General features: G+C 42.5%; 3 protein-coding genes across 8 annotated transcripts; 2 read left to right on the top strand and 1 right to left on the bottom strand.

The window, feature by feature from the left end:
- Positions 1–1,172: 1,172 nt before the first annotated feature.
- Positions 1,173–2,699, bottom strand: LOC123998021 (ubiquitin-60S ribosomal protein L40). Its single transcript, XM_046302839.1, has 5 exons — positions 2,652–2,699; positions 2,081–2,192; positions 1,856–1,942; positions 1,632–1,734; positions 1,173–1,330 (listed from the first exon to the last, which is right to left on the bottom strand). The coding sequence occupies exons 2-5, from the start codon at positions 2,181–2,183 to the stop codon at positions 1,237–1,239; spliced, it is 387 nt and encodes a 128-aa protein (XP_046158795.1). The 5' UTR covers positions 2,184–2,192; positions 2,652–2,699; the 3' UTR covers positions 1,173–1,236.
- si:dkey-13m1.5 (testis-expressed protein 45) lies at positions 1,179–7,524 on the top strand. 5 transcript variants are annotated; one of them, XM_046302791.1, is made up of 10 exons: positions 1,179–3,398; positions 3,561–3,608; positions 3,787–4,406; positions 4,744–4,850; positions 5,166–5,260; positions 5,424–5,524; positions 5,844–5,962; positions 6,169–6,358; positions 6,461–6,549; positions 7,115–7,524. In XM_046302791.1, exons 3-10 carry the CDS (start codon positions 3,881–3,883, stop codon positions 7,253–7,255), a joined length of 1,368 nt encoding a protein of 455 aa, XP_046158747.1. In that variant the 5' UTR covers positions 1,179–3,398; positions 3,561–3,608; positions 3,787–3,880; the 3' UTR covers positions 7,256–7,524. The 5 variants fall into 5 exon arrangements, with proteins under 5 accessions (XP_046158747.1, XP_046158764.1, XP_046158783.1 ...); XM_046302808.1 differs by lacking the exon at positions 3,561–3,608; XM_046302827.1 differs by lacking the exon at positions 6,461–6,549 and having other exon boundaries at positions 7,115–7,250.
- A 15,977-nt stretch (positions 7,525–23,501) lies between these two features.
- Positions 23,502–33,124, top strand: LOC123997991 (arrestin domain-containing protein 2-like). Of its 2 annotated transcripts, XM_046302782.1 has the most exons (8): positions 23,502–23,642; positions 23,834–24,094; positions 30,053–30,122; positions 30,298–30,548; positions 30,665–30,921; positions 31,105–31,267; positions 31,388–31,542; positions 31,826–33,124. In XM_046302782.1, exons 2-8 carry the CDS (start codon positions 23,836–23,838, stop codon positions 31,877–31,879), a joined length of 1,209 nt encoding a protein of 402 aa, XP_046158738.1. In that variant the 5' UTR covers positions 23,502–23,642; positions 23,834–23,835; the 3' UTR covers positions 31,880–33,124. The 2 variants fall into 2 exon arrangements, with proteins under 2 accessions (XP_046158738.1, XP_046158728.1); XM_046302772.1 differs by lacking the exons at positions 23,502–23,642; positions 23,834–24,094 and adding an exon at positions 28,305–28,817.
- Positions 33,125–60,948: the final 27,824 nt, after the last annotated feature.

The following is a 60,948-nucleotide window of genomic DNA, read 5'->3' as shown; positions in this document are numbered from 1 at the left end:
GGACCGATTTGTACGACATCATGTTCCAGTTCCCACCAAAGAGGAGTGGGACAACATTCCACTGGCCACAACAGCCTGATCAACTATGCAAAAGATATCGTGCTGCATGAGGCAAATGGTGGTTACACCAGATACTGACTGGCTTTCTGATCCATGGCCTTTTCTTTTTAGTATCTGTATTCCCAGTCATGTGAAATCCATAGATTAGGGCCTAATGAGCATTTCAACTGACTGATTTCCTTATGAACTGTAACTCTTTCAAAATGGTACTTTTGACTACTAGATTTCTGTATGCTACCAGTTCATACAAATGGGAGTTAACATTTAGCACTGTCTAAATCTGAAAAGGACAACTTTTAAATGGTTTGCAGTGATTTTAGTAACCAAATTCTGGGCGTTACATGACATATCAGATTTGTTGAATGTGCACCAATCCAGCATCCTATCTCACTGTGCTTTCCATTGATTTCTTTACCACATCTATCCCCACTACCTCCCCAATCGCTTCCCAGGAGTTCACTCATTTTAAGTGCCTACACAAAGCATCACAAAGATGTTACTTATGAACTTGTTCCGATAGCCTTTTGTCACGGAAGTGATGTACCGCCGCCACCTACCGTCAACCATTGTCAATGCTGAGCTATATGGAGCCCTCCATATTGTTAAAAAATTGGGGAGGCGCACTGCAATGCAGAATGGAGCTCGATTTGGCCTCCCAAGCGCTTCACACCCTTCCTCCGGACTGCATTACTGAATCAAGTGTAAAGTGGCTTTTACACCGCTGAAATCCACAAGCTAGTGTTACCTTATTGCAGACACTGCCATTGGATGCAACAAAACCAGACCTGACTATATCCAGCAAAATCACATGCAGCTGCATTTCAAGTTCAAACACTCAAACTAGTCTGATGCATGTTCATTTTGATCAAGGGATTTATGCCCATCAGTGTTCTGACATCGATAGAGCCTACACTATCTAGTGCCATTTAACTTCTTACGCAGTAAGGATAATAGGAGTAGTTTGTGATGCACAAGAGGAGCTGCTCAGTTACACCTCAGACATCTGCAATGTAGATGCTGGTTAATGCTCAATCTGATTGAATCCAGGCCCTAATCTTTAAATGGTTTTTAAAACAATTTTGGATTATCAAGACAAATAAGGCCAGCCAAAGTACATTTTGGTATGTTTATTTAACAGTTGTGCTTATGTTCCACAAAAAGCACCAAGCCAACTGTTTACTTCAGCTTCTTCTTGGGGCGCAGGTTGTTTGTGTGTCCACACTTCTTCTTGCGGCAGTTGACAGCACGAGGATGGAGGCGAGCGTAGCACCTGCAACAAGTTCAGAACTGTGCAAAATGTATGGCCGAGACTGGTCCAGTGGTCTAAGCCACTGCCCTAGCGCACTTTCATTCCTCGCTATCTGGTCTACTAAAAATAGTTTTCCTTTGTACACAGCAACATTACTGTAGTTGCTCTGAAAGCTGTTGCATTTGTCACCTCAATCGCAAATGTGGATGAAGGTTTTTTTTTTACTGTAAAAGGGAAACTTAAGTGTAAAGATAGGCTTTAACCTTAATTGTAAAAACAGTTCATTACCACCATTAATGCAACTGTACTTAGCTCTACTTACTTGCGGCAGATCATTTTGTCACAGTTGTACTTCTGGGCCAGCTGTCTCAAAGATGGCTCGATAATGCCTCCACGAAGACGCAGCACAAGATGAAGGGTGGACTCTGGATGGGAACATTATCATAGTGGATAGATGCAAAGTTCACAGGTATGTTTTCACACAGGGCTGATGCTTAACTAATGAGCAGCATTACATGTGCCCACTGTCAACTCGTAATCGCCTACCTTTCTGGATGTTGTAGTCTGACAAGGTGCGACCATCCTCAAGTTGTTTGCCAGCGAAGATTAGACGCTGTTGATCAGGAGGAATGCCTGAGAATAAAAAGCATATTGATTTAATGAAATCACTACAGCAGAAACCTAGTATCAGTGCAAAAGCAACCTACCCTAAGTATTTAAAACAGCTCATTTTGTTATACTATATGACGGATCAAATGAAACTTAGAACACCTTCCTTATCCTGGATCTTGGCCTTGACATTTTCAATAGTATCGCTGGGCTCAACCTCAAGGGTGATTGTTTTCCCCGTCAACGTCTTCACGAAGATCTGCATGTTGGCAGGCTGTTGGGATAAAATATGGTGCGAGTTGATTGCAGTAGCTAGATACATATCTATTTTGTTATCTACTTGAAATACTAGTTAGCTAGCCAAGTCAGCCAATCCCCGGCACATCGAAATAAAAAAGTAACTCATTAAGTATTAGAAGAATAGTTAGCTATCCCATTGACATTTAGAATGAGCGGCCAACAATCTTGCTAACGTTAGCTGTGGCAAACTAACTAACTAACTAGCCAACAGCTGCGGTCAAGCGGGTGCTTCCAACAAGGCGTCTTTGCCACATGCTGGAACTCGTTATATTTCAATACTCATATTTAGACTTTACACGTCTCACATATGATGACCCAATGGATATTTAGACAGTTATTTTAGTGGAGGGACACTAGTGTATTTCTATTACGCAACAAATGCGTCTTGTAGTCAATTTCGCAAAAATTGTGACGGACAAATATATACACCCACCAGGCCGATAGCTGAGCCTTAACGAAAAGAGACTGTACAAGGCGGAAGTTATATTACATCATATCCTGCATCATTTTTTTCTTGCACAAATCGGTTTCATCAAGCCTGACTCTACTAACAGTTGCAAAATTAGATGTAAGATTATAGAAAATTGCAATATACTACTTACTGTATTTACTCAATTGTATTCTCAAACGAACACAATCGATCACTAACTTGGACCAGGCGTTTAGATAATTTAATTTTACTGCCACCTACTGATGTGACTGCGTGAATTGTTTTGATGAGGTCATTTCTATTACCATACCTGTCTCGGGTGTGCATTATTTTAGAATGTATTTATAAGAACAATCTATCGTCAATGTCTGTTTTGTATATTTTCTGCTAGAAATACTGCCAGTGATAGCCTATGGCTAAATGCATGAATGTATCAGTGGAGGTAGAAATGGGGAGGACAGGTTCACTGTAATGGCTGAAAATATGCCACAGTGAAACATTAACACCATGAAAGGTTCTCCCCCAGCAAATATTTGCTTGTGATTTTGGCACCATGGCGATAAGTTTAAAAACAAAATCTTACTAATTGCATGCATTGCAATGCAAACAGTGTTTATATGTGAACGTGAGACATGGCAAATTGATATGGTAAGATTATCCACCAAAATGCTAAATTATGCATAAAAGACACTTGATGCAGGGAAACGTGCAGCTACCACTATTCAGGTGATGCTCTTCACTTTGGAATGGGTAAGTCACTCTCATTGCCTAATTAAAGCTTCACTTTGCTATAGACAAATAAACACATAGTAGCAGGTAACTAACATTCTAATTCCTGTTCATTGTCATTTCTGTTCATTCAGATCTTAATTTCATTCTTAAATAACAGAAAATGTTACATTTGTCACTCAGGGCTGTCATAATGCATGCACAGTGATAGGTGAATAGGTGAATGTCAAGGTATGTATGTGATTGGCTACATATTCATATTATCCACACAAAAAAAGTTTCTAGAATAGATAGAATGATAAAGAAAAGAATGGGGAATTTTGCTCTCAGTTCTCATTGTATTGTGACATCTTCATTACTTGTGCTATCTTGGTTTCCATGGTGAGACCACTGCATTTTCTTTCCACAGTTCTAAAAAAAGAGAGAGAACCATTTCAGGAAAGGCACATTGATGTAAGGAAAAAGACAACACAGGAAGAAGTAATAACAGTCCAAGAAGTGCTATGGCTGTAAGCACATTGATTCAAGCCACCTTGATGGGAAAGGACTTCCTTCAGTCCTCACACATTCCATTTTGGGGCGGCGACAGTTGCAATGGCCTTGGCGAGGCATTTAAGACCACCTTCCAGACGGACTTCAACTCTCTTGCCACCCTACCCAAGAGATTCGCCATCTCTCGCCCCATCCCTGCCCAGGTCGAGCACAAAGACCTGCGTCGGATCAAGGAGTATCTGACCGAAGCGGTCAAGTCATATACCCACCACCCACAGATCCCCCTCTGCCGCACACCTGCTTGGGCTAAGCTGTGCACTAACTTCCAGATGCATAAAGACCCCAGGCAGGTCAACTTCCTCACCACCCAGGCAGAGGGCTTCCAGCAACTGGCCTCAACCCACACCAAACCCATCCGGCCAGTCATGGCCATTAAGAAGAAACAGCTGGAGGAGAAGCTTCCTGTGACCACTCATAAAGCTTCATTCACCCCATACAATGTGTCGCCCATTGTTAAGGCCAAGGTCAAACACCTAGGTCAGTGGCTCTTTCAAATCTAGGTTATTGTCTAAAAGTAGATGCATGTATACTATATCTGTGATGTCATTCTCTGTTTGGATTAGTGAAATAGGTAAGGCCTATGTATGCCTATGTAGGTTATCTACAATATTTGTCATTCACTGCCTGGCATATGGAAGCCTGGCAAAAAGCTTTGCAGAACGGGGGCACACACTTGTTTTGGATGAACCTTTATGCCGGGTGTGGTGCTTCAGTAAACCATTACACTGACTGTATGTTTAAAAGAGTAGCTCTGTTTTTGTAAATGTGTAACCTTGAGTCAGATTGTGACATTGTCAATGCCTTTGTGATTCAGGGCGAGAACCCACCTTTAAATGGGACAGGGATGGCCAACATTTTGACTCCCACCACAACAATGTATTCCAGGGACAATGGCACAGCCCACCTCAACCTGTGGAGAAGGTATCGATTGCCATTGATATCCTGGAATAGTTAGGCTACTGGGAAATTCTGTGTTTTCTGTACAATAGCTGCATGTGAAAAATGGAATCATGTGAATATTTTCTATGAATGGTCATTAAATAGACTAGCTATGAGCGTTAAACTAGCCTTTGATAATTATCTTACTTACTATTCTTTGCTCCCTGCGGATTACAAAGCCACAACAAACCCACACCATGTCTTTGAGAAGGCCTTTGATAAGATGTTAATGAAATTTTGTTGAGGGTGTACATGACTTTTCTGAGGGTGTACTGTACTTTTCCTTCTCCGGTTCAGCAAATCCACTCATCAGTGGCAATGGGAGACCCACAGAAGATTCTGGAAACTAAAACCACCCAGGATGTGTCCTTTGGACACCCTGGCAATCCTAGGTATGTGATTTACTGGTATGCATGCCAAAATTCACATCACCTCCGTCATCTTGTAGTTAGAAAACGTGTCCCGTTTTCCTGTTATAAAAGCAAATGCCTGTCCAAATCCTAATAATCAACGTTTTTAGGATTTGTCTAATATATCAACCTTTCACTGACCCAGTCCAGTCAATGTGAAGGAACGTTTGAAGGTCAATCTTGGCGATTTCTCTGAAAACAAATGGACATCCACAATGGCTGACGCGTTTCGCGAGGCCAAGTCAGGTGTGTAAGCCAAGGTTATTAATTAATACTCTGTTCATCAATGATATAACATTCTGCACTGTTAACCCTATGGATTTGATTGATTATCTATTTTCACTTCTATCTTTCTGACTGAATTGCTTCCAAACAGCTAACTATTGTTGATATAATTTATTCATATAATCTATTGCAAAACAAATTGCGGGATTGGATTTTTTCTTTTAGATTGAAATTACTATTAAAAAAGCACACAGACATAAAAATGTATTGCTTAGCTTATGAAATCAGTGTTCTGATTCTCCTGCTTAGCTAACTCCCAGTAATTGGGTCTGTTTCCCAGCCCCTGTTCCACTGATGCAAATGAACAAGACTCTCAGCTCAGTCCCCAGAGGGGACACTGATCCTGGGCGCAACCGACGGAGGATGATGGCCACAACCAACAGCTTTTTCTTCTCTGAGGTGAAACCCAAATTCTCCAATTTACCCATCCACAGGCCGGATTTGAGCAAAGTGTATCACTGGCTTCCAGGCCTTTAAATGGATCGAGGACATTCGTGTAGCACCTTGCCATGCAGGAATGTTATGATGCAAAAGAGCACAGGTTTTACGAGAATCTGGCTACTGTCTTCCTAATCGGCCTGGTTGGATTTCCCTCCCCTCCGCAGCAGAACCACAGAGAGCGGCCGGTGCATGTCAGTGGAGCCAACGTGAGGACCAGGAGCAATGTGGAGTTCGGCAGACCCATTCTGGGAGGCCTGTTCTACAGCACCGCAGCCCAGGAAGACTACCCCAAGAGGGACATAAATCGAGCTAGGCCGCATACCCATCCCTCTGGCCATGTGCTGACTGGCCAAGGTGAGAGAGAAACCAAAACATTCTCAGATGTCCCAGTCAGTTGGGTTCCATTCCATATTAATTGAGTTTTTTTGTCAATGAGATTTATGGTATACTCCCCAGAGCCTGGAACAGCCTCGACTACTGTTCAAAGGGACTACCTCCCACTAAACTCCAGGAGACAGGAACTTAGCCCAAAACAACTTCAACAGGTAGTTAAATAACTTAATAAGTAACAGTCAGCTGCCGAGTGGCACAACGGTTTAAGACACTGCATCTCAGTGCTAGAGGCGTCAGTACAGACCCTGGTTAATTTCCAGGCTGTATCACAACAGCTAAGTTTCTAGTCAATTAGGTATGTACAAATGAACGCTAGAGGGCAGTATTGTTAATTATGCAAATGTACATTTAATTCATTTTTCCCACAAGTTTTGAGGGTCAAACTGACCTTACTTCAGGCTTATTATGTTCACATTTCACTTTATGTTCCCTAGACACACATGGAATAATGTCTAATGTGTCATATTTTTTACAATCTGCCTGGAGATTTGTTGCCGCTATCAGTGCTCAAACAATACAAATATCTCAGAATACCTAATACGTCCTCAAAGAACCGGTTGTTACCAAGAAACTGGTTCATGTACACACACAAGCTCTTTGCTCCTTTTGTGTGCACCAATCAGCATGTTGCTCTATCCCAGTGTCTTTTAATCTTCTCTTTCCCTTTCTATCACTCTCTCTCTAACTCTCTGTCTCTCTCTCACTGTCTGTCTGTAGATTAAATTCAGCCACATCACCGCTCCCTACAATGAGCAACACTTCACCACGACCCATAAGGAAGCTTTTGGGCCCAAGCCTCTCTCCAGGACCTGCCCGGACAACCCACCTAGACAACACATTAGCCACATGCCTTTCTAAAGAGACCAAAGAGCTGCCTTATCAAAACTTGCTTTCACAAATAAAGCATTTACTCTATATATTTAAGGGACATTTTGGGGATATGCAAGGGAAAAGCTCTGGTGCAAAACAATTGCAAACTTTTTGTTTGAAGAGATAGGCCTACTCCTCTGAAATGTATGCTTTATTCAATGTTATGTTTGTTTATTGAGCAAATGGCCAGGTGATATGGAGCAACTGCTTACCTCTATTGACTAAACATGTACATTTGACTGCCTACACATGATCCAATAAATGTGGAAATAAAAGCCCATGGGTCACTTTTGGTAACTTGTTCCCAGATCTGTCATACCATACAAGTCTTAGGCATGACAGCAACAATAGGAGTTGGCTATACACAGTACTTATACCTGGGACCTACTCCTCTTGTATACCGGGACCGGGCTAATCTTTTGGTGTGTTGGCTGTGATGTCACCTAAAGTGACTTGCATGTCTCGAGAGGAGGTGTGCAAGAAGCCTGATCATTTCACTGACACAATAAGATAAAGACATTGACCCACTCAGGTCCAATGTGAAACATCAAAGCACAGTCCTTTCAGGGAAATCTGGTCTCAAAGCATTTCATATTATTCTTTATGTAAATCCGAGACACTCTATTCATTATGATGTGTTACTTTTGGTATGGTTACATAAGGCAGATGGTTACTTAAGGGGAAAATTAAAGGAGGTTGGTTGGTCAGGGTGGATAGGTGGGTGTATAATGCAAACATCTAGCCATCCAAAGGGTGTGCGTTCAAATCCCATCATGGACAACTTTAGCATTTTAGCTAATTAGCAACTACTTACTACTTTTTAGCTACTTTGCAACTACTTAGCAAATTCTGAATCTTCTTCAACCTCTTCTTGTTGATCACCTCCTCCTCCTCTGGAGTCAGCTTGGCTCCTATGTTGGTAAGCTAACCCTTCATTTTAGCTAACCCTTCATCTAACCCTAACCATTTTAGCTAACCCTTCATCTAACCCTAACCCCTAGCCTAGCTATAATTAGACATATAGGAGGACCAGTTTCTTTGTTAACCGCTCAACACATAATTGCTGCATGTACGCACTTCCTTTCAAATCATTTGGAGTAAATATCCTTTCTATTTTATTAAGCTATGTTCAATTGATTTCTTCAAACTATGAAATAATGCCACACAATTCTAAGCAAATCTAAATGAACTAGTGTAGCCCACAACCATATGGCATAGCCATATCAGGCCAAAAATAACTCAGATTATGCTATTCTGTTCTTCTGAAATAGACTACATTTTCTTCATATCAAATCAAATCAAATTTATTTATATGGCCCTTCGTACATCAGCTGATATCTCAAAGTGCTGTACAGAAACCCAGCCTAAAACCCCAAACAGCAAGCAATGCAGGTGTAGAAGCACGGTGGCTAGGAAAAACTCCCTAGAAAGGCCAAAACCTAGGAAGAAACCTAGAGAGGAACCAGGCTATGTGGGGTGGTCAGTCCTCTTCTGGCTGTGCCGGGTAGAGATTATAACAGAACATGGCCAAGATGTTCAAATGTTCATAAATGACCAGCATGGTCGAATAATAATATCATGTTTCTTTAGACAATGTCTAAAATAGATCATGGATTTATTGTGATGGTGTAGGCAATATTAGATTGATTTATTAGACTTTTTCAAATGTTGATGTTCCAAAAGGTTTGCATCAGTGGCTTGTAGGCTATGCATGGAAGCCAGAAGATGCTTAACCTGTTTTTGCTAATTACCGGGTCAACTACCATGAGACCAGCAGTAATTTGCTCGACATTCACCGGCTGACAAAATGTCATTACCACCACAGCCCAACACCAAACACATACTTAGTTTGAAGTGTTTCACAAAAAAGCGATTACAACCATTTCTGTGTTTGATCCCTAGTTTTATGTTTTATGATTATAAAACATTGGAAAGCATTGATAGCAGCTATTGATGATTATATAGATTGGAAAGCAGCTGCGGTCACCCCCCTCTTCAAAGGGGGGGACACTCTTGACCCAAACTGCTACAGACCTATATCTATCCTACCATGCCTTTCTAAGGTCTTCGAAAGCCAAGTCAACAAACAGATTACCGACCATTTCGAATCTCACCATACCTTCTCTGCTATGCAATCTGGTTTCAGAGCTGGTCATGGGTGCACCTCAGCCACGCTCAAGGTCCTAAACGATATCTTAACCGCCATCGATAAGAAACATTACTGTGCAGCCGTATTCATTGATCTGGCCAAGGCTTTCGACTCTGTCAACCACCACATCCTCATCGGCAGACTCGACAGCCTTGGTTTCTCAAATGATTGCCTCGCCTGGTTCACCAACTACTTCTCTGATAGAGTTCAGTGTGTCAAATCGGAGGGTCTGCTGTCCGGACCTCTGGCAGTCTCTATGGGGGTGCCACAGGGTTCAATTCTTGGACCGACTCTCTTCTCTGTATACATCAATGAGGTCGCTCTTGCTGCTGGTGAGTCCCTGATCCACCTCTACGCAGACGACACCATTCTGTATACTTCCGGCCCTTCTTTGGACACTGTGTTAACAACCCTCCAGGCAAGCTTCAATGCCATACAACTCTCCTTCCGTGGCCTCCAATTGCTCTTAAATACAAGTAAAACTAAATGCATGCTCTTCAACCGATCGCTACCTGCACCACCCGCCTGTCCAACATCACTACTCTGGACGGCTCTGACTTAGAATACGTGGACAACTACAAATACTTAGGTGTCTGGTTAGACTGTAAACTCTCCTTCCAGACCCATATCAAACATCTCCAATCGAAAATCAAATCAAGAATCGGCTTTCTATTCCGCAACAAGATAAATCTAGAATTGGCTTCCTATTTCGCAACAAAGCATCCTTCACTCATGCTGCCAAACATACCGTTGTAAAACTGACCATCCTACCAATCCTCGACTTTGGCGATGTCATTTACAAAATAGCCTCCAATACCCTACTCAACAAATTGGATGCAGTCTATCACAGTGCAATCCGTTTTGTCACCAAAGCCCCATATACTACCCACCATTGCGACCTGTACGCTCTCGTTGGCTGGCCCTCGCTTCATACTCGTCGCCAAACCCACTGGCTCTATGTCATCTACAAGATCCCGCTAGGTAAAGTCCCCCCTTATCTCAGCTCGCTGGTCACCATAGCATCTCCCACCTGTAGCACACGCTCTAGCAGGTATATCTCTCTAGTCACCCCCAAAACCAATTCTTTCTTTGGCCCCCTCTCCTTCCAGTTCTCTGCTGCCAATGACTGGAACGAACTACAAAAATCTCTGAAACTGGAAACACTTATCTCCCTCACTAGCTTTAAGCACCAACTGTCAGAGCATCTTACAGATTACTGCACCTGTACATAGCCCACCTATAATTTAGCCCAAACAACTACCTCTTTCCCAACTGTATTTAATGTATTTATTTATTTTGCTCCTTTGCATCCCATTATTTTTATTTCTACTTTGCACATTCTTCCATTGCAAAACTACCATTCCAGTGTTTTACTTGCTATATTGTATTTACTTTGCCACCATGGCCTTTTTTGCCTTTACCTTCCTTCTCACATAATTTGCTCACATTGTATATAGACTTGTTTATACTGTATTATTGACTGTATGTTTGTTTTACTCCATGTGTAACTCTGTGTCGTTGTATCTGTCGAACTGCTTTGCTTTATCTTGGCCAGGTCGCAATTGTAAATGAGAACTTGTTCTCAACTTGCCTACCTGGTTAAATAAAGGTGAAATAAATAAATAATAAATAAAATACTACCGTTATAAGGGGGTCAGGACATGCTCAGTCTTACAATGTTTTATACATTTACCCTTACCAACAGCCACAGTTTCCAATGTAGACAAAGTAGAATGTGAGTAACATTACATGGAATTAGAATAATTAGTGTGAGTAGTCCTATTAAGGTGAGTAGGCCTACTAAGGTGAGTAGGCCTATTAGCGTGAGTAGGCCTATTAAGGTGAGTAGGCCTATTAAGGTGCGTATGCCTATTAGCGTGAGTAGGCCTATTAAGGTGAGTAGGCCTATTAGCACGAGTAGGCCTATTAGCGTGAGCAGGCCTATGGCAAAAGCAAAACACATTCTGCCTTTACCAATGCAAATTGAGAACCTCTGTTGAGGAATGTGATTGTTTTTCTTGAGGGTGCCTGTAATTTTCTATTCTATTCGCCGTTGTGCTCTTGGGCTGAATATAACAAGGTGAATTATAATTCCCTTCTCCCGGCTGCTGCGCTCTGAAGCACTTCTCACTCACATGGCTCTCTCAGATGTAGCCAATGCCTTTCACGTGATCAGGTCCATCTCACAGGCATTTCAGCTAAGAAGTAGGCTAAGTGAATGAAGACAGGCACATCGGGAACGGAACTGCATGCATCTCTCTTATCGAATTCAGAGGCGCATATTGAAGATGTTAGAACTGTCCACATTTAGACAGTGGTGTAAAATACGTAAGTAAAAATACTTTAAAGTACAACTTAAGTAGTTTTTTGGGGTAACTGTACTTTACTATTCATATTTTTGACAACGTTTACTTTTACTTCACTACATTCCTAAATAAAATGATGTACTTTTTACTCCATACATACCCTGACACCCAAAGGTACTCTGAACATTTTGAATGCTTAGTAGGACAGGAAAATGGTCTAATTCATGCTGTCACACCCTGATCTGTTCACCTGTTCTTGTTATTGTATCCACCCCCTCCAGATGTCACTTGTTTTCCCCAGTGTATTTATCCCTGTGTTTCCTGTCTCTCTGTGCTAGTTCGTCTTGTATGTTCCCAAGCCAGTGTTTTTTCCCATTTTCTTGCCTTTGCTATTCTCCTTTTCTAATCTTCCCGGTTTTGACCCTTGCCTGTTTCTGGACTCAGTACCTGCCTGCCTGACCATTCTGCCTGCCTTGACCTCGAGCCTGTCTGCCACTTTGTACCTCCTGGACTCTGATCTGGTTTTGGCCTTTTGCCTGTCCATGACCATTCTCTTGCCTACTCCTTTTGGATTACTAAAAATCTTAAACTCCAACCATCTGCCTCCTGTGTCTGTGTCTAGGTCTCGCCTTGTGTCATGATAGTACGAACTAGCCATGACAGACCCAGCAGACTTGGACCAGCTTCGCCAAACTGTCTCCCTGCAGGGAGCCACCATTGGGAGACATGAGGAGCTGTTACAGGACCTTCTGGAAGTGCTTCGTTCTCTGACAGAGCGCTGCGACCAATGGTTTAAGGCTATTATGGAGCTTATTAAGGAGTTAACTCAGACTGTCTGCCATCCCTGAGAGACCCCAACCTCTCAGAATTGTTTTCCTTTGTGGTGAGTTGGTACAGCCTAACCCGTTCCCCATTGCTGTTCGGGAAAAACAATCCAACCTTCGTTGTCATCTGAAGGAATTATTGGCGGAGGTGAGGAAGGTATTCGAGTCTCTGGTATCCGGGAGAGAGGCGGCCAGTAAACTTCTTGATTTATGTCAAAACTCCCGTAGTGCAGCAGACTATGCGGTTAATTTTTGCACATTGGCCACCGAGAGTGCCTGGAATCCGGAGTCTCTCTTCAATACCTTCCTTCACGGATTATCCGAGGTGGTGAAGGATGAGCTAGCTGCTCGGGAATTGCCGGTGGATCTCGACTCCCTCATCACTTTACCATTAAAATTGATGGATGCTTAAGGGAACGCAGGAGTGAGAGGAGGTCTGGCTTTGGGCACACTTGTTCACCCTCTATGGCTCGCTCACCCTTGAAAGAATCCGGACGTTCCCGAAGGCAGTTTTCCCGAGAGGATCCAAAGCCACCCGAGCTCCCACGTGAATTATCTACGACTGGTGAATTGGATTCTCCTGAGCCTATGCAATTAGGAAGAGCTAGGTTGTCAGTTGGGGAATGCTCACGTAGGCTGAATTCCAACTGTTGTCTGTACTGTGGAGGGGCAGGACATTACATAGCTACCTGCCCTGTTAGGAAACCTTTGTCTCTGGTGGGTACAAGTACTTTAGTGAGACAGACTGGGACTTCCCTAATTCCCATCACCCACACACCCATCAGCCGCACAAAAATCGTTACCCACTACCACTCCTCTCTTTGGCTTTTGAACCTCTCCAGGGGGCCACAATTTTTTCCAAGTTGGACCTTCGGAATGCCTACCACCTGGTTCGGGTGCGCGAAGGGGATGAGTGGAAGACAGCCTTCAACACAGCCAGCGGACATTATGAGTATCAGGTCATGCCATTTTGACTCACCAATGCCCCCGCTGTCTTTCAGGACATGCTCAACTGTTTTGTGTTCCTCTACCTTGATGACATCCTGTTTCCCCCCCCAGTCTGCCCAAGAACATGTTCTTCACATCAGGCAGGTCCTTCAGCGCCTCCGGGAGAACCAACTGTTCGTGAAAGCCACAGCTCTACTATCGCTTTCCTGGGATATGTCATTGCTGAGGGTAATATCCAGATGGATCCTGGAAAGGTGAAAGCAGTGGTGGATTGGCCTCAACCTATGTCCAGGGTGCAGTTGCAACGTTTCCTAGGATTTGCAGACGTCTACCGCCATTTCATTTGGGGTTACAGCACCCTGGCAGCCCCCCTCTCGGCACTCACTTTCTACAAAGTACCATTCAAATGGTCTCCTGCTGTCAAAGCCTTTGTGGACCTGAAGCATTGGTTCACAACAGCACCCATCCTCATCCATTCGGACACGTCGCATCAATTTGTGGTTGAGGTGGATGCATCTGATGTTGGAGTGGGGGCCATCCTGTCCCAGCGATCTGCCCAGGACCAAAAGCTTCATCCCAGGACCAAAATCGTCTCAATTCTGGAGAGAGGAACTACGACGTAAGCAACCGAGACCTCCTGGCGGTCAAGATAGCGTTGGAAGAGTGGAGGCACTGGCTGGAAGGAGCAGAACAGCCATTCCTGGTCTGGACCGACCATAAAAATCTGGAATATCTCTGTACAGCCAGGCAGGCCCAGGGTGCTCTGCTTACCAGATTCCACTTCACCATTTCCTACCGCCCAGGGTCCAAAAATGTGAAGCCTGACTCTCTCTCTCGCCTATACAGTTCCTTTGCCACACCCTCGGTAACCGAGAACCTTTTCCCTACCTCATGCCTAGCAGCCACTGTGGATTGGGGTATTGAGACCCTGGTTCGCAAGGCACAATGCTCCCAGCCTGGACCTGAAGAGGGCCCGGCTAACTGGATGTTTGTCCCTAACTCAGTCCGGCGTACCCTTGGCCCAGATGTTTGTCCTCCATTGTCGACGTACCTGGAGAAGAGTCAGGGCGGCTATTCTCAAGAGCAACTCCAGGTATTGTCGACAGGTGGACCGTCACTGGACCCCAGCTTCCAGCTACCGTATTGTGCAGAGGGTATGGCTTTCCACTTGGGATTTGCCCCTTCCGATAGAGTCCCGAAAGCTGTCTCCCTGTTTCATTTCCCAACTCCAGAGTACTGAGTTCCACTGCTGTCCGTCTTGTGTTACCCCGTACCCTCTGTATTCACCCTACCTTCCATGTGTCTAAGATTAAGCCTGTGTCTCACAGTCCTTTTGTCTTCTGTTTCCAGGCCCATCTCTTCCTCCCCCGGGTCTTTGTTGGCCAGACAGCATATACAGTGAGAAGCCTCCTGAGGATTCGACCACGGGGCAGGGGTTTCCAGTACCTGGTTGATTGGGAGGGTTATGGCCTGGAGGAGAGGTACTGGGTCCCTGCTAAAGACATCTTGGACATAGGCTAGTGCTTCAGCCTTTTTTCCCCCCACCACCGACACCCCGGTCAGCCAGGTAGGATGCCAGGGGGCGCCCCTAGGGGGAAGGGGGGCTTGTTATTGTCTCCACCCCTCCACCCCTCCACTTGTTATTGTCTCCACCTCTCCAGGTGTCCAGGTGTCGCTTGTTTTCCCCAGTATATTTATCCCTGTGTTTCCTGTCTCTCTGTGCCAGTTCATCTTGTATGTTCCCAAGTCAACCAGCAGCTTTTCCCGTTCGCCTGCCTTTGCTATTCTCCTTTTTCTAGTCCTCCCGGTTTTGACCCTTGCCTGTTTCTGGACTCTGTACCTGCCTGCCTTAACCTCAAGCCTGTCTGCCACTCTGTACCTCCTGGACAAAAGGTTTTGACCTTTTGCCTGTCCACGACCATTCTCTTGCCTACTCCTTTTGGATTATTAAACATCTTAAACTCCAACCATCTGCCTCCTGTGTCTGCATCTGGGCCTCGCCTTGTGTCATGATACACACATTTATCAAGAGAACATCCCTGGTCATCCCTACTGCCTCTGATCTGGCAGACTCACTAAACATAAAAGCTTTGCTTGTAAATTGTCTGCATGTTGTAGTGTGACCCTGGCTATCCTTACATTTAAACAAAATTGTGCAGTTTGGTAATTTGAAATTATTAATATTTTTTACTTTTGATACTTAAGTATATTTAAACCAAATACTTTTAGACTTACTCAAGTAGTATTTTACTGAGTGACTCACTTTTACTTGAGTCACCTTAATAAAAAGTATCTTTACTTTTACTCAAGTATGGCAATTGGGTACTTTTTCCACCACTGCATTTAGCCTACTTTTCGTCAGCAAACAAAAAATTAGTAGGCGTAGGGAGTAGCAAAAGTACTAGCCTATGTCAAACAACTATCCCCATAGTATATATATTTTTTACCTATTCTATTGGTCAATTTGTCCTTCTGTGCAATAAATAAATATTCCAAACATACTCTGGGACAGTTGTGGGATGCGATTAGATTCCAAATGAATACAACCCCTCACAATTTTTTTTAAAGCAATGAGGCTGATCGTTAAGATTACATTTTTGATAAACTATTAGGCAATGCTTTCACTTTATAAGCGCAGCAATGCGCACACAGCAGTAGTATGTAAGTGTGAATGTTCCAAAATGCAATCAATTAGCAGGAAAAAACTGTTCTTGAAAGTGACAGCAAATGCGATTATTCATGTAATGCTTTATTTTGAAGATGCATTTTTTTACGGTGAAAATTATCTTCCCCAAACCTGAAACTCACTTGCAGCTTATGTATGCCAGTTAGGCTCTACACCAGTTATATAGCGGATTAATGTTCTACATTTTAAGAAGTTATTTGGCTATTTTAGTTGGGATACAAACCTTATCAAAACACATAGGCCTATGGGCTAGGCTACATGAGATGTGTGACTATTATTTGAAAAAGTATACGCTATTTCTTGCCTTAATGCACAAGCTGGGCATCATTCACACGTGATAATACATAATTTACAAGTGAAAGGCTAATATTGTCATGAATCAGACTATTCTTAATTTAAATGTCTTTACATATACTAAATAATATTAGTTTTGATGTTAGTGATATTACTTTTTATTTAGAATGGACCATTATCATGCACCTGTATCGGAACAGGGGCATGGGGAAAAAATAGATTTCTATGCCCTTAAATAAACCAATGGAGAACTCTTTTCCAATGGTTAATTTTCATGCCAGCCAGGTATACTATACTCCTTTTGTAAAGCAAAGCAATGTGCTTAATATTAAGAAAGTTGATAAATAATTATAGTAGGTCTAGCCTATAGAAAGCTAATCCTCCTCTTTTTAATAGAGGCCATCAACTTTATCACGCAATTGCATAGCCTATAGAAATGTTGTGCAACATGTTTGATTAGATTTGATACATTTTCATTGATGTCAGAGTGGTTTAGACAATAGAGTGCTGAGTACCAGGCAGATAGCAAGTTTGGTAGGCTACTAATGACCATCAGCAGCATCAGAGCTTGGAGAACCCTAATTACTCTGACTAAATGGTCATATGGAATTTGACTGCCATCAAAACTGGTGACCACCAGTGTATACGTGTATAATAAGGTTACCTTAACAGCCCTAGTTTGGTGTATGCTTACCTTGTTGTGATGTTTTGATAACTGTAATTCCCTCTCAGACAAGGTGAATTTTCTCAATATATTCGCTTCCGTTTACATTTTTTTTAAATGCTACTTAGCAACAGAGAAGACCCCAGCAAGACTACACCATCTCTAGCTGACTGTCAACTATTTACCAGTGTGATCAGAGACCTTAGCCCAATCCATTATGAATTCATGTGCTGTATTGAAATGAATTGAATAAAGTGATGAATTTCTCCCATCACCTTTCTGTCTTAGCTGGCCACTGACTACACTTTAGCTAGCTAGTTAGCAGAGGTTTGGTGTCTATTTAAGACCTTAAAACCACTTGCTCCTACCTGGCACGCAGGCGTCCCATCTAGAGCTCTGGAAATGCAAATGCGCTACGCTAAATGCTAATAGTATTAGTTAAAACTCAAACGTTCATTAAAATACACATGCAGGGTATTGAATTAAAGCTACACTCGTTGTGAATCCAGGCAACAAGTCAGATTTTTTAAATGCTTTTTGGCGAAAGCATGAGAAGCTATTATCTGATAGCATGTAACACCCCAAAAGACCCGCAGGGGACGTAAACAAAATAATTAGCATAGTCGGCGCTACACAAACCGCACAAATAAAATATAAAACATTCATTACCTTTGACCATCTTCTTTGTTGGCACTCCTAGATGTCCCATAATCACTATTGGGTCTTTTTTTCGATTAAATCGGTCCATATATAGCCTGGATGTCATAAGGTGAATGCACCAATTTGTAAGTCGCTCTGGATAAGAGCGTCTGCTAAATGACTTAAATGTAAATGTAAATGTAGATATCGATCTATGAAGACTGTGTGATAAACGAAAAAAATAGCGTTTCATAACGTAACGTCATTTTTTTTAATTCAAAAAGTCGACGATAAACTTTCACAAAACACTTCGAAATACTTTTGTAATGCAACTTTAGGTATTAGTAAACGTTAATAAGCGATCAAATTAATCACGAGACGAAGTGTTTTCTATAGGGGTCCGTCTTGAAATACTGTCCGTGTATATTTCTCAACCAAAATATCCGGTCAGAGACCGGAAGAAATGGGCTGTCTCTTGTTCGTTTGACCAAGAAACAAATCCTAGGCAAATGACAAGACTGTTGACATCGTGTGGAAGCTGTAGGTACTGCAACCTCAGCCATATTTAATGTCTTTCGCCCATAACAATGGGTTGAAGCGGCGGATGGATATATTTTTCCACTTTCAGTGATCAGATTTTCCTGCACTTTTCAATGAAACGCACGTTCTGTAAAAGTCACAGCTGTGATTTAACCAGTTTTATAAACGTCTGAGTGTTTTCTATCCACACATACTAATCATATGCATATACTATATTCCTGGCATGAGTAGCAGGGCGCTGAAATGTTGCGCGATTTTTAACAGAATGTTCGAAAAAGTAGAGGGTAGACTGAAGAGGTTAAGGCATTTTTTCAAGGATGAACATAAGAGTATTAAAAGGGTTTTGAATGGGAAAACATTGAGCCCACAAGTCCTTTGTGAGCTAGCTAGCCAGCTAGTTAACGCTAGCTCACCTTTTGTGTAGTCACACTTTTCAACGTGGTGACATGCTAGTTAATATTGGCCCACCAGGGCTAACGTTTAGCTAAATAGTCACGTTAGCTCATTGTTCGTGTAGTCAGACTTTTCCCCAGACCCCAAGAGTGGTGACATGCTACCTAGTCCACCAGGGCAGGGATATTTAATGTTAGCTAGTTTGCGCTGACCACTAACATTAGACACTTTCTCTCCCATGTCACCGCCTGTAGGGAAAAATGCTAAACAAAAATACACACGAGAAATACACAATTTCAATATCAAACTAGAAACGTAAGGCTATAATATCTACTTGCTACTCGTCGATTAGAGTTCACATGGAGAAATTGAGTTTTTTTTTCACCCTGGGCCTTGAGTGATTATGTCAAAGCTTGCGACAGGATGTGTAGTCCCCTATGATAGCCACATTAGCATCTAATTAGCATTTCATTTTGGGGGGTAATTACAGGTGAATATATTGATAAAAGTTACCTTGTCGGAGAGACATTTGCACGGTTATCAAAACATCACGCCAGGGTAAACCTACATGAAACACAGACCTTATATGTGCAGTGAGGCAAAAAAGTATTTAGTCAGCCACCAATTGTGCAAGTTCTCCCACTTAAAAAGATGAGAGAGGCCTGTAATTTTCATCATAGGTACACTTCAACTAAAATCAGAAAAAAAATCCAGAATATCACATTGTAGGATTTTTATTAATGAATTTGCAAATTATGGTGGAAAATAAGTATTTGGTCAATAATAAAAGTTTCTCAGTACTTTGTTATATACCCTTTGTTGGCAATGACAGAGGTCAAATGTTTTCTGTAAGTCTTCACAAAGTTTTCACACACTGTTGCTGGTATTTTGGCCCATTCCTGCATGCAGATCTCCTCTAGAGCAAAGATTTTTTGGGGCTGTTGATGTGCAACACAGACTTTCAACTCCCTCCAAAGATTTTCTATGAGGTTGAGATCTGGAGACTGGCTAGGACCTTGAAATGCTTCTTATGAAGCCACTCCTTCGATGCCCGGGCGGTGTGTTTCAGATCATTGTCATGCTGAAAGACCCAGCCACGTTTCATCTTCAATGCCATTGCTAATGGAAGGAGATTTTCACTCAAAATCTCACGATACATGAGCCCATTCATTCTTTCCTTTACACAGATCAGTCGTCCTGGTCCCTTTGCAGAAAAACAGCCCAAAGGAAGATGTTTCCACCCCCATGCTTCACAGTAGGTATGGTGTTCTTTGGATGCAACTTAGCATTCTTTGTCCTCCTAACACAACGAGTTGAGTTTTTACCAAAAAGTTATATTTTGGTTTCATCTGACATTCTCCCAATCTTCTTCTGGATCATCCAAATGCTCTCTAGCAAACTTCAGATGGGCCTGGACATGTACTGACTTAAGCAGAGGGACACGTCTGGCACTGCAGGATTTGAGTCCCTGACGGCGTAGTGTGTTACTGATGGTAGGCTTTGTTACTTTGGTCCCAGCTCTCTGCAGGTCATTCACTAGGTCCCCCCGTGTGGTTATGGGATTTTTGCTTACCGTTCTTGTGATCATTTTTACCCCACGGGTGAGATCTTGCGTGGAGCCCCAGATCGAGGGAAATTATCAGTGGTCTTGTATGTCTTCCATTTCCTAATAATTGCTCCCACAGTTGATTTCTTCAAACCAAGCTGCTTACCTATTGCAGATTCAGTCTTCCCAGCCTGGTGCAGGTCTACAATTTTGTTTCTCGCGTCCTTTGACAGCTCTTTGGTCTTGGCCATAGTGGAGTTTGGAGTGTGACTGTTTGAGGTTGTGGACAGGTGTCTTTTATACTGATAACAAGTTCAAACAGGTGCCATTAAAACCTCTTACCTCCACCCGACACGCAGGCGCTCCATCTAGACATCTGGAAATGCAAATGCACTACGCTAAATGCTAATAGCACTTGTTAAAACTCAAACGTTCATTAAAACACACATGCAGGGTACTGAATTAAAGCTACACTCGTTGTGAATCCAGCCAACAAGTCAGATTTTTAAAATGCTTTTCGGCGAAAGCATGAGAAGCTATTATCTGATAGCATGCAACAGCCCTAAAGACCCGCAGGGGACGTAAACAAAATAATTAGCATAGTCGGCGCTACACAAAATGCAGAAATAAAATATAAAACATTCATTACCTTTGACGATCTTCTTTGTTGGCACTCCTAGATGTCCCATAAACAGCACTATTGGGTCTTTTTTTCCGATTAAATCTGTCCATATATAGCCTAGATATCGATCTATGAAGACTGTGTGATCAAGGAAAAAAACAGCGTTTTATAACGCAACGTCATTTTTTTTTAATTAAAAAAGTCGCCGATAAACTTTCACAAAACACTTCGAAATGCTTTTGTAATGCAACTTTAGGTATTAGTAAACGTTAATAATCGATCAAATTGATCACAGGGCGATGTATATTCTATAGCTCTATGTCTTGAAATAATGTCCGGGTAAATCTCAACCAAAATATCCTGTTGGAGACCGGAAGAAATGGGCTGTCTCTTGTTCGTTTGACCAAGAAACAAATCCTAGGCAAATGACAAGACTGTTGACATCGTGTGGAAGCTGTAGGTATTGCAACCTCGGCTCCAGGTAATGTGGTTTCTATTCAACAAAACATTCAACTGGCGCATTGATATATTTTCCAGTTTTCAGTGATCAGATTTTCCTGCGCTTTTCAATGAAACGCACGTTCTGTCATAGTCACAGCCATGATTGAACCAGTTTTAGAAACGTCTGAGTGTTTTCTATCCACACATACTAATCATATGCATATACTATATTCCTGGCATGAGTAGCAGGGCGCTGAAATGTTGCGCGATTTTTAACAGAATGTTCGAAAAAGTAGGGGGTAGGATCAACAGGTTAATACAGGTAACGAATCTACAGAGGAGCCTCTTAAAGAAGAAGTTACAGGTCTGTGAGAGCCAGACATCTTGCTTATCTGTAGGTGACCAAATACTTATTTCCCACCATAATTTGCAAATGAATTCATTAAAAATCCTACAATGTGATTTTCTGGATTTGTTCTTCTCATTTTGTCTGTCATAGTTGAAGTGTACCTATGATAAAAATTACAGGCCTCTCATCTTTTTAAGTGGGAGAACTTGCACAATTGGTGGCTGACTAAATACTTTTTTTGTCCCACTGTAGTTCTAAAACCCCCCTACAGAAAAATGTATGGTGGAAAAAAGGATTGGAACCATTTCCGAGTTTTACCGCTAGGTTTTATGGGTATTATGAGACATGATGTGGTATTCAATAAGTGTGTTGCTAAGGTTAGTGTCTGTTTGGGCAATGACAGGTTTAGTTCTTGGATTTACTCTTTTTTTAAAATATTTTTATTTATTTTTACACCTGACTAAGTATGATATGTGTAAAAACAAATAGGAGAATTCCGAAACAGCAACATAACCTTGAACCCAAGCTGCTGATTGCCATGTTTGGGAGCTGCTTTGTTGAGCAAAACCGTGAGTGGGTGGTTAGACTTAAATATGTCAAACCTGATTTCACACACCTGAAAGGACAATGACCCAGTTATCATGAAGGGAAACATAGCCAAGTTCATTAATTCATCAACACATATCAGATGTTATCAATTTAAATGTATTTTTTAAGGTGGACATTTATATAGCAACTTTTTTGCACTAGTCAGAAAAATCTACAAGTAACAAGTATATATGTGGCCGAAGTGAAAGGGCTAGCTAGTTAACGCTGGTGCGCGCTAATAGTGTTTCAGTGCTCTGAGACCTAGAAGTAGTTGTTCCCTTTGCTCTGCTTTGTGAGTGACTGTGGTTGATGTGTGCAGAGGGTCCTTGGTTCGAGCCCAGATTGGGGCGAGGAGAGAGACGGAAGCTATACTGTTTGAATGATGCTGTTGACAAGGATCACTGGTTGCTGCGGAAAAAGGAAGAGGTCAAAAGGGGTTGAGTGTGGCCGATGTGAAATATGGGAGAATATTCTTCCATTTTAATCTATATTTTCATAAATTAATACCTAAACCTATTACATGCATTGATATCTTATGCATCCAATGCATTATCTATTTTCTTATACGGTTGATGCGTATTGCATATGTATGTAAACATGAGACCATACATTTGTGCACTCATGTATGAGGGAGGGAAGGATTGGACAGCAATCTATGAGCGAATCATCTCGTAAACCAATTACATTTCAAGCACGTACTGAAAAAAGTAGTCAGATACTTTTGAGGAGATAGGAAACTCCATTTGAATTGTTGTACCTCTCATTGTGTACGTTGCCCGTGCTTTCGTGCTTTGTCAATGGGGCTCACGGTGCATTTGTGGGACAAGAAGAGCTCTCCTTCATGGATTGAATGGAAGTCAATTGGTCCCGAGCTCAAAAAAACAACATTAGCATGAATTTCGTAAACAAGAAGTACACCATTGCACATACGAGATGTGAGATAATTAATTATTGTTCTCTAATATCGTATAACATTGGAATCGTGATATTACATTTGACGAAAATAGGCAGGTTTCTCGACTCATACCCTGATTTTGAGAAAGGGTTGCGTGACGATTAACTTATCAACTGCGTGACGCAACATGACAACGTGAACGCGATTGGTTGACTGTCTGCTGATGAGGACTTTTTCGTTATTCCACCATTGCCAATGGGATTCCTATCTCATCCTTTCTCTAATATCTCTGCAGTTGTCGCTTTCTGTCCACGCTCGTCTCCAATAGTGGGCGACGTGACTCAAATGTGCTTTATTCTAATTGGCGTGTAAACGGAACCTGCCCTATCTGTGCTTCGAAATTATGTGGTAGAAACGTTGTACAATATAAATACAACAGTCAGCGAAGACAGCCTGACACCTCGAATTCACCATCTCCCATTTTTTTAAAGGTAGGTTTGCGGTCTTTGACAGACTTTTGATCAGCTGGTGTGAAAGATTTTATTTAAAAACAGTGTAATTTAATTTAGTGTATATATATTGAGTTTTAGAATCGTGTGATTGACGATTCTCGGCTCCTTCAGTTATTTATGTCTCAGGCTACATTTTCTTGTGGTAAAAAATCTTTATTTTCCCCTCCAAGGAATGACTTTCAATAGTATCAAAAGTTTTAAGCTGGAGTTCGACGGACCGGGCGATGCTGTGTATGCCAGCAGCGAGATACTGTCCGGAAAGGTCGTTTTGGAGCTCAACAGGGATACGAAAGTGGACTCCATGAAGGTCCTTGGAAGAGGGGTTGCCACTGCCCACTGGCTTGAGAATCGCAGTGGAGGCATGAATGCCGTTTACAACGACTACACCTCCAAGATCAGTTACTTCAGGAAGAGGCAACATCTCATCCGAGGTAAGTAGTCTTCTCATGGGAAAAGCACTCTGGTCATTGTTAAACTGTTTTGTTATTTCTCAACAATGTTAAACTATTTCTAAGGTGTAGCATATATTGATTTCCTTTTAATTTTGAGCCAATGAATGGGACTAATTGTTTGCGTGTTTTAAAAAGCTATCTCTAAAAGTAGCCTAGTGCATCTTGGATTTCACCAAGCCTACTGTAGGACACAGTAAAGACACATGCCCTACTTATGGCCCTCGGGGGAAAAAATGCACACCTATTAGAAAATGACATTCTTAGAGGGACGAAACTCTGGAGAATATTGTACAGCATTAACTTAATATTTTAAATTTGGTTGTGTGTGAATGAAGCTCACATGTAGCACCAACATGCTTCTAGGAATTGGATTTACTCTTAGAAAAAAGGGTTCCAAAAGGGTTCTTCGGCTGTCTCCATAGTGGAACCCTTTTTGGTTTCAGGTAGAACCCTCTGTGGAAAGGGTTCTACCTGGATCCAAGGGTTAGCCTATGGGGACAGCTGAAAAACCCTTGTAGGTTCTATATAGCACCCCCCCTTTTTTTTTCTCTGAGTGTAGGACATCAGACTGCAGGGTAAATAAATAGAGCAGTCCTGTTACTGGGAAGTCATGGCAATTTACAGTCTTGATTTAGGGGTTTTATATGTTCTTTCATTATGACTGATAGACAACTGTGAATAGTGCTTTTGGAAAGAATAAACTTCTGTAAAAGGAAGTGTGAGTGGAGACGCCCAATAAGAGGCAGAGGCAGTTGCTTGTCTGAAAGGGGCTGGGGGTTTAAAAAAAATAGTGCCTCTGTCTGTCAGGCAACAGGGAAAACAACATGTGGGAGCTTGAGGGACAGGACACCCCCCAACCCTTCATCTTCACTATACTGCACATTAAGTCCTCATTTCTTTACATGCAAACTTAAGTTAAGGTAAGTTAAATTATTACTGACTTTGATTAGGCTTTGTTTGTTATTTCAAATCAAGATCTCCATGATCAAAAAACAATTAACTGATAGATTGTATCTGGAGTCCCAGCTAGGTAAACAGCCTCTACAGAAATCTGAAATACACCCCCTAAAAATCCTTTACCTGACTAATACAGTGCATTTGGAATGTATTCAGACCCCTTCCCCTTATCCACATTTTGTCAGCCTTATGCTAAATGGATTAAATAAAAAATCCTTCTAAATCTACACACAATACCTCAATGACAAAGTGAAAACAGGTTTTTAGAAATGTTTTTAAATGTATAAAAAAAAAAAGATACCTTATTTATATAGGTATTCAGACCCTTTGCTATGAGACTCGAAATTGAGCTCCGGTGCAGCATGTTTCCATTGATCATCCTTGATGTTTCTACAACTGTGGTAAATTCAATTGATTGGATATGATTTGAAAAGGCACACACTTGTCTATATAATGTCTCACAGTTGACAGTGCATGTTAGAACAAAAACCATGCCATGAGGTCCATGACCTATATACTAGGCAGTGTCAGAGAAAAGCCCCAAAAATTGTCAGACTCCAGTCCCCCAAGCCATAGACTGTTCTCTCAGGTACCGCACGACAAGTGGTACCGGAGCGCCAAGTCTAGGACCAAAAGGCTCCTTAACAGCTTTTACCCCTCCAAGCCATAAGACCTCTGAACAATTAATGGCCACCCAGACTATTTGCATTGACCCCCCCCCCCCCCCTTTTTGATTTTACACTGCCACTACTTGCTGTTTATTATCTATGTATAGTCACTTTACCCCTACCTACATGTACAAATGACCTCGACTAACCTGTACCCCCCCGCACATTGACTCGGTACCAGTACCCCCTGTATAGCCTCATTGTTATTTTATTGTTACATTTTTTTAAAAATGTTTATTTAGTAAATATTTTCTTAATTGCATTGTTGGTTAAGGGCTTGTAAGTAAGCATTTCACGGTAAAGTATTCAGGGCATGTGACAAATAACATTAGATTTGAAGGAATAGTCTGTAGAGTTCCAACAGAGGATTGTGTCGAGGCACAGATCTGGAAAAGGGTAACAAAAAATATCTGCAGCATTGAAGGTCCCCATGAACACAGTTGCCTCCATCATTCTTAATGGCACATGACTGCCTGCTTGCAGTTTGCCAAAAGGTACCTAAAGGACTCTCAAAAGCATGGTGGTGGCATCATCATGCTATGGGGATGTTTTTCAGCGCCATGGACTGGGAGACTAGTCAGGATCAAGGGAAAGATGAACAGAGCAAAGTACAGAGATCCTTGATGAAAACCTGCACCATCAGGACCTCAGACTGGGAAGGTGGTTCACCAACAGGGCAAAGACTCTAAGTATACAAACAAGACAACACAGGAGTGGCTTCGGGATGAGTTTCTGAATGTCCTTGAGTGGCCCAGCCAGAGCCTGAATTTGTACCAGCTCGAACATCTCTGGAGAGACCTGAAAATAGCTGTGCAGTGACGCTCCCCATCCAACCTGACAGAGCTTGAGAGGATCTGCAGAGAAGAATGGGAGAAACTCCCCATCCAACCTGACAGAGCTTGAGAGGATCTGCAGAGAAGAATGGGAGAAACTCCTCAAATACAGGTGTGCATCTAAAACTTAGGGGGGTGGGGTGAGAGGGTCATACCCAAGAAGACTTGAGGCTGTAATCGCTGCTTCAACAAAGTACTGAGTAAAGGGTCTGAATACTTATGTCAATCTGATATTTCAGGTAATTTTTAAAAATAAATTTGCTAAAATTTCCAAATCTGTTTTTTGTATTTGTTATTATGGGGTATTGTGTGTAGATTTATGGGGGGGGGGGGGGCATTTCAATCCATTTAAGAACAATGCTGTAATGTAACGAAGTGGAAAAGGTCAAGACACGAAGCTTTGATCAATGCTTTAGTTTGGTTGGTCTGGTTTTGAGAAACTTCATAGTGGTACTGATACTACAACTGTTTGGTTGTCTGATTGATAAGGATACTGTGTTCATAGCAATACACTTTTTTTTTTAGCTTGAATAAACTCTGGCTTAATTTGCTAAACATTAAGTCCTGCTGTTTGTGCACCTTCATATATTTAGAAATTTAAGCCAGACTGTTGAACATATAGCTATGGCCTTCTGTACAATTTAAAACAAATATTTACACTGCATTAACTTGTTTGTCTGCATCCCATTGATTAATTGATACTATGTGGCTGTATAAATCCAAAATCTTGCTTGTGTATGTGTTTTTATCTCATCTGCCCAGCCACTATAGGAAGTCTATGGTCAGAGCTGACTAAAGTTGATTAGAGACGGTGAGGCCTCCATGACTGACACTTAAAATTAAAATAAAAAATCTCATATAGCCACCAGGAGGCAGAGGGTATCAAAGCTGTGCTGTACTGTACAGTTCCTGAGTGCACGTTTTGTTTTTTGCCCTAGCATTACACATCTGATTCTAATAACCATCTCACCATCAAGTTTTGATTATTTGAATCAGCTGTGTAGCCCTAGGGCAAGAACCAAAACGTGCACCCAGGGGGACCCCAGGACTGAGTTTGGGAAACCCTGCTGTTTCATGTGTCATGTTCACAACACAAGGTGGCAGTATATAACCCTGCATGCTTTCAGGAAACAAAGGTAAACAACTTTTTTTGGGACAAGATGTTACCCGATTTTGCAATCTAGAGGTCATGTAACTAATTGTTATTCAATATATATTCTGTGTATGTGTATAAAATATTAGTTTAAAATGTACTTTTCATCTTCATGCACTTTCCCCTTATTCTTACTGTTTCTTGAAGTGGTATCCTATATGAAATGGCAAAACAAATCAATGTTATGACCAAATCAAATGTTTTCGCCACATACCAAGTTTACAGCAGGTATAAAAGGTGCAGCAAAATGCTTGTGTGCATTTTGCTGCACCCTAACAATGCAGTGCATTAATGAATAATAACAATTAAAATATAATTCATTATAGGAATTTACAGACTTTAAAAATATATAATTGGCAAGTTGCGCATGTTCGCTTTCTAGAAATTAATGCATAGACCACATGTACAGAATACCAACAAATGGGCATGAGCAAAAGCTGAAATACCCTTTTTACTATTATGCAATGTGAAACTATTTTGTCAAATGGGAGGATCTTTGCAGCCTTCGGGCATGCTCAGTAAGCCTGTTTTCGTCTAAGAACCTGTAACCATCAATCACCAGGCACGGTTTTCCCCGTTCTCGAGCGCTCCACACCCAGGAAAGATGTTTATTAGCACGTTACCCTCTATGCGGCCTTACATAATATATTAGGACAGCCCACTACGAGCAAATGGGAGCTGTGGCCGCGACTACTTAATCAGTTTTGTTTTGCAAGTGTAGCGACAATAATATTAAGATAGTACCGAAACGTTATTTGACAACTTGAACAATAACATTTTAACATAAGTATACTGTTTGGAACCAACAACCCTCACGATGATTTTCGACAAATTGAAAAGGTTGTACATCGCCTTCGACTCTCCAGAAATCGATTCCCCTCCAGTTTTCAGCAGTGGGGACGTGGTGTCTGGAAAAGTTGTTTTGAACCTTTCAGGTGAAAGTAAAGTGCAGTCGTTGAAGTTGCACGCAGAAGGTTTTGCGAAAGTGCATTGGACCGAATCTCGTTCGGCTGGGTCCAGTACTGCCTATACTCAAAACTACAGCGACGAAGTGGAGTATCTCAACAGGAGAGAAGTTCTTCTGCAAGCAGGTTAGTCATTCACTCGATCGGTGAATGAAAGCAATGAAGTGTTCCATAATATGCAACTCATTGGGCAAAACCACTTGGGCAAATTTTACTCGAGAAAAGTATTTTAATTGTACATAACTGGGTTTTGTGTAGTGTTTCTCTCATGGGAAGGTATTTTGTTATTTCTTAGTTATTCTGTAATAATTTTCATATTCGGGTGTTCTCAATGGTAAATTCTCAAATGGCCTACCTGGTTAAAGGCGAAATATACAAATTTTTAACGTTTAAATTTGCAGCATGGAAAAATAATTGTTTTCATTCAAATTAAGCACTGTGGTGGAAAACGCACAAAATGGTCATACTTGAGTAGAGGTAAAGATGCCTTTTTTAATAGAAAATGACTCCAGTAACAGTCACCCAGTAAAATACTACTTGAGTAACAGTCTTGAAGTATTTGGTTTTAAATATTTTAAAGTATCAAAAGTAAAAGTATGAATCATTTAAAAGATCCTTATATTAAGCAAACCAGACTGCACAATTTTATATATATATATATATATATATATATATATATATATATTTTTTTTATTTAAAAAGTATTTACAGATTGCCATGGTCACTAAACACTCAGACATCATTTACTGTCAAAGCATTCGTGTTTAGTGAATCTGCCAGATCAGAGGCAGTAGGGATGACCAGGGATGTTCTCTTAATAAGCGTGTGAATTGGACCCTTTTCCTGGCCTGCTAAGCATTCAAAATGTAACCAGTACTTTTGGGTGTCAGGAAAAATGTATGGAGTAAAAAGTACATTTTTTTAGGAATGTAGTGAAGTAAAAAAACAACAACAAAAAAACAGCTGCTTAAGTAAAAGTAGTTAACCCCACTGAATGCACTTGACCCTGTCAAAGGATTTGAAAGTATTATGCATATTAGATTGAGTTTGGATTCACTCTAAGAATTTACTTGGTCTGAATGCAGCCTTAAATTTAATAATGTATAGAAAAACAAGGGACTGCAAATCCCCATTCAAGAGTACCCTGCAGTATAGAGGGCATGTGATGGTGCTTTTGTGTTTAAGGAGAAAAGGGAAAACTGCATTTGCAGTTCATTGTAATAAAGAAACTCAGTGATTTCTCCTGTATGTATTTTAGGTAGTACATTGCTTTGGAAAGCAAAAGGCCCTCATTCAGTAATCAATGTGGATCAGAAGTGGTTTCAAATAATGAATGCTTATTTTATTATTATTTTCTTCAGATAATGGCGAGCACACCCTCCTCTCTGCTGGAAGACATGAATTCCCATTTAGTTTCCAGTTGCCTGAAGAGTAAGTATCCCTTTCTGGAATGAATGGTTTTGGAATTATTATACAGTAATGCGCTGGAGGCAAATGTTAATTTGCCTTTGATTTGGACCTATGAAATCCTTGCATCTTATTAAAGAACAACTGATATCTAATCAATCTGTTTTTATTTAAACTCTTTTTTTTGTTGCTTCAACAGGACACTGGTGACATCCTTCGAAGGCAAGCATGGCAGCATCCGCTACTGGGTGAAAGTGAAGCTGCATAGGCCCTGGGCTACAGTGAGGAAGATCAAGAAGGAGTTTACAGTCATCGAGCCCATTGACATTAACACACCAGCCTTATTGGCTCCCCAAGCTGGCACTAAAGACAAGATGGCACGGGTGTGGTACCGCAATTTTGGACAGGTGTCAATAACCGCTAAGATCGATCGTAAAGGTTACACACCAGGTAAGAACCAATCATACCTTTTAATCCTAGTGGCCCTGAAAACTGAACATTAAGGCAAATAACTCATTTTAACTGAACCAAATCTCACCTCAAAGCCTCTATTCTTCATCTTCCAGGTGAGGTGATTCCTGTATTTGCTGAGTTTGACAATGCCACCTCACGCTCTGTGGTGCCTAAGGCCTACATCACACAGACGCAGACGTTCATCGCCCGGGGCACCATGAAGCAGAAGCAAGCGGTGGTGGCCACGCTTAGTGGTGATGTGGTGGGCGCCCAGCGCAGGGAGACCTGGCATGGTCGCGCCATCAAGATCCCTCCTGTCGGGCCCTCCATCCTGCAGTGCCGAATCATCAAAGTGGAATACATGCTCAGGGTGAGTTCAAGGCATAGACAGAATTAAAAGTACATCATTCACATTCATTCGATTTTCCTTGTTGAGGATATCCCTCCGATTGATAATGAAAAGCTAATTAGAGATCAGTCGGTAGTAGTTGTACCCCTACTGACGTGTCGGTTACTCTAGTTCTAAAAGCTTTCTCCCCTCTCCACCACCTAGGTGTGTGTGGATGTTCCTGGGACCTCCAAGCTGTGCCTAGAGCTGCCCCTGGTCATGGGCACCATCCCCCTCCATCCCTTTGGTAGCCGCACCTCCAGCGTCAGCAGCCAGTACAGTGTTAACCTGGAATGGCTCCGCATGGCCATCCCCGAGCAGCCTGAGCGTAAGTGTCTGTCTCATTGTAATACAAGACTAAGCGGTGTCAATGCCAGGTCCCCCTGAAAATCTCCTACCTTAGGAAAAATGGTTTACTCATCTGTACCCTCTTTCCCTCCCCACACAGCTCCTCCTGACTACAGCTCTGTGGTGACGGATGAGGAGGCTGAGCGGAACATTACGGCCCCCCATCCTGAGGAGGACCTCAGTGGGATTATGGAGCACCCTCTCAGGGCCTTTGTCCAGGAGTTCCGCTTCCGACCTCCTCCGGTGTACTGCGAGGTGAGCTAGCACCCCTTGGAATACTCTTGTGACAATAGGGATGCACTTCTTTGATTACACTTCTATCACTCAATTGACATTTTAGTCTTTTATCAAGCGCTCTTATCCAGAGTGATTTACAGAAGCAGTTAGCCTTGCTCAAGGACATATTGACAGATACATTTAAAAAATTCCCCCTCGTCAGCTTGGGGATTTGAATCAGCGACCTTTCGGTTACTGGCCCAACGCTCTTAACCGCTAGGCTACTTATTGAATCTTAAACCTTTGTGTTTTGCTCCTGCAGATCGACCCAAATCCTCAGCCCCTCAACATGAGACGTCGCTGCATGACGTGTTGAACCATAAGCACCACTTGAGCGTCACACGATGACCCTATTTTAATTAAACGAAGCGAAGAGATTTGTCTTCCCCTGGATTACTCTCCGAAACTGGTGACTCAGTCCAAAGATGTGGCTTCTGTTGTTGGAAGGGACTTAGAGTACCACTGAGAGGCTGGAAAAGAAGATGGAGGCGACAGGACCTGCTTGTGGATGAAGTCCTTTTTAAAAAAAGAAAGGGGGACATGTTAAGTTCAACAAGAAAAGGAAATAACTTTTCCCATGGTTCCTGTCCTCTCAAGTGATTCTGACTCAGGATGATGAAATCGAGTCACCCCTCCTGCCAATCAATGAACCCCCACACAATAAATGTTTTGTGTTTGGGGAAATATTGGGGGAGGATCACTTGATTTTGGTGAGGGAGAGTTGGAGTTGCAGATGATAACTAGGCCTCAAAGAATGCAATGGTATATCTTCAGTTAACATCTGTAAATGATCAGCTGGTGTTAAGAGGCACCTGTAACTCATCTTTTAATACCCAACTCCTCCTTGCCTGGTAACATGTAGTATGACTCAATCATGATGAATAATTCTGTTATTCAAGTAAGCACTTATCTGAGACTGTTTGGTGAGGAGGAGTTGAGTCGGCAGGTTTCGGCATTTAGCCGGGTAATACTATGCAAAAGGGAACTTGAATCCTGTAGTATCTGAATGTACTGAAATGATTCCATGAGAGACGTCCTCTGTATGGGGATGTTCAATGTATTCTGAATCTTAATTTGACAGTAATGGATGAAAACTAAACAGTTGAGTTTTTTGCATGTGGAAGAATTCAAGAGAAAAGTTAGTGTTGTGTAAAAGCTTGTGCTATAGCACAAACCTGGGCATAATGTTTTCTCAAATAGTCTAGCACTGATTTAGAAACGGTGACACGAGGAAGAAGAGTTTGTAGCTGCTGCAAGTTCAAATGATTAGCTTTAGAAACAGCTAAGGAGGAAATATCAGAGCCATGTGGTTATGTGTTTGATTCAATCCAGATGCCTTGTTTTCCAACCGTCTGCAGAAAATTTGTTCAGCGTTACATTAAGCCTTAAGTTGGAGATGTGTACTAAAGAACTGACTTCAGGTCAGCAATGCAGCTTACGTGTCATGCGCAGTGCAGCACACACCTGAAATTGAATGTATTTTATACAAACGCCGCTGTTGATTCTCAGAACTTGCCAAAGTTTTTGTAATTCCCTTTTCTAATAAAAACACTGAAACATGTGTTTTCGGTCAAGGAATTGTGATCTCTGTGACATGCGGTCATCTATCTTTAAGGACAAATAGGAAAGAGAACCTTCCCACTGGGAACAGATGTTAAACCAACATGGAATAGACAATTTCAATAAAATGTTGTGGAAACAACGTTGATTCAACCAGTGTGTCCCCACGGTTGCTTGCTGAACGTATCTTAATTGGTCTCCTATACTACATGCCCAAAAGTATATGGGCACCTGCTAGTTTCATTCTACAATCATGGCATTAATATGGAGTTGGTCCCCACCCTTTTTTTGCTGCTATAACAGCCTCCACTCTTCTGGGAAGGCTTTCTGCTAGATGTTGGGACATTGCTGTGGGGACTTGCTTCCATTCAGCCACGAGCATTAGTGAGGTCAGGCACTGATGTTGGGCGAATAGTCCTGGCTCACAGTCTGCATTCCAATTAATGTCAAAGGTGTTTGATGGGGTTGAGCTCAGGGCTATGTCCAGGTCAGTCTTGTTCTTCCACACCGATTGACAATTTATTTACCTCGCTTTGTGCATGGGGGCATTGTCATGGAACAGGAAAAGTTGGAAGCACACAGCCATCTATATTATTGTACGCTGTAGCGTTAAGATTTCCACTGTTCCAGAGTCCAATGGCGGTGAGCTTTACAAATCGAATCATATTTTGTTGGTCACATACACATTTAGCTGGTGTAGCGAAATGCTTGTTAATCTGGCTCCAAAATTGCAGTAATATCTAACAAGTCTACGTATATAGGGTTGCAGGCTTGAGTAGCCGGCTATTTAACAGTCTGATGGCCTTGAGATAGAAGCTGTATTCCAGTCTCTCGGTCCCAGTTTTGAGGCACCTGTACTGACCTCGCCTTCTGAATGATAGTGGGGTCATGTAAACTTTTCTAGGTGTGGTGAAGGAGAGTTGGACCAAAACGCAGCGTGTAGATTGCGATCCATGTTTATTGAAACAAACGTAACACGAATCTAAAATACGAACACTACAAAACAAACGTAACGAAAACCGAAACAGCCTATACTAGTGTGAACTAACACAGAATAAGGACATCAAGACACTAAGGACAATCACCCACAACACAACCAAAGAATATGGCTGCCTAAATATGGTTCCCAATCAGAGACAACGATAAACACCTGCCTCTGAGAACCACTTCAGACAGCCATAGACTTACCTAGAACACCCCACTAAGCTACAATCCCACCACATACACACCACATACAAAAACCCATGTCACACCCTGGCCTGACCAAATAAATGAAGATAAACACAAAATACTTCGACCAGGGCGTGACAGAACCCCCCAAGGTGCGGACTCCCGAACGCACCTCAAAACAATAGGGAGGGTCCGGGTGGGCGTCTCCATGGTGGCGGCTCCGGCGTGGGACGTGGACCCCACTCAGTCAATGCCTTAGTCTCCTCGCGTCCCTGAATAGTCCACCCTCGCCGCCGACCATGGCCTAGTAGTCCTCACCCAGAACCCCACTGGACTGAGGAGCAGATCGGGACTGAAGGACAGCTCGGAATGAGGGGAAGCTCGGGAGTGAGAGAAAGCTCGGGAGTGAGAGAAAGCTCAGGCAGGTTGATGGATTTTGGCTGACTGGCAGATCCTGGCTGACTGGAAGTTCTGGTGGATCCTGGCAAACTGGCGGATCCTGGCTGACTGGGGATCCTGGCCGACTGGCAGATCTGGCGGATCCTGGCTGACTGGCACTTCTGGCAGATCCTGGCAGACTGGCGGATCCTTGCAGACTGGCGGATCCTTGTAGACTGGCAGCTCCTTGCAGACTGGCAGCTCCTTGCAGACTGGCAGCTCCTTGCAGACTGGCAGCTCCTTGCAGACTGACAGCTTTGGCTGCTCCATGCAGGCTGACAGCTCCTTGCAGACTGACATCTCCTTGCAGACTGGCAGCTCCTTGCAGACTGACAGCTCTGGCTGCTTCATGCAGACTGACAGCTCTGGCTGCTTCATGCAGACTGACAGCTCTGGCTGCTCCATGCAGGCTGGCAGCTCCTGCAGACTGGCAGCTCCTTGCAGACTGGCAGCTCTGGCTGCTCCATGCAGGCTGGCAGCACCTTGCAGACTGGCAGCTCCTTGCAGACTGGCAGTTCTGGCTGCGCTGGACAGACAGGAGACTCCAGCAGCGCTGTAGAGGAAGAAGGCTCTAGCTGCGCTGAACAGGCGGGAGACTCCGGTAGCGCAGAGAAAGGCTCTGAGCGCTGAACAGACGGGAGGCTGCACTGTAGGCCTGATGCGTGGTGCTGGCACTGGTGGTACTGGACCGAGGACACGCACAGGAAGCCTGGTGCGGGGAGCTGCCACCGGAGGGCTGGTGTGTGGAGGTGGCACAGGATGGGCTAAACCGTGAAGGCGTACTGGAGATCTTGAGAGCAGTGTTGGCACAGGACGTGCAAGGCTAGGGATGTGCACAGGAGGCCTGGTGCGTGAGGCTGGCACCAACTTCACCAGCCGACTAACACACACCTCAGGACGAGTATGGAGCGCTGACCCAGGTGCCATCAAATCCCGACACGTTCCGTCGGGCGAATGCCATGCAAAAAGCACCAACACAGCAACTCCCTCATTTCTCTCTCCTCCAATTTCCCCATTAACTCCTTCACAGTCTCTGCTTCGCTCACCTCCAACACCAGCTCTGGTCTCCTCCTTGGCTCCTCACGATAAACAGGGAGAGTTGGCTCAGGTCTGACTCCTGACTCTGCCACTCTCTCCCTGAGCCACCCCCCAATACATTTTTGGGGCTGACTCTCAGGCTTCCTTGCCAACCGTGTTCCCTCATATCACCGGCTGGCTCTGCTCTCCTCGCTGCCTCCACATGTTCCACCTTTGGGCGGCTACACTCCCCTGGTTTAGCCCAGGGTCCTCTCCCGTCGAGGATTTCCTCCCATGTCCAGAAATCCTTATTACGCATCTCCTCTTTGGGCTGCTCCTGCCTGTTGACACGCTGCTTGGTCCATTTACGGTGGGTGATTCTGTAACGGTTTTCTAGGTGTGGTGAAGGAGAGTCGGACCAAAACGCAGCGTGTAGATTGCGATCCATGTTTATTGAAACAAGCATAACACGAATCTAAAATACAAACACTACAAAACAATAAACGTAACGAAAACCGAAACAGCCTATACTAGTGTGAACTAACACAGAATAAGGACAATCACCCACAACACAACCAAAGAATATGGCTGCCTAAATATGGTTCCTAATCAGAGACAACGATAAACACCTGCCTCTGATTGAGAACCACTTCAGACAGCCATAGACTTACCTAGAACACCCCACTAAGCTACAATCCCACTACATACACACCACATACAAAAACCCATGCCACACCCTGGCCTGACCAAATAAATGAAGATAAACACAAAATACTTCGACCAGGGCGTGACAGGTCAACAGGCCGTGGCTCGGTTGGTTGATGACACTTGGAATTGAGCATGGTGATCTTAGGCTTGTGTGCGGCTGCTTAGCCATAGAAACCCATTTCATGAAGCTCCCGAAGAAGAGTTCTTGTTCGCTACGCAGTTCAGCCCTTGGTAGTCCCATTATGTCAGCTTGTGTGGCCTACCGCTTTGCGGCTGAGCTCCTAGACATTTCCACTTCACAATAACAGCTCTTACAGTTGACCAGGGCAGAAAACTGACTTGTTGGGAAGGTGGCTGGCATCCTATGATGGTGCCATGTTGAAAGTCACTGAGCTCTTCAGTACGGGCCATTCTACTGCCAATGTTTGTCAATAGAGATTGCATGGCTGTGTGCTGAGTTTTATACACCTCTCAGCAATGGGTGTGGCTGAAATAGTCGAATCATTTGAAGGAGTGTTCACATACTTTTGTAATGTATGTCTCAGAAAGTTGCATTGGTTAGAATTGACTAGAGAGAGCGAATATAACTTGTTCTCCTCAAATAGACCATCCCAAAGAAGAGGATATTACCTGCATAATACACTAGGTTTTCTGGGAAAGCACCCTTTTCAAAACCTACTCTATGACATGCTTTTGAGTGAAGCATTGTGTCATGTTCAGTTTAGGTCTAAACTGAAGAAACATGACTGGGCAGGGGAATTCTGGTGAAAAGTCATTCTGTCACATCAGTCAGAAGACCGTGGACATAGTCAATGCCAAATTTGACAGTTTCAATTTTTGAACATATTTGAACCATAATGGCAATTGAATTTATGTGACCAAACTGAAAGGTTCAGGTAACCTGAAACCTGAAAAATATTGTTATGTTACTGTCTTGTTTTGGAACATTATGTATAGCTGCTTGAATGTGTGCCCAGGCAGTACTGCCCACGGCATGGTTCATCTACATAACACTTCTATTACTCAGAGGCAGCAGGCAGTGAAAACAATCATTACAAAACATTTTACACATACAAGAACAGGATAGAAGGATAACAATGACAAGCTACAGTGTTTCTGACTTATTTCCATGTCATTTTTTTTATCTCATCAAAACTCCATCTGGGACTAGTTTATGAGACCAAACCTCCAATGCCTTGTTCACGTGAGTGAGGTGGCTGTGTGGTAGAGGCATTATAAGCTCCTTCACTGGAAACGTCTGTGGCCTAGTAGGCACTGCTGTCTGTAGTGAACGAGGAAACAGAATACCAGGGTGGTAATTATTGATTTGACAGGCCATCGAGGATAACACATTCATACAAAACTGTCAGTTCAAACTACCAACATTTTCAAAACATGACCAAAATAGACTTTTCCATCTCTCACCAAACCTACTGGGGCAGGGCCTGGCTTGGTAGCTTGGCATATACAGTATGTGTCTTGACACATTGCAATAGGTGGTTATGGCACATATCACAAACAGGGCATTGACTTCTCTTACTGTCTGTCTGAGAAGGGCCTCATTGGGATTTCGGAAATTCAATGGAGGTCCGCACAGATGTTTTTGCTACCTATTTGTTTGTCCTAAATCAACGACAAATCAATGACAAGCAGACAGAAAAACAAACATCATGGTCAAGGTTCTGGTCTAAATTAACAACACCTTTTAGCCCGCAACAGGCCTAGTGTGAGCCTACGATATGACACCATAACTCAGGTGACCCATTCGGGTCCAGTTATTCCCAAACAAGCGTGGTGGTGCTTCTTGGCTGCTTCTACAATCTCAAGATGAACATCTCCAGTTCAGATTGATTTATGCTCTTGTGTATCTCCCATTAAAAGCATCCTATAAAAATCCAGCCAGGGGGTTCATTACAGAAGTACTGGCTGACCAGAAGGTCATCTTGTGCCTCTGCCTCTGAGTCACATGCACGGTCACATGTAACAAAGAAAAAACTAGAACATGATGATGTTGCGAAGGAATTAGTGTTGGTTTCATAAAAACTGAGAATTAATGGGGAAGTGTCTGTTTTGACAGTCAGTTAGGATGACTCTCAGTGGTGGATGGCTTCCTGAGGGTGATGTCAGAGCTTAACCTGATGTTCTTACTGATAAGAAAGGACCCTATATCCCCATGCAGCAGGCATTGGGTGGGCCCAGTGCCTCTGGGCAAAAGCCTAGAAGCTCCATACAAGGCCAGAGGAGGGGTCTTTCTGGGTCATATAAAATTGTGATATCTCACTTGAACGCATAGTTGTAAGGTGTGAGAAATAGGGCATCCACAGTCATTGGCGTTCAACTGGGATGCTTGTGGGTGGTGGAACTCTCACCAAAACGGGTTGCTTTTCATGGTAATTTCCAATAGAAATCTATTGAATGCTAGTACATCCCACCTGTGGTGAACTCCCTAACCTAACCTATGGGCATCCAATGTAGCATTGGGTTGCAACGCTGTAGCATCAAAACAAAGTAACAAAACAAAGTAATAAATAAATAAATAAATACGTGTTATTACTTTACCTCTGTCTCTAGCTGCTCTAAACGAGACAGGAAGCCAACAGGGACAATCAGGAGACTTAGCAATTTGACACGTACACACGAGGAGACGTCGCCAAGCCAGGTTGTCGAGGTTGCTGGGAGGAAGTTGCTCGTCCTCTTGTATTTTTACACTTTCATGGCTAGTATCCAAGCGATCACAACAACATCTCAGAACGGTATACTGTGCCAGGCTGCAAAACAATTGGCTCTGGAAGCTCCACAGTGGCATTAGAAGACATATCATCGCCTTTGTTGTTGTCATTGTATCTCGTTGGGAATGCCGGGCTCTGTGTGCAGATGGAACCGTCCGCGTTAGCAAAATGTTTTGTCTCGAGCCACAGAGCATGATATTCCTTCCCAACACTTGGGGATCTGGTCTGTGTTTGTGTGTCTGTGTATTTGTGTGTCTGTGTTTGTGTGTCTGTGTCTGCGTGTTTGTTTGTCTGTGTTTCTGTGTGCATGTCAAAATGTGCCTTGCGTGCAACAGAGCAATATGCAACCTACTGGATACAAGATGCATTCTCACTGGGCACAGACGTCAATTCAATGTCTATTCCACGTTGGTTCACTGTCATTGAAATGAGTGGAAACAACATTGATTCAACCAGTGTGTGCCCAGTGGGTTGTGTCTTAAAAAAGTGAATGGCTTTTCTATTTAAAGGTGTCCTGGGGCTGTTCAGCAGACGTGCCAAGACAGTATGTTGTAGCAATGATGTTCTCAATTGTAACCACACACAGGTTGACATATACTGAACAAAAATATAAACGCAACATGCACATATTTTTTTACAGTTCATAGGAGGAAATCAGTCAATTGAAATACATTCATTAGGCCCCAATCTATCGATTTCACATGACACAATGCCTTTAAAAAAGGTAGGGGCGTGGATCAGAAAACCAGTCAATATCTCATTTGCATGGAGTTAATCAGGCTTTTGATTGTGGCTTGTGGAATGTTGTCCCACTCCTCTTCAATTGCTGTGTGAAGTTGCTGGATATTGTCAGGAACTAGAACAAGCTGTCGTACACGTCAATCCAGAGCATCCCAAACATGCTCAAAGGGTGGCATGTCTGGTTAGTATGCAGGCCATGGAAGAACTGGGACATTTTTATCATCCATAAATTGTTCACAGATCCTTGCAACACGGGGCTGTGATTTATCATGCTGAAACATGACGTGATGGCGGCAGATGAATGACACGACAATGTGCCTCGGGATCTCGTCACTGTATCTCTGTGCATTCAAATTTCTATCGATAAAATACAATTGTGTTCCTTGTCCATGGAGCACTCTGTTCACAACATTGACATCAGCAAACCGCTGTTGTGAGGCCGGTTGGACGTACTGCCAAATTACGTTGGAGGCAACTTATGGTAGATAAATTAACATTAAATTCTCTGGCAACAGCTCTGTTAGACATTCCTGCAGTCAGCATGCCAATTGCTCTGTGCTGGGGTCAATAAAAGGGCACTCTAAAATGTGCAATTTTGTCACACAACACATGGTGCACCTGTGTCATGCTGTTTAATCAGCTTCTTGATATGCCGTACCTGTCAAGTGGATGGATTATCTTTTTAATAAAAAATAAATAAATAAATATATTTTTAAAATTATTTTTACAATTTTATTTTAGGGGTGGATCAGCTTAATATTGCGGAAAGAATGTTGCTTCCATCAATGTAATTGTCTGCATCATTTCCAATCCCCCATATATTTTTGGGGTAAATATATATATATATATATATATATATATATATATATATATATATATGTATATATATATATATATATACATATGTGGGATCTTTTATTTCTGCTCATGAAACATAGCAGACTAGATGTCTGCATTAGACTTACATAAGGCAGTAATGGAGACTTATTCAGTATTGTAGCAAAGAAAAAACGCTGTAGAAAGACTTTCAGTTGGACTATAGATTCACCAGATAGAGAACCAACAATATCATAATATCGAGCCTTTAATTTGCTCAATGTTTGCTCAATATACTTTTACTGTAAGTCAAGGTTGAGGAACAATATAAATGAATAGTGGTAGGCCCATAGAATGCTGTAATGTAGAGAAGTGCTGTCTTAGCTACTCTCATACTGATGACTAGGATTCCAAAAATCCGGAAACTTACAATAAATGACCTGGTTTTCCAGAAATCCTGGTTGGAGGATTCTGTATTTCTTGCTTATTTCCTTCTGATTCTGGGAATCCTCCAACTGGGATTTCAGTACAACCAGGGAATGTATTGAAAATTCCTGGAATTGTGCAACCTTAATCATGACTGCCATATACTCCGCCAGCCCAGACAGGTTTTTTAGCAGCTCCTTTATATCACGCTGTATGACAGCGGTGCCACTCGGGTTTTGCTCAGCAGAGGCGGTGTGACGTTGGAGGACGAGGGGCGTGGAGCGTGTAAGTGCCTTGTTGACTCCACCGATGGTGGGATCAGCTTGCGGGCAAACCAAGCCCCCAAACGGCTTCATGGAAATCAGTGTAACTTCAGAGGAGGGTGTGTCCAAAACAGTCCATTATAGCTGCAGTGCTGCTGTGTCCTGTGCCCAACTTGTTGAACTTTCCCTGGGGGTACAGCAAAACAACATTCAGGACCACCTTTAGGACCCTTGTTTATGCCAATATTTGCTCTCTTCCCTTGGCGTATTTTGAGGGGGGAATCTCTTCCCCCACAAATGTGAGTGCTTTGGCTCAGATTAGGCTTGTTGTTTATTGCCCCTGTCTTTCATTGTTTCCTGTGACTGTGGTGCTCTTTGTTCACAGCTCGTGCGCATGACACTGAAAGGGCCACACACAGCCTCCAAACAGAATGATGATGTCAGATGATGAATTCTAATTTCTAACAGCAGCTGAAGAATATGGATAAGAGCATTACATGCTACATAATGCCATTGTTAGATGGTTTTGCAATGCTTATTTCATTCAATAAATATGATATAATTGTAAGCCTACTTTGAGTCAATGTTTCAATGTATCGTAGCCATGTCAATGAGCTAAGGCTTAGTCACAAACATAGCGTGAAGTTGGTGGGGTGAAGACGCAGAGTGGACACATCCAAATAGTGCAAATGTATTCCCTTCATGTTATATTCGTCAAGGCATATTCAAATGATTTCCCCTCCCTCCCGTGTGCTGGTGAGGCATGCACGTGGCCATGTTATTTTTCCCTGGCTGGCTGCAGGCCAGGTCTAGAGGGGAAGTTATACCTACATAATGTGACCAACACATGAAAGGAGTGCAGAGAGGAATGTATTTTCTTGGAATGAAAGGTAGATTAGCACATAGATTTCCAACCTGAGAAAACTAAAACAATGGCGGGTAGGCTGATGAGACAAGTTAGTTTGACTTAAACGTAGGCTATTGCTCAATTGACATGCTTTCCAGTGAAAAGGAACACAATGTCCCATGAAAACAAAGCAGAGGAAAACCACAACGTCAAACCATAGCCTATTGTGTACTGCACCATAGCCTATTGTGTACTGCACCATAGCATATTGTGTACTGCACCATAGCCTATTGTGTACTGCGCCATAGCCTATTGTGTACTGCACCATAGCCTATTGTGTACTGCACCATATCCTATTGTGTACTGCACCATAGCCTATTGTGTACTGCACCATAGCCTATTGTGTACTGCACCATAGCCTATTGTGTACTGCACCATAGCCTATTGTGTACTGCACCATAGCCTATTGTGTACTGCACCATAGCCTACTGTGTACTGCACCATAGCCTATTGTGTACTGCACCATAGCATATTCTAACATGTAATGTAGTTGAAATGTAAGAAAAATAAATAAAAGTATGCCTGCGGTGATGAATACATCCTTTGACATTTGTTGTCAATTGCTGCATGTTGACATCAACACACCATATATAGAATAAAATAAATTATGTCAAATAGAGCAAATTCACATCATAAATATCTGCAGGGTTAAGCAAGCCGGCCTCCACCCAAGCAAATATAGGCCTGCCTAATGAATGATCAGTGGAGAATATCCATTCAAGCAAATATATTGAATGGTCAGTGCTACTATCACATATGTCAGTGGATAAACATGCAATAGACCCAAACAGCCTTGTGCTCTCATTATTGTGTCAGACTGGGGACCCGATGTAATCTGATCCCTTGGCTGGCTGCGGCTACCCTCCTGTGCAACAGACGCCTTGCTTGTGTTGGCCTCTGGATAAGTGATTCCATCTCTGACCGTTGTGAGGTGTAGCGTTCCCCAGGGAAGCGGCTCAGGATTCCAACAGATGTTAGACCTGCACACTCAACCACAGTTAAATAACTAGAGTCTACTGTAGGCCATTTATGTAAAAGCAACAGCCTCTTGGCATTCCAATTGGTTAAGTTTGACAATCAACAAAGCTCTTTGGACATATCTGGACTATGCCTTGTTTTTCAGTGGGGTGTGGTGTTATTATCCCGGAGTTCTAAGCTAGTCAATATGGTATTATTAGACCATAAGAAATAGGATACTTGCCAAAACTCCAGGGTAAAAAATAATAATTTAAAAAAGGGTCATCAGACTTTCATTTTCAGCCAAGAGGCTCCAGTTGAAAAATTATTTTGGGATTCTTGTCATTCAGCTCAACACTCACAAAAAAATGAATTTTTTTGTCTTTGTATGTAGCAATTAATTACAGCCATTCTAATTCAGTCCAGAATTGGTATGTCTGTCACATGTTGTTTTTGTGATGTTATTTTTAGTGTAACAATTTAGTGGCGCTGTTAGAACTATGAGTTATGAATGAACTGTCACACCTGTTGACACCAAACATTCACATGTATCAATATGATACAATTTAGAACCACTGATTAGTGCCTTCACATGTGTTTGACGTGACTGCTTGTGCATAAGTGTAACAGCACCACTGCTTTGGCCCTTGTTTCCTTTGACTGGATTTCAATTCAAGTGAATTGGCAAGTGAATTGACATAGAAGAAACTGAAAAGGGATTTGTGAATATAAAAAGAGACATGAAGCTAAATGGAGATGTGAATCAAAACGGTAATTTGATCTCACACGGTCACTGAAAAATCAGAAAGATCTGTCACATCATCTTTGACAATCAGAGTCACTAGCATATCTCACAAGGTTCACTATGGGGTGAACTCTCTTTTGCTGTTGTCTGAGAAAGGGAACAAAACTGTCAATAAAGCATGTCTGTGGCTTTCCTCCTTTATAACTCTGAAACTTCATCCTTTTATTGTCGTCCCAGGGGAGGAAGGGTTGTCCCGGTCTCTGACGTCTGTCTGTATGGGTAAGTAAACAAAGACAAGCCGAGGGAAGAGCCCGGTGTAAACAAGGCTGTTGTCAATGTCAACAAGATTTAGAGAGTTGACAAGATCGTGGGCGAGGTCAAGCAGGCTGTATGGATGGAAAAAGCCAGAGTTGAAGTTGGATGAGAGGGGTTATTGGATACAGTAGTCATGGGACCGAAGTTTCAGGCTATCAGGGTGGGCTTCTTCTCAGATTTAGATCCCCCCCACCCTTACAAAAAATATTTCAGTTTTGAAACTGCAGTAAAAGTGCAGTAACCGCAGTCGACTGTGGTATTTTGGACACAGTAAGTGCACTCTAACTGCAGTTACCCTGCAGTAAAAAAAAACGGTTGTTTTGGATGCAGTATTTGCAGCATACGACAATTATAATGCACTCTGACTGCAATCTTTTTTCGTAAGGGCCCTCTGTCACCCTCTGCTAAGCAAGCATTTCGCTACACTCGCATTAACATCTGCTAACCATGTGTATGTGACAAATAAAATTTGATTTGCTACACCAATGGATGGTATAACACCACCTCAGGCTAATAACACCACCTCAGGTGAAGAACACCCCCTCAGGCTAATAACACCACCTCAGGCTAATAACACCATCTCAGGCTAATAACACCACCTCAGGCTAATAACACCATCTCAGGCTAATAACACCACGTCAGGTGAATAACACCACCTCAGGATAATAACACCCCCTCAGGCTAATAACACCACCTAAGGTGAATAACACCCCCTCAGCTGAATAACACAACCTCAGGTGAATAACACAACCTCAGGTGAATAACACAACCTCAGGTGAATAACACAACCTCAGGTGAATAACACAACCTTGGGCTAATAACACAACCTCAGGTGAATAACACCACCTCAGGTGAATAACACAACCTCAGGTGAATAACACAACCTCAGGCTAATAACACAACCTCAGGTGAATAACACAACCTCAGGTGAATAACACAACCTCAGGTGAATAACACAACCTCAGCTGAATAACACAACCTCAGGTGAATAACATAACCTCGGGTGAATAACACCCCCTCAGCTGAATAACACAACCTCAGGTGAATAACACAACCTCAGGTGAATAACACAACCTCAGGTGAATAACACCCCCTCAGCTGAATAACACAACCTCAGGTGAATAACACAACCTCAGGTGAATAACACAACCTCAGGTGAATAACACAACCTCAGGCTAATAACACAACCTCAGGTGAATAACACTACCTCAGGCTAATAACACCAACCCAGGCTAATAACACCGCCTCAGGCTAATAACACCACCTCAGGCTAATAACACCACCTCAGGCTAATAACACCACCTCAGGTGAATAATACAAGCTCAGGCTAAATGAAGAAGGAGAAATGCCAGCGAATAACACTACCTTAGGCTAAATGATGAAAGGTGCACAATCTCCATTTGGGAGAGGCAGACAAATGGGGGAGTAGGGGCGAGTGTGTGTTTGGGGGGGGGGGGCACTAAAGAGGAAGGGGAGGGGCATATCTGGGTCAGTGCGTTCTCTACATGCTACGATCGTTCAACCCACCACTGACCTTTCTATCATCATTTGACAGACATGTTGTGGCCCCAAGTGACTCCACACACCAGCCCTCACTCCTTCTCTCATATCGTCTCTCACAGAAGCTCAAACAGCTGTATTTTCCTTACCATGTGCTATTTCAAATCTCTTTAGAAATATGGTCTGGACTCAGTTATTGAGAAGGGAACTCGCTGGCTTACATGATAAGACTGACTATCCTCTGACAAACGAGATGGAGGAGAGGTTGTAAATGCATCAGGAAGTAGCTGTGTTATCTGTGCAGGGCTGATAAGTGATATGCACTGCACTGGAGCCTGCTTCACCATCTGAACTCTCTCTGACTGACGCAGCAACAGATCTTCTCACTTCTCACACGTTCTAATCTCTACTTACTCTCATTGGACATTAGGAAAAGTGTTTACCATTTTTCTAACCAGAGCTTGCAAACAATGACCGGACTTAGTGTAGACAGATCTGCTCTGAGCTGGATTCACCGGCCCAGATGGATCAAATTTCACTTTTAATAAAAACGAATGATATTGGGTTTCCGTGGACATGATTTCTCAATCAATATGCCAAAGTACATTACACCAAATCTTACTGGATCAGCTGGGTACCTCAGAGACTTTAACTGACTCAGGCTCTCTTACAGTCATCCTGTGCACATGGTTGCATATGTACTTTTCTCAGACCCATATGTTAAAATCAGACCACGATATCTTTTTATTTGATAAAATTATATTTAAATTTGATTTAACCAAGGAAAACCTATTGAGACCCGGGTTTAATTTACAAGGGTGCTTTGTGAACAATAAATCAACATACATTTACAATACATGAGAACAAATCAAATCCAAAAGTGATAGATAAGATTACACATCAATCAAAACACTGCAGTTCTCCTTCACCACATTCCTCATCAAAGTTCCAAACTGACCCTTCAAGACCATGGATATGTGACCGTTTACATGAGATACAAAGCCTTTAGAGAGCACCTACACTTTTAGAAAAAGGGTTCCAAAAGGGTTCTTCAGTTGTCCCCATAGGAGAAGCCTTTTGGGTTCCATGTAGAACCCAAAATGGTTATACCTGAAAGAATACCTGGAACCAAAAGGATTCTAGCTGGAACCAAAAAGGGTTCTTCAAAGGGTTCTCCTACGGGGGCAGCCCAAGAACCCTTTCAGGTTCTAGATAGCACCTTTTTTTCTAAGAGTGTATGGTTCAGTATGGTAATAGTAGGGCATAGTTGTGGATGGCTACTACAGTGTGCAGCCTGTTAAACCTGACATAGCTAATCTCTCACGGTCAGTAAATCACAGATCAATGGGTTGTCTGTTGATCCATCATCATGGCTTGTCTGCTCCTGTTATGTGTAAAATAGATTTTTACGTACATATTCATGGATCATCTTTAGATACAAATAGCTTAGATGTCAGATATATAGCCTAAAGATAATGATAGCCTTTATATTTCACTCTTCATCATATCTCAAACAGCTGTGTAGTACATTATACAACAGAAGTATTTGCTGACCATATCCTTAAGTTTCACATTAACTTTACCTCAGTTACTCCTCACTCCTTGAGGGCATAATTTTCAACAGAGACACCGTGGAAGAATAGAGTCAGTCGGTTGTGAGATGAAATAACTGAGAGCTTCACCTCAGACAGTTCAGAAATCAGTCTACACACCCTGTGGGAAAATGTGGTCTCATCTCAAACCACAGCTTCTGTTTGTCACCCGGATGAACACAAAACCAGACTGTGTCTCTTCACTCTCATTGGCTCTAATATCATGTGAGCAGACAGGACAAATACTTGTTTCTGTCCATTATGTTCCAGTCAGATGGAGGGTCAGGTTTAACCACTGGTTTTGTACTTCTGACTTTTACACAGCCTCTGGATTCTGATAGGGACAGCTAGAGGAAGTGGAGGGGCAGCTAGAGGAAGTGTATATGTGCTATACCTTATCACAAACAGTGCCAAAACAAAACAGAAAGTGACAGCAGCACCACGATCTTGTATCTAACTCAGAGAGCATGTTGTAAAGCTGTATTAGGCTGCCATACTGGTATAATCATATAGTCATATAGTCCTGTGGCAAACACTCAGTCCTGATAACTTTGGTAGCATAACTATCATAACAAGGATGATAATAAGTGATACTTACAATTTCAGATTGCAGTTAAATATGACATCTCTTCACATAAAAAAAATATCCTGAGCTGCACATGGTCCGCTAAAACAGGAGTTGTAAAGGCCCAGCGCACTCCTTTGTGATTTTATTTATTTATTTAATTGAATTAATATTTATAGATTTTTTCAGAGGGTTCTGCAGAACCCTCAGCACCCCTACTTCCCGTGGCTATGTCTCTTCACCTATTGAACATTTAGGAAGTGTGCATCACCCCCCCCTCCTCTTTTCAAGGGCCTACTGGCATGTTTTGATTATATGCACTGTGCATGGATAACATTTTAGGGTACATTATGACTAATGTTCAAAGTCAGTTCCTCTAGCTCCTAAAGTAATCATGCTTGACAGCATTTGGACCCGCTAAATGCTCATCTGAACAGAATAGCAAGCTTCTGTTCGGCAGACGACGAAATTGAGCACTTTTGTCCAAATGTGCAACAAAGGCATGGGTTGGAAGACATATTGTTAAAAGTGAAGAAGAAGAAAGGATGTTCTTTCAACTTCTAGTGGTCAAAATGGTTGACAGATGCGGATAGAGTGAATACAGAAATACTCTAAGGAACACACAATTTTATGACTGTTACATCAGTGTAGAGTCTCAAGATCTCGTATGTTCATCACACAGAATATATGCACGAACTTTAACCCAGATGATATATTTCCCAACACACTGTTTTTTAAGTCTACCCATATGTGATATGTTATGTTGGCCGGCTTTCAGCATGGGACGAAAGGAAAATGATTCAAAGAAAATAGAGGGGTGGGCAAATATTCTTTAGCCCTGAAAGAATAAGTAAACCAGAACAACTGAGCGTGGAATGGAAAGATGTTGTTTTCAGCTGTTTTCAGGTTGTTTTTCCAAGCCCTGGACACAATCCTACAATGATGTATCCAGCATTAAAGCCATTGGTGTTTGCTGATCTCATCGTCTAGGAATGACACAAGTGAGAAGTCAGTCCACAGGCAGCAGTGTGGGAGGAGTCAAACCAAGCTGGCAACAGAATTACAGTTCACTAAGTTCACATACTGTACATCACTGATAAACCAGACTATTAATGTTCCACTTTTATCATAGGTACGTGCATCACTTGGCATCAACTCATCTCTCTATATAGCTTAACACATTTGCAGAACTTGCAACTTATTTAGAGTTGAGATTGACTGAAATAAAACATTAAAAACATCTACAATTCCAGTTTGTACTGTTGGTTTGTATCTAGTTTAGCCCACAGATGGGTAATCCAAGATTCCAGTTAGTATTAGCGTTGTTCTTAGCATTAGAACTCGTTCGGGCACCGCTGAGAGCTTCTCCTGGGAGTGAGTGAGTGAATGAGTGGGCAGCTGTGAGTCGTGCTTTGGGCCCTTCTGCACACTCTCTCTGCCCAGGGCTCTGCTGTAAACAGCCAGCTCTCCACAGCCCAGCACGTATAAATTAGGCTTTTAAAATCCCCTCAGGAGCCTACCACTATTGAGGTCATAGTGGTGTGCTCATCACATGCAAGCCATGAAAACCCAATTCCCCACTCTCCACCACACCGTACTGACTGGGAGAAGACCGGGCCGTGGTGCTCAGTTTATAACACAAAACATCAAAGGCAGTTGATCCAAAACAAAGGCTATCAGTGACATCTCTACTCCCTGTCTTCTCCCTAATCAGTCTTAGCAGGGTGTATGTATACGTATTCACCACCAGGATTCACAATGTACTGTTGTATGAGAAGTAATGACCCTCCTGTCCCGTTTAAAGAATTTTCAGTCTGGTTTGCCAAACGCTCCTATATGGATAGATACAATGTCAGCTGTTTGTTTCAGGGGCAGGCTGTTTTTTAAGCTATTGGAACATAAAAAGCACATGAGGCTGTGTGTAGCTGCAATTAATGTAGCAGTCAGTGATCTCTGAGCAAAGGGGAAAATAGACCTTAAATGCAAGGCAACATTTTATACGAAAGCAAAACAACTGAGAAAGGGGAAAGGAACATAAATCTTAACTCTGTATTGATTCATACGCATAGGTGGAAAAGAACCCCCCCCACCCTCGACAAGTATACTTTGTCAAATTTAGAGGAAAGATGTGATTTAGGAGAATCAGTTACCGGGCAGAAGAGGAGGTGAGACAGAGGAGGATTGCCAAATTTCTGTCCTCTGGCTCACAGCTACTTCTGAGGAAGTCTGGCTGGTCTCGTGGCGAGTGGTAACAAAACAGGCATTTACATTACATTTAACATTTACATTTAAGTCATTTAGCAGATGCTCTTATCCAGAGCGACTTACAAATTGGTGCATTCACCTGCTGACCCTCTAACTTGAGGAGCATTGACCTTTGCATATCTCCATCATGTCGCTTACTCGCTCTACTCTGTTTACCTTTAATTTTAAAAGGAAACTGAAACCTGTCAGGTTTGTTTTCACATTTTCACAGCTACGTGGCTTGTTGTTAAAAGCCCAAGTGCTTGTGACAAAGGAGTCATCTGTCAGAAAAACTGAAATACTAGCTTTGTTGAACCCTACTGAGGGTTAGAGCCTCTACTGTATTTTCACAACCTATATTTCAGGATATGGATGATTAACATGTATTTTTACCCAGACTGGCTCGGCAGTTCATTGAGCCTGGTCCCCATTCAAACAAACCTAACAGACAACAGTCCAGTATGATGGTAGCCTATGGGCTAACATCACCAGCCAGCCAAATCAGGTATGGGTTTTTCCCAGAATCCAGGCTGTGGCTTGCTATACTCATGAATAAATAGATTACCTTACTACTGCAACATAAGGTGAAATGCACCGGAGTTTCCCTTCTATTCCCGTAGTCCTCTACACACCCAATAAATGACATGAAATAGCCTATGGCATTTCCAACTAAAACAAAAGTACAGTTGCATTTGCTATCAGCTTTGCTGTGGGGTTTACGGTTTACTCAAATTCCATGGCAAAACCTTTCACTGCTTCTGTCACGTTCTCATGGAGAAAAAAAGCAGTATAAGACAAACATGTGTGTAAGAGGGAGCATTGCTGTCTGTATAGCTGTCTCTATGGCTGTCTGTTTAGCTGTCTGTATAGCTGTCTCTATGGCTGTCTGTTTAGCTGTCTGTATAGCTGTCTGTATGTCTGAATGTTTGGCTGTCTGTATACAACACTGTCATGTAATGTATACAATGTGGTTTTATACAGTATCAGTCAAAAGTTTGGGCACACCTACATATTCAAGGGTTTTTCTTTATTTTGACTATTTTCTACATTGTATAATAATAGTGAAGACATCAAAACTATGAAATGACACATATGTAATCATGATGTAACCAAAAAATAATTTGAGATTCTTCAAAGCAGCCACCCTTTTACCTTGATGACAGTTTTGCACACTCTGTATATTCAAAGAGAAGATTATACTTTAATTTCAGTTCCAGGTTGTTTCAAATCTGGTTCCGGTCCTATTAGGGATTAGAAACAAAACCAGGGCAGCAAAGGCCTGGTCTTAGAGTCAGATCACCCCAGCACTGGCGGCAGGGTAGCCTAGTGGTTAGAGTGTTGGACTAGTAACCGGAAGGTTGCAAGTTCAAATCCCCGAGCTGACAAGGTACAAATCTGTTGTTCTACCCCTGAACAGTCAGTTAACCCTAGGCTGTCATTGAAAATAAGAATTTGTTCTTAACTGACTTGTCTAGTTAAATAAAGGTTCAAAAAATAAAATAAAAAGACAGACGCTGATGCTCGTCTGCGGTCCACCACGTCCCTCTGAGGACAGCACAGAGGTCGAGACACTATAACCCCACCTCACTGCCCCATCCCCCATTCCCCTTCTCTTCCCTATATCACAAACGTGGCTGGAGGGGTTATAGAGGCCTAGATGAAGCTGTGGAGCGTTGGCTCTGGTTAAATCCTAAACACAAGGATGGGTAAGCTAAGCTTATTTTGTACAGTCTATAATCTAACTGCATAATGCTTGAATGGTATCATGTGGACTTATTGCTGTGGCAATCATTCATTAAGAGAATGTGGAAAACAAATTATAGGTGGGTTATCCTTAGACTTTGTCAAAGTATTTCTTTATGACATCCTCCATTACCTTTCCAAAATATAATATCAAGAACCCGCTGAAAACAAAGCCCCGCTTTCATGCCATTGCATAACAAACCCGACTCAACAGTCATGCAGCACTTTATCATTATGAGCCGATATCTGACCAAAATAATGGTGCAACGCTGCATACACACTATCTCTCCCCACTTGTTATGGTGGTCTCAAGGACAGAGCCACAGAGATAAAGGAAAAAGAGAGATTTGGTTGTTAATCGCAGCAGCACCTATCGCTGTCCAGATAACAGAAGCTGGCATGGGGAGATAAGCAATAGAGTCTGGGATCAGATAATCAGGGAGGGTTGGTGAGAGAGGCCAGGTAAAGCCAGGACTGGGGTTATGTAGGGAGAGGGCATGGTGTACCTAGAGCTAGAGGGCTCTGGAATGCCTTACTCACACAGGCCTCATTGTGTGGCTTATCTGCCTGTCATCAGTATCGGTGAAGGCAACATCAGGAGTCTATCTGGGACCAGGCGGCTGACTGACGGATGGACGGCCGGATGGACTGGCGGACAGATGGCCTTGCTGACCCAGCGCACAACTTGACAAGCTCTGTAGGAACAAAGGATTCGCCATTCCAAGGGCAGCTGTTTTGAACATACTCTCACATGCACACTTCCTAAATGTTCAATAGGTGAAGAGACATAGCCATGGGAAGTAGGGGTGCTGAGGGTGATGCAGCAGCCCTTGAAAAATATGTAAAGAGAGAGAGGGAGACATTATTAGCCATTGTCTTTTGGTTTTAGGTTTAGAGACAACAACAAGGGAATCAAAACCAAAACCTCTGTGAGCATGAGGGCAGACACTGTATGTTCTGAGAACACTCAACGTGACTGGGAACAACAGGCGCGGCTTTGTGGTTTTACAGGAAACAGCTCTCTGTGTCAGAACACCACAGAAGCCCCACCTACGGCCCGCTGCCATTGGCTCAGCTGTTGTCAGGCTCAGCTCAGGAGAGAACAAAGCCTGCACCAGCCAATCAGAGCAGAGTAAGAAGTTTCCTGTTCTACCAACGTCTCATCTTAGGCTGAAGTAGAGCGTGTTGGCGTGACATCATGGGGCTTTAAAACTGAAAACCACAATAATTTAAAAGGCCCAGTGAATGATGACATACTACCCCAAACAAACCTGTTGCTGCTACATGGTGTGAAGCAAATCAAATCAAATCAAATCAAATCAAAATTTATTTGTCACATACACATGGTTAGCAGTTCACTGGTTGAGTGACAACTGACCTAGTTTAGGGCCTTTTAGAAGTAAACAATAACAGGGCAATTATTTCTCAGAACACCTATATTCTGCCAACTGAGAAAATCTACGAGGTATGCTATGTTAGCCTTATCCCTTTAAGTGGATATTTTGAGTATTTGATTACTTTGATGAGTTGAAATGACTATTCAATTAAGTGAACCCCACTTTTCATTTCCAAAAATCCACCAAAAGGTTTTGGGAGGAGGAAGACTGAGGAAGTGGTTAGCTTTCCCCGGGTGGTCTTTCACCTTGCAGGCATCATCGTCAGGCTCAGGCTGAGGCACAATCAGTGATGCTTTATTGATATAGATCAGGCATGGGCAACTTTGATTGGGGTGGGGACCACAAAAAAATTGAACTTATCATGAGGGCCGGTCTGTAATCCGACCATGCTTACTACAAGTGTAGATATTTGGCTACTTGACAACATTTCCAATCAAAATTTGTTTAGCTGAAATGAGTTAATTGAGTGACTGCTGATGCACAACCAAATTTCGAAAATGCACCTTGTGTATTCTATGATTCTAACTCTCAAGAGCAAGTTCAGACCCCGAATGAATTTCCCCCTCCCCCATTTGTATTATTTTGTATTATTATAATATATTTTTGTATTGGTCCGCGGGCCTACAAAAGGGCCACCAGTTGGCCATCCCTGATGGATATCCATGCCTATGTCCAATAATGCATCCCATCCTGAAATTGAAGAAATCATTCTGTCTAAAATGATGTTTCTGAAGCTGAAAAAAAGTTAATTACTTAACATATTGTGAATGTTCAACTAATTAGATTACGAGGACACTGAACATTGAGAATGTTCATCTTATTAAACAGGTGTTTACGAGGACACTGGTGAGTGAACAACATGGCTAAGAAGTGCTTGTCAGGGATGGGTGGGGAACACCATAAACTCACCCCCCTCAGACTGAATACAACTGCTCCTCGATCTATGCCAATACTAATAAAGTCTTAAAATAGTGTCTCTTACACCAGCACACATCTGTTAAACCCAGTTCCCTTAGCAAATGATTAAACCACATCACACTTTGAAAGTGAAGCACAATTCATTCCACAGGTGAGAAGTCAAAACTTGAAAATTATTGGAAGAATTCAAGTTGTGACAAAAGTACATTTACATTGGAGCATTTTTTGTTGTTGTTTAAAATAACAGACATTTTCACTTTCCTCCATAACTCTACCACCATATATATTTGAGTGCTCTATTGTAAATGTAATATGAAATGTAGGTGATATTTTGATAGATGAAAATCACCATTATCAAACTAGCACTGGGCAGATAGAAGTATTCAGGTCAAGGGTAGATGGCATGCACTTGAGGCTATGATGAACTTTATGGCCCACTGGAGGACAACTCAGTAACTGGGTGAGAGTTCAGTGTTTGCCCACGTCTAAGGAAAATGAACAGGGTGGAGTTTCTGGAGTTAAGGTAATTTCCCCTGTCACTTAGCCTGCTTGTTCACCCTCAGCAACAGTTTTGAGGAGCTAAACAACTGTCCACACTGGCAATCAGGGAAAGGGAGGACTGACAACTTCCCCTTGACCCCATGGCTACTCATGTGCACACATGCACACAACTACACACATGTGAGTGCACACACACACACACACACACACACACACACACACACACACACACACACACACACACACACACACACACACACACACACACACACACACACACACACACACACACACACACACACACACACACACACACACACACACACACACACACACACACACACACACACACACACACACAATAAACTATACTATGAAGCAAAGATACATTATATAAAGAATGATAGCAAAAACCTTTGGAGCACCTTAAATGAAATTCTGGGCAAGAAGGCAAACTCAGCTCCATCATTCATTGAGTCAGATGGCTCATTCATCACAAAACCCACTGATATTGCCAACTACTTGAATTATTTTTTTAATTGGTAAGATTAGCAAACTTAGGCATGACATGCCATCAACAAACACCGACACTACACATCCAAGTATAACTTACCAAATTATGAAAGAAAAGTATTGTAAATTTGAATTCCGTATATTGAGTATGGAAGAGGTGAAAAAAATATTGTTGTCAATCAACAATGACAAGACACCGGAAAATTACAATGACAACTTGAATGGAAAATGACTTAGGATGATAGCGGACGATATTTCCCCTCCTATTTGACATATCATCAATCTAAGCCTACTAGAAAGTGTGTACCCTCAGGCCTGGAATGAAGCAAAAGTAATGGTGCCAGGGGGGATGGCTGGCGTTTTACGGGCTCCTAACCAACTGTTCTATTTTGTTTGTTTTTTCGCGTTGTTTGGAAGTATTTTTTAAACTTATTTTGTATATAATGTTGCTGCTACAATCTCCTATGACAGAAAAGAGCTTCTGGACATCAGAACAGAGATTACTCACCTGGATCTGGACAAAGATTTTTTCTTTAACGAATCCGACGCCAAGGATATACTGCTTTCTCGAGACCAGACCCAAATCCCTGTCATTCACATGAAGAAAAGATGGAAAAAAAAGGGTCAGAGGTCGGGCTGCCTTCTGAGAATTCGTAGGCGAGTGAGTAAACCTCCACATCCATCTGTACTATTGGCAAACCTGCAGTCATTGGAAAATAAAATGGATGATCTACGATTAAGACTATCCTACCAACGTTACATTAAAAAGTGTAATATCTTATGTTTCACCAAGTTGTGGCTTAACAACGACACGGATACCACAGAGCTGGCTGGGTATTCTGTGCATCGGCAGGACAGAGAAGCTATGTCTGGTAAGACGAGGGGCGGGGGTGTGTGGCTATTTGTAAATTAAAGCTGGTGCGAGATTTCTAATATTAAAGAAGTCTCAAGGTATTGCTCGCCGTAGGTAGAGTACCTCATGATAAGCTGTAGACCACACTATCTACCAAGAGAGTTCTCAACGATATTATTTGTAGCCGTCTATTTACCACCACAAACCGATGCTGGCACTAAGACCACACTCAACGAGCTGTATAAGGCCATAAGCAAACAAGAAAATCTTCACCCAGAAGCAGTGCTCCTAGTGGCGGGGGACTTTAATGCAGGCAAACTTAAATCTATTTGACCAAATTTATACCAGCATGTCACATGTGCAACTAGAGGGAAAGACCATCTAGAGCTGCCGCTTTCAAGGAGCGGGACTCTAACCCGGAAGCGTATAAAAAATCCTGCTATGCCCTGCGACGAACCATCAAACAGGCAAAGCGTCAATACAGGACTAAGATCGAATCATACCACACCGGCTCTGATGCTCGTTGGATGTGGCAGGGCTTGCAAACTACTACAGACTACAAAGGGAAGCACAGCCGAGGGCTACCCAGTGACACGAGCCTACCAGATTAGCTAAACTACTAACATGCTCGCTTCGAGGCAAATGGCACTGAAACATGCATGAGAGCACCAGCTGTTCCAGAAGACTCTACACAGCTGATGTGAGTAAGACCTTTAAACAGGTCAACATTCACAAGGCCGCAGGGCCAGATGGATTACCAGGATGTGTACTTCGAGCATGCACTGACCGACTGGCAAGTGTCTTCACTGGCATTTTCAACCTCTCCCTGTTCGAGTCTGTAATACCAATATGTTTTAAGCAGACCACCATAGTGCCTGTTCCCAAGAACACTAAGGTAACCTGCCTAAATCCCTACCGACCCTTAGCACTCACGTCTGTAGCCATGAAGTGCCTTAAAAGGCTGACAGCAACACCATTATCCCAGAAACCCTAGACCCACTCCAATTTGCATCCCGCCCCAACAGATCCACAGAGGATGCAATCTCTATTGCACTCCACACTGCTCTTTCCCACCTGGACAAAAGGAACACCTATGTGAGAATGCTATTCATTGACTACAGCTCAGCGTTCAACACCACGGTGCCCTCAAAGCTCATCAATAAGCTAAGGACCCTGGGACTAAACACCCCCCTCTGCAATTTGATCCTGGACTTCCTGACGGGCCGCCCCCAGGTGGTAAGGGTAGGAAACAACACATCTGCCATGCTGACGCTGTACTCCCCATTCACCCACGACTGCGTGGCCATGCACGACTCCAACACCATCATTAAGTTTGCTGACGATACAACAGTGGTAGGCCTAATCACTGAAAATGATGAGACAGCCTATAGGCAGGAGGTCAGAGACCTGGCAGTGTGGTGCCAGGAAAACAACCTCTTCCTCAACGTGAGCAAGACAAAGGAGCTGATCATGGACAACAGGAAAAGGCTGGCCGAACAGGCCCCCATTAACATCGACGGGGCTGTAGTGGAGCGGGTCCTTGGTGTCCACATCAACAACAAACTATCATGGTCCAAACACACCAAGAGGGCTCGACAACACCCTTTTCCCCTCAGGAGACTGAAAATATTTGGCATGGGTCCCCAGATCCATCAAGACCATCGTGACCCGTTGCTTCACCGCCTGGTATGGCAACTGCTCGTCATCTGACCATGAGGCCCTTCAGAGGGTAGTGTGTACAGCCCAGTACATCACTGGGGCCAAGCTTCCTACCATCCAGGACCTATACACTTGGCGTTGTCAAAGGAAGGCCACAAAAATTGGCAAAGACTCCAGTCACAGACTGTTCTCTCTGCTATTGCGCGCAAACCCTCCCTTTGTTTTTACAATATATAATATATATAATACATTGCTGCTTCTCGTTTATTAGCTATTTATTTAACCAGGTAAGTTGACTGAGAGCACATTGTCATTTACAGCAACAACCTGGAGAATAGTTACAGGAGAGAGGAGGGATCAATGAGCCAATTGTAAACTGGGGAAGATTAAGTGGCCATGATGCTATGAAGGCCAGATTGGGAATTTAGCCAGGACACCAGGGTTAACACCCCTACTCTTACGATAAGTGCCACGGGATATTTTGTGACCACAGAGAGTCAGGACACCTGTTTAACATCCCATCCAAAAGGCAACACCCTACACAGGGCAATGTCCCCAATCACTGCCCTGGGGGATTGTGATATATATACATTTTTTCAAGACATGAGGCCATCCAACAACACTTCCAGCAGCATTTGGTCTCCCATCCAGGAACTGACCAGGACAAACCCTGCTTAGCTTCAGAAGAAAACCAGCAGTGGGATACAGGGTGGTATGCTGCTGGCTATGCATAGGAAATTACCCCTACCTACATGTACAAAATAACTTGACTAACCTGTACCCCAGCACACTGACTCGGTACCAGTGCCCCCTGTATATAGCCGCATTATTGTTATTTTTATAGTGTTACTTTTTATTTTACTATTTTTACTTTAGTTTATTTTGTATTTCTTTCTTGAACTGCATTGTTGGTTAAGTGCTTGAAGGTAAGCATTTCACATAAGGTTGTTAACCTGTTGTATTTGGAGCATGTGACAAATAAAATGTGACTTCATCAGCTTTAATAAACATTTTGAAAAAATGGTGTTTGACCAGATACAATGCTATTTTACAGTAAACAAATTCACAACAGACTCAGCACAATTATAGGGAAGGACATTCAACAAGCACAGCCCTTACACAAATGACTAATGATTGGCTGAGAGAAATTGATGATAAAATACTTGTTGGGGATGTTTTGTTAGAATTCAGTGCGGCTTTTGACATTATAGATAATTGTCTGCTGCTGGAAAAACGTATGTGTTATGGCTTTACACCCCCTGCTATATTGTGGACAAAGAGTGACATATGTAACAGAACACAGAGGGTGTTCTTCAATGGAACTTTCTCCAACATAAAACAGGTAGAATCAGGAATTCCCCTGTTGTCTCGGCCCCTTACTTATTTCAATCTTTACTAATGACATGCCTTTGAGTAAAGCCAGTGTATCTATGTATGTAGATGACTCAACACTATAAATGTCAGCATCAACAGCAAGTTAAATTACTGCAACACTTAAATAAGAGCTGCAGTTAGTTTATGAATGGGTGGCAAGTAATAAGTTAGTCCTATATATTTCAAAAACTAAAAGCATTGTATTTGGGACAAATCATTCACTAAACCCTAAACTGCAACTAAATCCTGTAATGAATAATGTGGAAATTGAGTAAGTTGATGTGACTAAACTGTTTGTAGTAACCCTGGATTGTAAACTGGCATGGTCAAAACATTTTGATACAACAGTAGCTAAGATGGGGATAAGTCTGCCAATGATAAAGCACTGCTCTGCCTTCTTAACAACACGATCAACAAGGCAGGTCCTACAGGCCCTAGTATTTTCGCACCTGTACTACTGTTCAGCTGTTTGGTCAGGTGGCACAAAGAGGGACTTGGGAAAATTACAATTGGCTCAGAACAGGGCAGAACGGCTGGCCCTTAAATGTACATGGAGAGCTAACATTAATAATATGCATGCCAATCTCTCATGGCTTAAAGTGGAGGAGAGATTGACTTCATCACTACTTATTTTTGTAATAAGTGTTGACAAGCTGAGTGCGCCAAGCTGTCTGTTTAAACTAATAGCACACAGCTCGGACACCCAAGCATACCTCACAAGACCAGTGGTGTGAAATACTTACAGTATTTAAGTACAACTTAAGTAGTTTTTTAGGATATCTGTACTTTACTTTACTATTTATATTTTTGACAACTTTAATTTTACTTCACTACATTCTTAAAGAAAATAATGTACTTTTTACTCCATACATTTTCCCCGACACCCAAAAGTACTCATTACAGTGACTTCTGAAAGTATTCACCCCCTTTTTCTTTTTGCCTTACAAAAAAAATATATATTTTTGGGGTTTTGTAGCATTTGATTTAAACAACATGCCTACCACTTTGAAGATGTAAAATATTTTTTATTGTGAAACAAACAAGAAATAGGACAAAAAAAACAGAAAACTGGAGAGTGCATAACTATTCACCCCCCCCAAAGTAAATACTTTTTAAAGCCACCTTTTGCAGCAATTACAGCTGCAAGTCTCTTGGGGTATGTCTCTATAAGCTTGGCACATCTAGCCACTGGGATTTTTGCCCATTCTTCAAGACAAAACTGCTCCAGCTCCAGCTCCATCAAGTTGGATGGGATCCTGCTGGTGTACAGCAATCTTTAAGTCATACCACAGATTCTCAATTGGATTGAGGTCTGGGCTTTGACTAGGCCATTCCAAGACATTTAAATGTTTCCCCTTAAACCACTTGAGTGTTGGTTTAGCAGTATGCTTAGGGTCCTTGCCCTGCTGGAAGGTGAACCTCTGTCCCAGTCTCAAATCTCTGGAAGACTGAACAGGTTTCCCTCAAGATTTTCCCTGTATTTAGCGCCATCCATCATTCCTTCAATTCTGACCAGTTTCCCAGTCCCTGCCGGTGAAAAACACCCCCACAGCATGATGATGTCACCACCATGCTTCACTGTGGAGATGGTGTTATTGGGGTGATGGGTTTGTGCCAGACAAGGCATTTTCCTTGATGGCCAAAAAGCTCAATAGTAAAATCAAATAAAATGAAATGAAATCAAATTGATTTATATAGCCCTTCGTACATCAGCTGATATCTCAAAGTGCTGTA

The sequence above is a fragment of the Oncorhynchus gorbuscha genome, linkage group LG02 (genome assembly GCF_021184085.1).
Source record: "Oncorhynchus gorbuscha isolate QuinsamMale2020 ecotype Even-year linkage group LG02, OgorEven_v1.0, whole genome shotgun sequence".
Lineage (NCBI taxonomy): Eukaryota > Metazoa > Chordata > Actinopteri > Salmoniformes > Salmonidae > Oncorhynchus > Oncorhynchus gorbuscha.
The sequence above is the reverse complement of the archived record's forward strand: the minus strand, read 5'-3'. Positions and strand labels throughout refer to the sequence as shown.

Coding starts and splice junctions, on each gene's coding strand:
- LOC123998021 (XM_046302839.1), bottom strand. CDS start 2,183: ATGCAGATCTTCGTGAAGACGTTGACGGGGAAAACAATCACCCTTGAG. Junction 1,943..2,080: donor CAAGATCCAGGATAAGGAAG/GTGTTCTAAGTT, acceptor TTTTATTCTCAG/GCATTCCTCCTGATCAACAG. Junction 1,735..1,855: donor AGACTACAACATCCAGAAAG/GTAGGCGATTAC, acceptor GTTCCCATCCAG/AGTCCACCCTTCATCTTGTG.
- si:dkey-13m1.5 (XM_046302808.1), top strand. CDS start 3,881: ATGGCTGTAAGCACATTGATTCAAGCCACCTTGATGGGAAAGGACTTC. Junction 5,261..5,423: donor GGACACCCTGGCAATCCTAG/GTATGTGATTTA, acceptor TCACTGACCCAG/TCCAGTCAATGTGAAGGAAC. Junction 6,359..6,460: donor CCATGTGCTGACTGGCCAAG/GTGAGAGAGAAA, acceptor TATACTCCCCAG/AGCCTGGAACAGCCTCGACT.
- LOC123997991 (XM_046302772.1), top strand. CDS start 28,544: ATGATTTTCGACAAATTGAAAAGGTTGTACATCGCCTTCGACTCTCCA. Junction 28,818..30,052: donor AGAAGTTCTTCTGCAAGCAG/GTTAGTCATTCA, acceptor TATTTTCTTCAG/ATAATGGCGAGCACACCCTC. Junction 30,549..30,664: donor TCGTAAAGGTTACACACCAG/GTAAGAACCAAT, acceptor TTCATCTTCCAG/GTGAGGTGATTCCTGTATTT.